We start from the raw sequence: 72089 nt of genomic DNA on the forward strand, positions 1-72089 counted from the left end.
ATCTACTGGATCACCAAGTTTAACAGGACCATTTGACATGTTGTGACCTTTTGACATGTTGTCGCCCCACCACATACTCTTCATTTACAAACAAAGAGAAATCCCCATGCCATGCGTCAAATGAGAACTTTCTTTCAATGGCCGTATCATAAACACAGCATCAATAGTGGGTTACAATATTGTGTTTTGAGTACCAGCAACAGAACATTGTTTATCAAACACTTTATTGTTGCTCATACATTTAAAGACATTCAGTATTCTCAATATTAAATCATGTTAGTATAGTTTTTGTGGTAGAAAGCTTATTTAAAGCTTTTTCCCATCATATTCTAAGGTGTTGATCTAGTTAATATCTAAATAGCTAGGTCACAATGCTCTGGTCGAAAAATAAATAAAATATACTTTGGCAAAGAAAAACAAAAGCAGTGTGTGCAGCACATACGGTACATTACTGTTGATTTGGTCAGAAGTTCCGGATACACATTTACTTACAAACAATATGTATTTTAAAGAGAATTTTCATGCTCTTTAAATTAGTAATTTATGAACATTATTGACAGATATTGCTTTAATTACAATCCTTAACTTGCACAAACTCATGACTGCTTCTGGTTATGATTGTTGTGATATAGCAAATATGTGAACATAATATAGGCTAAATAAACAGTCAAAAACAGAATGTGGTACATATAAAGCATTTTAACCTTAGAAAACGTAAAACCTTGCAATGATATTATGGTCAAAACTAAAAAGTAGTGTTTATGAATATATAAAATGACATGAAAGTGCCTATTTCTTTGACCTTCTGAATAGGACAACCAAACTGAATAATTTTTCACCTTCTACATAATAGTACAAATTCAGAAAATATGACAAAAAAAAATAGTGGAATGATACCAAAGGGAAGTATCTGATGTCAGGCCCGAAAATATTTTGTGTCTTGTTTATGAATTTGTTTGTTGATCTGAAAATTTGTCACTTGAATTCTTTTACTAATGGCACAAAAGATTGTGTCTGCATATATTTCATCCCTGAATTGTGCTATTTTACAAAGTAACACAATCTTTCATTTACAAATATCTAGGTACAAATATTTTTTCAGGTAAGATTTTGGAACCAAATTCAAATGTGTGCGTGTGTTTTTATTTAATTAAAGTTTTCTTTATTATTTTTTTAATAATATTTTTTATTATAAGTGATTAAGATTATCTCTGAGTATAAGAACAGAACTGGGGCTTAGTTTTAGCTTGTATGTGCTACAGAAATACAGGAACACTGACCTTGAGTATATATTTGCTTATCATAAGTAAGTCTGATAAGAACCCAGCTTTACACACCCGCAGACCTCATGAGCATTCATGTTTGTAGATCTGTGGATGGATTTTGGCCTTGAGCCCACTTTAACCCACCTGGCCAAATCGTGGCTTGACAATAAGCATTTTCTGGGAGCATCTTATAATGTTGGGAGCAGCTTACGAGACAGCAAGAACATTGTAGACATCAGCAACAAAAAAAGGACATAATAGTTTTTTGTAAATTTAGTATACATTCTGCTACAGTCATAGAAGCTGCAATTGCCTTAAAAGAAACAATGTACTAAAAAATGAAAGTTAAAATTTCTGCCATATATTTGTTGTACTAATGGATTGTTATTGCCTACAAGATCCTTAACGCCACATCTGTGACACCGGAAAACAAATAAATTTTGATCAGTTTGGATGTAATTGACTAGTTAGAACCAGTCTGCTGTAAGATCTTGCTAGGGTTGGCAACTTTTTGTCAAAGGAGTACAAGATGCTTGAGCATTTTGACTGCTTGAATTCAGGACACAACAGCTTCGATATGGGGCCTTTCGCCACCGACTAAAATACGGAAAATTGGTGGCCCGCACAGGATGTCATAATTTTGCCAGAAATACTAGACGTCCTGGATAATACGAGACAGTTGGCAACCCTAGATTTTGCTCAAGGTAGCTCTTCAGGGTTTCCGAGGGTTACAGTAAATGTATGTTACCTCTAGGTAATGTGTAAAGCAAATCTGCTGTTTGCTTTTGTTGACCAAATCCAACAATGAGCCTATGATTACTGTTTTCAAAAAGGCTAACACCCATTAGTCACCAAAATTATCATGTTGGTATTTTGAACAGAAAATGGGGGATCTAAAATGTTACATTGGAGGTCAAGACAGGAACAAGGCCAAGTTTGAAGTTACACAAGTGGAAACAAACCATTATCTGTAAACTCTAAATGGCAGCTTCATGCAATATTAGCTTGCAATGTTGTTCCAAACATCACCCCATCACTGATCCCTTCAGTCTCCTAGAGTATTTGGGTTGGAGCAACATGCAGAACTGCGCAGAGATCTTATAATGCCTTCACTCTTCTTCCGTTGCCTGGGCTGCAGTGCCAAGCTGCTGACTGTCTCTGTGAAGTCTTCCCTTTGAGCAGCCACAGCTGCAGCATCTGCGGTCTCTTTGATCTGAATTTCAAGATGCTTTTGGATTGCCAGGCCAAGCTCTTCGGGATCCACAGCAGCACCATACACCTCCCAGGTCATACCCTCTGCATCCCATTCCACCTCTTTCACTGGGGTTTTCTGACACATGTGCTCCATGGTCAAAGATATGTCTGAGGTCGAATCTTCCCTTAGATTAATTTCAGGAAATACGTGGGATTGTGAAGAAACAAGGGAATCAGATATATGATTATAAATGGTCTGCACACCAACATCTCTGAGCTCATGGACAGATGTCAGAGTAGTGGCATCTTTCACTGTCCTGTTAAGAATAGTCTGGCCTGTTCGGTCTAGTCTAAGGCAACAGGAGTTCTGTCCCCTTAATTCAGATCCACAACAGTGGCCTGAAGTCCGACTGTCAAGTCGGGTCTCACTTACCGAGGACACAAGAGGCGGAAAACCGAGCAAGAGAGACCGCTGACCTCCACAGGGGTTTCCTGCACAAGCTGGCCGTGATATCAAATGTCCAGGGCATGGAACAGCCCTGCAAGCATTTCGCAAGCAGGCAGTGTTCATCATATGACTTGCAAAGGTAGACCTGTGGCATGTAGTTAAATGATGGCTTTCACAGTTACTCTGAACGTGGTCCTCTATATTCACCTGTTGTGTTAGGCTATTCCCCAGAGCCAAAGAACTCATTCTACAAGTCATTCTGCTGCATCCTGTCGTGTGCTCCACATGTCCGCAACACCGACAACATCCCTCCCTGCTCACCAGATCCTTCATCCTTAGATCCCAATTTGTGGATGGTGAGTGTGGCACAGCGTGGGCCTGATTTTGTCCCAGTAGCAGATCCTGTGTTGGAGTCCTTCTGGGTGAGTCCTCTATGACGCTCCAGGGTCTTTCAGTTCCTCCATGCCAGATTGCAGTCTCAGGGGTGCTGTTCCCACTACACATGCTTGCCTGTTCATGGTCACACAAGTTCACAGGGACAACCGTAGCTGGTGCACCCAGACTTACAGGTCTTTGAGTGTATGCCGCACTGCTGGCACTCTTGTGCAAATTCTGACGGTAACATGTCAGCTCCATGTGTTGAGGAGGTCCACTCATCCTGTCTGTGGAGCTTTTGGATAAAGACATTTTTGGCAGTTCATAGTCTTCCACAGTTTTGCTGTCAACAGATCCAAGACTGATGCTTGGGAGGTAGATCTCAGATGTCTGGCGCTGTCCTTCTTCCATGGTATCTGCAAAAGAATGGTACAAATTTATAAAATAATTATAAAAAGTATACAATTAACATTAAACTTTATTATTCAATATTTATAGCGCTATTTTTTTTTATTTTTTATTATTCTTTAAATGGAAGGATTATTGTTCAATAATAAAAAAGATATCTACTGGGCAACTAATCAATTTATGCCATATCTGCACAACTGTGGAGGAGGGGGCGTGGCCGAGCGTCGTGCTGTTGTGATTGAAGTGGAGAGATGAGTGGTGAATGACCTGTGCTTAACACCTGTCATGTGTTTCAGTGAGGAGTGACGGGGGCTTTTAAGAAAAGGAAACAGCGGCCAGGGGGAGAGAGAGCCCAGGTGACAAGTTACGTGTGTGTTGGCCGTTATAATTTATATTTGGAGTTACCTGTGTGTGAACTGTGCCTTTGCGCATTTAAGCGAACGCGTTTGCGGTTAATACAATAGACATTCCTGTGTCTCAATCGCCGTCTCCCGCTTCCTCATTCCCTTTAACTCATGTTCTTGTTACAATGACGCTTAAACCTTTACTACCAAACACAAAACAAGCATCACTACTGTTAATGCCCATACGGTGGGTTAGCCGTTAAGTTAAAATCCCCATATTTGTTCAAAGTATGAAACATTGGAGTATAACCAGAGAATACTTAGCAGAGACTTCTATTAAAATGAATGGGAGAAATTGGAACGTCCTACAGTCAACGGATGTAGAAAGGAAGTCCCGCCTTTCAGGTAAAAGACGAATTAACTTTTTAGATACAGACGTCGGCTGTCAATGAACTCGAGAACGCGCATGCGCATTAACTATACATGCCGGAAAACGTAATTGTTGTGGGCAAACATACTAGCATAGTGTGGCAACTTTTACACTGGCAAGCACTACTCAGAAAATGTACATTTTAGTTCCATTTACAGTTCTTATAGTTTAAGATTTTTAGATTTTTTAGATCCCCACTCTTGCTGCACATAGTCAAAGTCAACTAGACAAGGAGATGTGTAGGTATTTCTTCTTCTGTAAATGATTTACCAGATTGCAGAACACTAAGCCCAGCACTAGTCTTAAGATCATTAGCTACAACACGGTTGTCCCAGCTTTTCTTAGGAGCACATTAATCCATATGGGGTCTTAACACAGTTGGACACTTCCTCTCCATGTGCAAAAGCAATGGACTTCAAATGATTACTTTTGGAGCATGTTGTTTTGATTTAAAGCAGTGGTTCTCTGCCTTTTTTAATCCAAGGCCCCCACTGTCCGAGACAATATTTGAAGGCCCCCTTGCCCGAAACTAGAAATGTCTGTTTAAAATAATTAATCATGGATGATTTTTGATTCTTGAAGTTTCAGAAAGAGTCCATTTATAAATTGTGGGCATACATCTTAAAGTATTTTTAGCATTTTAATTAAGTTGGATTATTTTTATATTTCTTATTTTAAATTAGTTTTAAGTAATATTGAGGCCCCCTAGTGGGTCCTGGCCCCATGGTTGAGAACCACTTATTTATAGCATTAATTTGAGACTTTGAATTCAAAATTGTTGTAATATTATCAGCTTCTTCAAAGGACTAGAACTAGAGCGCAATGAATAAATGTGTGGCAGGCTTGTTCCTGCTTAAATTACACTTCATCCACTCGATCTGATTTTTGGGGAGACAAAATTAAACTACTTTAAACTACTGTTGGTGTCACTCCCTACTGTTAGCACACACATACTGCTTCCTCCAAACTACTACAGACTCACCCTACTGAACTCTCGGCTCTTTTCTGTGGCATCAATTTAGGTACATATTAAAGCTGTAGAACACTAAGCTATCATAACTTCAGCATTTAATTGTTACATGTCATTCAGCTGTTTAAAGCTTTAAAGCAACTTGAGGTATTAAGTGCAAACTCTCAGTCCCTGGGTCAACTTACTTAGAAATGAACCTGGAACCTTCGTGTTATCATCCCAGATCCATTTAATTAACTAATTAGCCATTCGACTACCAGCATCTAATGCCATTTCGCAATGACTTGAATCTATATAAAATAACTTAATTGGGGTCACACAGAACACTGCAGAAAGCTTCAGATTACACAGAATTAAAATGCCTGTCATTCACAAAGTTATACACATTTAGTGACTTTCATTATGCTTTAAGGTCCCAAGTAGTAATAATAATTTTAATCAAAACAATATTCTATTAATTATTTTCACAGAAACTATGTTGCTTCATCACTATTCAATGAAAAAAAAAAAAAAAAAAAAAATATATATATATATACAGTGAGGAAAATAAGTAATTTTCAAAATAGCAGGGTGTTCAAATACTTATTTTCCTCACTGTATATATATATATATATATATATATTTTATCTTGATAGGCCTACAAATTTTCTTTAAGGGGTGCCTTTAGCCCCATTTTACCCAACAACTTTAAACTGTAAAAGTAAAAATGTGCAGTTTAAATAGCTATTTCCTAACCTAATGTAGTCAATCATATAAAAAATTGCTTCACTTGAAAAACATTTCACGTGAATTAAAGCAATACATGTAGACATTAGGCTACCATGTGAAGCACATTTCCGGTTATTTTATTAAACATTTCTGTTCTTTTTAGTTTGAAAATATACACACAAAAAACCTGCAAACTATTATTGTTTAAAAAGATGAAAGTAAAAAAGTTTTGGGGATTTCTTAAAGGTGCTCTCTTTTGTCTTTGTGCCATCTTGGACTTACACTGACACCTAGAGGTTTGGATGTAGCGTCATTTAAAATCACTCGTTTTCACTTTCAGATGCCATTGAAGAAATGTACTATTCTCTGTCAGCCATTATTACTTTAGGCCTAGTCCACACTAATACGTTTGCGTTTAAAAACGCATCTTTTTCTCTCCGTTTTGGCCTTCCGTCCACACTGAGACAGCGTTTTTGTGTGCGAAAACAGAGCTTTTTGAAAACGCACTCCAAAGTGGATAAATTTGAAAACGCTGTTTTCGCGTTGTAGTGTAGACTGTGAAAACGGATGCTTTGGAAAACGATGACGCATTTTTAGTCATGTGATCAAGATGTGACCAAAACAATCAAGATGGTGGCCTGTGTTATAGCAGCGCTGCTGTGCCTGATACTCACTTTGATAGCGTTGTTAAAAAATAAATGTCACTTTGTACAACCTTCACATTGCATTCCTTCAAAGGCGAAGGGAAGTTTACTTGGAAATGGTGTCCGGCAACGGAACACGAGGACAATTGCGTTTTAGACCATAAATGCAGCAGGGATTTTCTGCATGTGCAGTGACATGATTTAAGCATTTTCATACATTTTGGAAAATGCTTGCAAACATTAGAGTGGATGGAGAGCGTTTTGAAACGAAAATGTCTTTTTCAAATGTATCCGGATTAATGTAGACGTAGCCTTAATCAATGAGTGAAAGTGTCAGATAATAGGACGTTTACTGAGATTAAGCGAGTAGTATTAGGCTGGTCATGTGATTCTACCATGGTAGCCCCCATGTGAGGACCCTCTCCATGTAGAATAAACAGCTTTTACAAGGTTACTGATATGACTGGATTCTTCATTTTTATGCTAGTGGTCATGATTCCCTATATATATTGCAAAATTCCAATACATGTCTTTAGGTGTTAAACTTTTTTAATGAAAAAAATTAATGAGTGCACCTTTAAAAGGCGTGGTGAGTTCCTTAAAACATTTCATCATGTACTTTGTAGTTGTCATTACATGAACTGCTGGGTAGTACTATTCTATAACTAGTTTTATCATATGTAAAAAGCAGTCTTTCAATAACAATAATAAAAATAATAATAACTTTTCAGTGCCAACCAGGGAAAGATCTTAAAAATAACCTTTACAAAATGACAAACTCTAGCAGGAGACACGATGATAGATGTCTCTCCACAATCATCATGGGAAAACATGATTCTTATCTTCCCACAGGCAAGGTGTTCACGTTTAACCCTCCTCTACCACCCCAGCCCACAGCCAAACCCCCACCAAGCCAGACAACCATACACCTGCGCTAGCTCCAAGCTGGGATCCACTTGTGTAAACATACACACTCCAATGGACCTCTAACCCCACAGGAAGAAATGAAGAAAGACATCTCACCTTTAGGTCTTGTTACCAAAAATACATGGTCCAACCAAGGCCTTGTGTCACCCTAGTGTCTTTCCTTTGTCATTGTCACTTCCCTTTTCAAAGCCTCACCTTACCACTCAATATTGCAGGCACACGGTGCAGCCACTTGCTTTATAAAGACATGGCTGCGGCTTCCCTCATGTCACAGGTAAGTCAACAACCCCCTCTCCTCCCCTCCCTTTAAGACACACGCATGCATACATACCTCCCACTTCCTCTTCTCGGCTCCTTCCACTCTTCGTAGTGAACTCCCGCCTCGTTCACGTCTGTCCTTTCTTCCTATTGCTCGCTCGCTCTCCAGTCTAGGTGAACAGGATAGAGTGGGTGTATTGTCGGATTATCAGACGTTGTCATCTGTTTACACACCACAGGCTCTGTCTCAGGGAGGAAAATCCACGGTGGAAAGAGGGAGGAGGTGCAAAGGGTGGGATGGCAAGGAGTGCTGGATGGGGGGAGGGGTATTATAGGAGGAACAGGTGTCTGAAAAAGGAAATCAGAGAAGGAAATAAGACAGCCTTCAAATTCAACACAATAAGTACCAACAGTCCCTTCCTCTCTCTTACACACATATACACACGCACACACACAAACTTGTTTTTTATATAATTATGGGGACTCTCCATAGACTTCCCTGGATTTTATACAGATCTAACGATAATTTCTATCCCCTAACCCTACCCTTAAACCTAACCCTCACAGAAACCTTTTTTGCATTTTTACATAAAAAAAAAAAAAAAGGCTAGGTGATCTCAGGATTTACTATCCTTGTGGGGACATTTGGTCCCCACAATGTAGTATAAACATGCACACACACACACACACACACACACACTTACGCATGCATGCACACACACACATACACACACACACACACACACATTCCTTCTACACAAAAGTAGCCCCTCTTACTCATCCAATCTCAACGGTCTCTCTTCCCGTTGCTATAGAAACAGCCATGCTCAATAGGAGTCGATTTCATCATGTCTTTTTTTTTTTTTTAAGTTGTCATGGGAACAATGAAAACAGCTCTTTGAAAGAAGAGCTTGTGGATGCCAGGAAACCATTATGATGTGTGTTACTGAAGTCATCTTTCTGATTCATCTGTCCAATATTAGTCCATACATGCACTTGTCATTGCAAACTCACAGTGTATCCCCTTTTTTATTATTATTCAGGTTCAGAGGTTATACAAAGGCAAAACTGCTGTGCTATTTTTGCTGATACATGCATCTAAATTGTTTGCATTTGTAATAACGTAAGCCCATATTCATAATGCATTGTAAAGGCATTATACATCCATTATACTGAATTCATAATGTCTCATAATGCATCTTACACTAAGTTATAACTTCTAATAAATAATTGTAACTACAGTTAAAACACATTATAAGTCTTCCCCTGTTCATAGTTATACTTTAGAGTATAATGCATTGCAACACAAGCAACATCCAATTTCAATACAGCAGAAGCTATAAAGTTAACCTTATAACTGCTGTACAGTATACTGTAAACAGTCAAAAGGCTTTAGGATGTGATCATATTATAAGTGGTCTTTGCCTGCTTTAAGTTACAAAGCGATATCATCTTCTAAACAGCCATACCAAAAACTTGTTATATATAATAGATTAAAAGTCAAACTTATGCTATTATAATGGAAGATATTTATAAAATAAGTCTCAAAATAAGATACACAAACATTAAAATGTATTGAATAGAGTCCAGTATAGAATCTTTTTTTTTTTCCTTTTCTTTATTCTTATGTGTGTTTACACCCACGAGTATTGGCTACATGTGTGATCAACATACAATCCTGGCTGTATGTGGTTTGAAGTTGTTCTGCTGGAAAATGTAGGGACATCCCTGGAGAAGATGGTGCTGGATGGCAGTATATGTTGCTCCAAAATTTGTACACATCTGTTTGCATTCATGGTGTTCTCACATACTGTATGTGCGAGTTACCCATGCCATGGGCACTGACACACCCCTGGCCCATATAGACACTGGCTTGTGGACCTGACGCTAATAAGAGCTTGGATGGTCCTTTTCCTCTTTGGCCCAGATAACACGACAGCTTTGTTTTTCAAAAACATTTTGAAATGTTGACTCTTCAGACCAAAAAACACAGTTCCACTGTTCCACTTTCCATCTAAGATGAGGCCCAGAGAAATCGGCAGCACTTCTGGACAGTGATGATGAAGGGCTTCTGCCTTGCATAGTAAAGTCTTAACTTGCTGTGGATGCAGTGGCGAATGGTGTTGACTAACAAAGGTTTACTAAAGTAATCCCAAACCCATGTTCATTATATCCATTACAGATTGGACATCATGTGCATTAAGAAATGGTTTTCATCTTGACCTTTACGCACAGAGATTTGACCAGATTCCTTAAATCCCTGAAATACCAGATTCCTTAAATTCCTGAAATGCCCCAAATCCTTCCAATTTGTCTTTGGGGAATATTGTTCTCAAAGTGCTGGAATATTTGATGAAGCATCTGTTGGCAAATTGACAAGTCTCGAATGATCCTTGCTCTTGAAGGACTAGGCTGTTTTAGAGGCTTTTTATATATTTGGCAGAATTGCCTCAGCTGTTTAACATCTCTTGTTTCATCTCGCCTTGTTATTTCAACTCGTCAAAATGTTATCAGTCTTAAATTGCCCGTCTCAACATTTTTGGAGTGTGTTGCAATCATCTGATTTGAAGTTACTGTACATTTTCCAAAAAGCGTAGGTAAAACATCATATAATATGTAGTTAAAGTGCTTTCAATATAGCAACGGGTGAATATAATATACAAATCACTTATTTTTGATTTATTAGCATTTTTGGTACTGTTCCAACTTTATTGGAATTGGGGTTGTATATAACTTACAGCATGACTTGTAATGTCTTATAACCATTTAAAAATATCTTATGGATATTTATAAGATGACATTGCTTTTGTCACTTTACTAAAGCATACCTATTATATTTATATTACAAATATATACAAGGATGGGGAGTAATGAAATACATGTAACGGGATTACGTCTATGAAAATACAAAATATAAGTAACTGTATTCCACTACAGTTACAATTTAAATCGTTGGTATTTAGATTACAATTACATTCAAAAAGTATTTTGATTACTGTAGAGTTTACTTTGCATTTTATTGTCATTTGTTTCATTTAATATTTAGTCCTTTCAGATGGAAAACATTTATACATATAAATGATGCGATCCAAAGTGCATTTGAATAGCGGTGAAACACTTTCTTATGATGTTACATTCATACGAGCAGACAGAGAAGTAAGTTTAAAGGAAGTTTGGAGCACAAGAAATAAAAATAAACCTTGTGTAAATTGTCAGCTTTACACTAAGCTAAAATGCTATTTCTAGCCATTTTACATGCACACGTTACCAGACACGATCATATTTCTCTATCAAGAAAATTTACGTTGGATCCTTAATTTAATTGTTTTCCTGTAAAAAAATATCTAAAAGTCTTTAAAACAAGATCAATTAGATTTATCTTGTTTTAGAAACAACACTTCTAAAGATATTTAGTTTTTTTAGAGAATGTATTTTTAACATGTGTATTTTGTCTTACTGTACTGGCAGAGGTTTTATAGTAAAAACAAGTGAAAAAAATCTACCAGTGCTGGAGAAGTAATCCAAAGTATTTATAATATGTTACTGACCTTGAGTATTCTAATGGAATACGTTACAAATTACATTTTACAGCATGTATTCTGTAATCTGTAGTGGAATACATTTACAAAAGTAACCCTCCCAACCCTGAATATATATAATACATTATAACTTCTGCAGATAAATTTGGATGTTGCTTGTGTTGTAATGCATTATACTCTAAGGTATAGTATGAATAGGTAAGTATTACATTGTATTATAATTGTGGTTACAATTATTTATGAGAAGTCATAACATATTATAAGGTGTATTATTAGACATTACTGACGCATTATAATGCCTTTACAATGTCATATAAATATGGGCTTCATTCATTCTTTTTTCCCTCTCTCTGTACACAGAGACATTTTGAACTTGTTGCAGTTACATTTTGTTAAAATAAAAACAGACACTGTCTATTTGTTATTACTTAAAATCAGTTGTCAGGTAGTTGTATTTCCCCTCATCAACATTTATGTCAAACAGACCCAACTGATTTTTTTAATTGCATGGAACACAAAAGAAGTTGTCTAGCAGAATGTATGATTTCCTATTTTTCCATCTAACACAAAAAGAGATATTTAGCAGAATGTTCATGCTGTTCCATCAGCATGGACATTCTGCTAAACATCTCTTTTTAATGTTACATGGAAATCATACAGGTTTGGAATGACATTACGGTAAGTAAATTAATAAAAATTTTGGGAAAACTAGCCCTTTAAGTTTGTTTTGTATATAAATGCAAAGAAAGCAAACTAAAACTGGTAGTAAAAATGAAATTGTACAGTATATACTAGGGCTGTCAATTGATTACATTTTTAATCGAATTACATGGTATGCCGATTAATCCGATTATTTGCATGTACAAATAATTGCAGAGAAAGCCCCTCAAATAACAATAATTTAATATATAATGATGAAATAATCATAAATAGTTCTATTTAAATCATTTCAAATAAAATATAAAATATAACAATTCAGATAATTAAAATGCATTACTTTATTGTTACAGACGAGTAAAGCATTGATAAGACAATACAAAAAGTGGCTTTAAAATCCAATATATTGTTTATTTCCATATTATTGTACATAAGCCTGTCATTGGCCTACAGTTCACAGCAATCCATTTGAATGGAATTCGTCAATCAGTCTGGTCTTTTCTAAGGATCTGTCAATGTACACCTGAGTGAGACAGATGTTTTTGGTGCATCTCACTTTGTTTGCATCACTTCATAAACATACAGTTTTTAGGCTGCTGTGTCAAGTTAAATGTGGTTTTAAACGATAAAAAAAAACATGTCTTGAGATCCTTACGTTCGGATTTGCGCTCAATCAAGTATTTAAACGCAAGAACATGTTCTCATCTTGTGCTGTCTGCTGTCGGCAAGTGTGGTTTATTCTCTGTATAAGCTGCATGTTGCCTATACAGCTGGAGTTTTGCTTACTGCCCCCTGGAGAAAACTGGTGGTACTTCAAGCTTGAATTGCTCCAGTTATTGGAATGTTCCTCATTACGGTTCGAGGACATAATTGCATACATTTTTTAAGCGTTATTTTTATATATTTAACCCCACTGAATTAACTTGTTACATCGACAGCCCTATTATATACTAAAACCACAGGGAGCAAAAAGATACTAACATAGAGTAAAAGTAATGAGGTGATTATTTTATTAAACTGATTACTAAACGAACAATTGAACGAAAGTAATCAGGTGTCTATTTTGTGATCTGATGTATTGAAACTGCCTGAATAGTAACTGCATTTAACAGTATTGTGGGAACAGCAGACCTGTTGCCTGATTGCAGCCTTGATAAACTTCCCCTGTTGTCCAAGAGTTATTCATTAACTCTTTGTATAAGCTGTTGTTTAACTATACTAGTCTTTTACGGTTGCTATAATATTGCATTCAATTTACAGTTATTAAACTAAACTATGAGCCCTGTTGTGACTGATCTATTGTGACCAAATTATACACAATCAGAAACATCCACATTTTAAATAGCACATGTACTTTATTGAAATTATAGATGTATTTTTTTTTATTAATAAGAAGTACCTATTTGAGCCAACCAATATCTGGCATAACATATGTGTTTGTAATTATTTTTCTTGATTTGATTATAAATAGTTTATAAAAGAGTTTTGCTGGCTATGATTATGCCTACATCAATTTGAGGCACCAAATACAGGTAGATTTGGTAGAACATTAGGCTACTGTATAAGACTGGCCAAAATTGCAATTTTTTAGCTTGCTAATTGCCTTCACAGTTTGTCTGCTCATTGCATGCCTAAACGTGGCTTAGTGTTTTTTTGGAAATTAACACTGCAACTGGCTGGCAGATATCGGTCGCCTGCTTGGTCAAGTGCATGGTGTTGATTAACTAACCTTGGAAGCCTCACAGGTACTGTGGTGCCCAGCTATTATGTGACCAGGCTGTCTACACAAAAGCCAAAACTACTCTCCATGGGACATCAGAGAGAGTGCCAATGAGACTGCCTCTGGGCGTATCGGTAAAATGGGAATCCAGTGACTGGTGATTCACACTGACTGTACAAGAGAAAAAAGAGAGACTTTATCCAGTTAGGGCTTAGACTGTGGCCATCTATGGCTGGTGAGTAAAAGAATATTGTAAACAGTTTTATTAACCTGATCTAAGTACTGTACATCCTATTCTATTGCACACAAAGCTAGTGGATTTTTGAGACAAACAGATGACATTGTTTTGTTTGTTTTACTTGGCTGCAAATATCTGTTCAAAGTTCAGTTATTTAATTTGATTTATAATAAGTTGTGTAAGACACATTATCAAAAAGTATGATGTGTGTTAGATGCAATTCTATGAAATGTAATTTGCTTCAATGTTTACTTTACCTGATATGAGGGTCTAGTCCTGCCATACTGACGTGCATTTCTGTCCATACTAATGTGATATACCATTAAAGGGATAGTTCACCCAAAAATTAAAATTCTCTCATAATTTACTCACCCTCACGCTATCTTAAATGTGTATGAATTTCTTACTTCTGCAGAACACAAACAGAGATTTTTAGAAAAATTTCTCAGCTCTGTAGGTCCATTTAATGCAAGTGAATGGAGTCCAACACTTTCAAGCTAGAAAAAGCACATAAAGGCAGCATAAAAGTAATCCATGAGACTCCAGTGGATTAATCCATGTCTTCTGAAGCGATCCAATCGTTTTTGGATGAGAACGGATCAAAATGTAACAAAATTTTCACTATAAATCTTGACATATGCAGTATCCTGGATGATTATGATTTGAAGCTCGATTACGTTCCATCTAGTGTTCTGCGCTTGAGTCAAGCACTAGGAAGTGTAATCAAGCTTGAAATCATAATCGTACCTAGAGACAGCAGTGGAAAGATATACAGTGAAAAAGGAGTTATATTTTGATAAACTATTGGATCGCTTCAGAAGACATGGATTAAACCACTGGAGTTGTTTGGATTACCTTTATGCTGCCTTTTTGTCTTTTTGGAGCTTGAAAGTGTTGAACCCCATTCACTTGCATTGTATGGACCTACAGAGCTGAGATATTCTTCCAAAAATCTTTGTGTTCAGCAGAAAAATGAAAGTCATTCACATCTGGGATGGCATGAGGGTGAGTAAATTATCAGAGAATTTTCATTTTGAGTGAACTGTCCTTAAAAATGCTGTGTAGCAAATGGTTGACGTTCAGTACACTTAGTGTAAACAAGTGCTAGAACTTTAATCAGAGCTAATAATTACAATGAAGTTTAACCAACTGGTTCCAGTGCAATTAAGTTTGTTCCACTCAAGTTCACATGTCCTAGCAGAGGTACTTAAAATGATCCAAAAATGTTTGACAACCAGAAAGTACCCCAATATATTTGCCTTAATTTTGAATTATATATCAATTGAGCTATAATTTGAAACATATGGAACTAGTTGAATGTTTAGCATGAAAAATGTTTTAGTGCTTTACTTGCTTTGGTGATTTGTTCTATAACTCAAAGACATTTATGCATTTTAAATGTGTCTAAATACTTTTGGGGCTACTGTATACTAAGTTCTCCCTTTTAGCTTAACAGATTTTTGCCCGATCAGTAGTTACCCACTATTGCAAATGTCAAGCACTTGTTCTGTGTTCAAGGCATTTATACAAGGATATAAAACAATTCTTAAATGAACAAGATAGAAACAAGCTTTTATCTGTAGTAACAGTCTGAGTAAAATATTATGTTTCATCTTTAAGAATTTCAAATTTTACCTTTAAATTCTGAAATGTAGCTGTATTAAATGAATTACCTGTTTTAAAGTGCTGGCTCACATGCCTCTGGATTCATTCATCTGCCCAAAGTAACTTCACAGTAAATGAGAAAGTGGGTGAGGTGTTGGCCTTAAATAAAGAAAACTCTCTGCAGTGTTTCTTGAGTAGTGGCAACTCATTTGTGCCCCACCTCTCCCATGCAGGTCTTTGCTAAAGTGTGTTGACACAAGACACTTGACACATTTATTTAAAAGGCATGATGGACAGAGCCTGTCCAATGGTGGGACCTAGTAGGTTCAGTTAATGCAAAGCCATGTTCTCTCTTGTATGAACCACAGAGTGAGAGAGATAGAGGGATGGGGAAACAATGTGAGATAAATCGATGATTGTCAGCTGAGTTTATTTTGTGTCTATGTCATTAGATCTACTTTTACCTCTGGCTTGTGGACTGTCTGCAATATTTCTGTTCATTTTTCTGGTTGGCCTATCAGTCTATCTGCTGTGGAGGAAGAGACGAGCCCGAATGCAATACCGGGGATTGATACCGACCACCCCCACAATCTCACAATGCACCACTCCAGTGCTCCAGACATCACAGAGCAGTAGCTATGGGTAAATAACAGCTGTTACTTGTCTAGTAATGGTAATAATCTCCAATGTAAGGAATTACATGTAACAAAGTTGAACCAATTAGATTAAGTTCATCCCATCCCTTACCTTTTTTTGTCAACAATATACACTACCAGTCAAATGTTTGGACAGACCTACTGATTCTTTATTATTATTATTTTCCACATTTTACAACAAACTTCACAAATTTCATAATTTCATCCAAACTACGAAATAATATAAATGAAGTATGGAATTTACATAGTGACCAAACACTTCAAAATGCAATAACCTTGTCTCACAGAATCACATTACTGTATTTACATTTTTGCAAAATTATTTTATATGGTTTGTTGTACGCATTGCTGCAGTTTTTCTGATGAAATGAAGTAATAAACACCAGAGATGCTACAATAACAATGCCTTTTATTCATACCTTCACACAAGTCATAATTATGAATATAGTAATGAATAGTACAACAGCAGATTATCAGTTCATAATGCTTTATTTCTCACACAATACTATCTCATGACATCAAAACACCTAAAGTACATGACATGTGAGGTGATACATTTCAGACTCAGAATTAGCTTTAATTGTTCACATGTACACGAGGAATATTTTTTGGTGCTAGGAGAAACAAATGCACACAGAACATTACAGTGAGACAGAATATAAAACAAGTTAAGAGTATAAATAGGACATGCATTTGAACTTTTGCATTAAATAACCAACCACATTTACAGTTCAAGCTTATTCGAGCATGATCAAGTTGCGCCATAGCTCAACTGATTTTTTCACATTGCAAGTGAAAGAGAATGGGATATGAGTCCAGAAGAACATGCAAGTCAACATTTGAGTTGAAAGTGTCATAGAAGCACCACTGAAAGAAAGACTTTGTCTCTGCAGAACAAAAATGGCCATTTCCCAATCAGTGGGCATTTTCAATCCAGGATGGGCGTTTTTCAACCGCATTACATGATTTTCCACCTACACTGAGATTCCCTAATTTCAATGTATATTTGAAAAACACCCATCCTGGTTTGAAAACGCCCAGAGATTGGGAAATGGCCATATTTGTCCTGCAGAGACAAAATCTTCCTTTTAGTGGTGCTTCAATGACACTTTCGGCTCAAATGTTGACACATTCACTTTTACTTGCAATGTGAAAAAATCAGTTGAGCTACAGTGCAACTTGATCGTGCTCGAATATGCAAAAGTTAAAATGTATGTTCTATTTATACACTTACCTTGTTTTATGTACTTCCAAAAAGCTGCCACTTAATGGTGGTGGTATCATCTCATGTTTGCTGTTGACACTAATGTCAGGTTTAAGTTTAAGGTTTGGGGTAGGGAGGTAGGTTTTGTTGATTAAAAACTCAATAGAGCATCAACTAAAACCTCATCTGTTTGGGAGAACATTTAACTCAGTTTAAGCGCCACACAGAGGATATTTTACCTTAGAACTGCTGCGATATGTGTAATGTACTTAATGTCATTTAGCAAAAAGGACACTACAGTGCAGTTTTCCTGAGATCAGTGCAGTGGCGTAGCCAATGGTAAAACCGGGTGGGCCTTGGAACAGGGTATTATATTTTAGATTTTTCAAAGTAGCTGCCCTTTACTTAGATAACAGCTGTGGGGCCGGATTCATAAAACATTCTTAAGAAGAATTTCTTCTTAACTACCATTTTCATCTTAATATCTAACTTAAGAGAAAAACTTAAGAAACATTCAAATTCTCGAAAACATTATTTTCTTAAAAGTCACCACAAATAACATCTTAAAGTTAAAGTTGTGTTAAATTCTAAAAGTTAAGATGTTTAATGAATTTAGTGGGTTTTTCATGTTGAGTCTAAAGTCGCAATGGGTTGTTTAGGTTGTGATTTTAGACCAAAAAACTATTTTGACTGTTTTGTGTTTAATGTTTTTTTTTTATTTTCAGCTTTCAAACCATGTAAATGTTTTCACCAAATCCAAACATTAAATGTTGTTTTGAAGCTTCTTAATGTGGTGACCAGTAGCAAGGAATTCTGGGCCCCGTACCTATTAAAATAATACCATTTTGAATTTGTTGTGGGCCCCACTGGACTTTTCACCTAGCTAGCTAGGGCTCTGGTGGTGACCAATCATGCTTATTCAAACGGATGCGCTGCGTTTAGCGCTCTCTCTCCATGGTCTTTAGAGCTCATAGAAACATAAAAATGATTACATTAGAAATATGAGACTTTCTTTTTCACCCACCATCCACATCCCTATCGGAGTTAGCCTCAGCAAAGACAGCCTCTGCCACCTTTTCCCATTTACCCGCCTCTTACTTTCCGACATGTTATAATTATCATGCTTCCCAAGGAGAACGTTTTCCTTGCAGTAGCCTAACTTCCTCAACAAGATCATCCAGCTCTCTTTTTGTTTCTTTTAATCTCCTTCATGTCAAATTAAAAGTAATCTAATTAAAAAATAAGTAATTTCTAAACTAATTGTCGTTAAACTAACACATCTCACACACTTTACATTAAAATAAAAAGGTGCTTGCTACTTAAAAAAAGGTTAATAGATACATTAATCATTATGATTTACCGTGTTGATGTATTGAATTTGTTGATGGCTCTTAGACAAGGCAAGCTCATGAGCAGGCTGATTAAACAATGTCAAAGCCTTTTTATTCTTAAGAACTAATTAAGATGTTCTTAAGAACATTTTTGAGAACTTACATTTTTTTCAAGAATTGCACTTAGGAACGTTCTTACAAACTTCTTATAATTTATCCTAAAAACATTCTTAATTTTTTTCTTAAGTACATTTTCATGAATGTACTTAAGAAAAACACTCTTGGCATTCTCTCAACCAACTTAGTAAGGTATTTTCCTGGGATGGATTTTAAACAGTACTGAAGAGTGTTTTCTTGGCACCTGTTGGCTTCTTTTCTTTCACTATCTGGTCTAACTCAACCATTAATAATAATAATAGTAGGGCTGTCGATTTAACACATTCTAGTGCAACAAAATGCAGGGAATCAGGGATATCGAGACAGGTTTATCTAAGCTTCAAACTACATTTAACTTAGTTAAAGGAGTGGTGGTGGCGTGGTGGACTAAAGCACATAACTGGTAATCAGAAGGTCGCTGGTTCGATCCCCACAGCCACCACCATGTGTCCTTGAGCAAGACACTTAATCCAGGTTGCTCCGGGGCATTGTCCCTGTAATAAGTGCACTGTAAGTCACTTTGAATTAAAGCGTCTGCCAAATGCATAAATGTAAATGTAATTGTAACTTGACACAGCGTCCTAAAAACACAACACTTATGACTAGAGGTGCTAAAAACTTGTGAGCTGCGATGCAACCAAATTGGGATGTTCCAAAAGCATCTATCTGATGTGTGAATACATAGACCAACAATATAAAATAGAGCCAAGAGAAATAGGACAGTAATACGGGTATGTTCAATGATATGGAAATAACACTATATTATCACATTTAAAGCCACTTTTTGTATTGTCTATATGTTTTACTTGTCTGCTGCCACAATATGATTTAATGCATTTGAATTATAATATCTATTAGGCCAATATATTATAATTACTAAAATTATTATATATAACTTTTATTTGGGGGCCTTTATCAGTAAATACTGGTATATGATTAATTTACCGGTACATCATGTAATCAATTGATGTTGTTTTGTTAAGATGTTTCATACGATTCATATGCACTATATGAGCAGTTTATATTTGTCTACAAACCTCATTTCAGGTTTCTGAGATCTTGAAACATAAATTCAGTCTAATTTCCAAACTTTTGTCAGGTAGTGTATAACATTTCCTGTGAAATGTGGATAGAAGTGCATTAACAGATTATTCTTATCTTTAAACTTTCTCAGCTCGGGTGTTCCTTTTTTTGTGCCTCCTCGACTCATGAGAAGACCCCAAATTAGGTACGAAAGAGAGGGAATACAGGATGCTGAGGAATGGGAACACCACCCAGATTTGCACACTCAGCGAGGCTCTCTAACAGTAGGGAGTATGTCAAGATTGGAATTGAAACATCAGACCTCAGAAATTATCAGTGAAAAGAAATATATAAAACAACTTTTTGTCCTTTTTTTTTTTTTATCTCTTCTTTCTCTGTATGGTTCTTGAGGTTGGTTCCCCCTTGGCAGCTTAAGGCCAGACCTGTACCAGCTCCCAGAGGAACCCAGTGAGTGGGTTCTGCCCAATGGGTCAGTTGTTCGTCTGTGGTTTGCTTTACGGTACCAGCAGGACAAAGAGCAGCTGGTTGTGTCCCTGCTTCGTGCTGCTAACCTGCCTGCTCAGTGCCAGGGTAATATCACACTTATAAAACTGCAGCTGTTGCCGTCTGATGACCGACGACATCGTCAGGCCAAGGCAAGGCGAAAAGGATGTCAACCACAGTTCAACGACAGCATTGTGTTTCAGGTAGAAAATCGATTTCTGCCCTTCTGCGGTTCCTTAAAGGACAGAGTCTGGAGCTTTTTTTATTCTGATAAACATCAGCAAATCTAAGATGTTCTCTCTGTATGTGGTTACTACATCAAAGGCTTTCTCATTATATTGAGATTCAAAGGCTTTGTGCTAATGTTTCAATATTTCTTTGCTGATTCATTTTTAAAAACTAGTTTAAAACCAGCTTGAAATTTGAAGTCATTTCACAGTTGATGTCTCCATCTGCTGGCCATTGCAAGAGGGTCACTGGAGATCCTATAGAGGAATGTTACATTTTTTACCAATGTTAAGAAAGTTAAGTTGACATGCTTTTGTCAACTTGATGTTGCTTACCACAGAAAAGAATTTCGAATGGACTATGAATTTTTAAAAACAAAAATGTGTATGTTACATTAATGCACTTACAATGCAGGTTTATGGGGGAAAACATTCAACCGAGATACATGTTAAAATACACACTGAAATAGAAGTATAGCCTCAAGATTTAAACATTAGGTATATGTGACCTGCTCCATCATTATGTGTCAGTTTGTCCCACAGACACATTTAGAATTCTATGCACTAAATGAAAAAGCATTTAAATGATTATATCTCGATAATGGTTTGGAAAAGGTACAGTAATGATATCATTCCTTCTTACTATAGTGCATACAACTCTAAATGTACAGTATTTCTGGGTCAAAGTGACTCAAAATGATGGAGCAGGTCACATATGTGCTCACATGAGACTAGTTTGATAGAATTGACTGTAAAAAGGTTGGGATGTAAGGCTGGCAAACCCTGTAATTTTCCCATGATAAACACATGGATTGCATATGTAGGCAATGTCTATCCTGAAGATCAATGTCTATCTTGAAGTTCAATGTCTGTCCTGAAGTTCATCTGCCTAGAATAGTGGTTCTCAAAGTTTTTGACTCCAAGGCCCCTGAATGTCCAAGATAATATTCAAATCCACCCATGTAGACCAATACATTTCCCCTGGTTCATCTGTTGTAATGATGAGAAAGCTGCTTGTTTCAAATTATATTAAAAGAAACTAGGAATATTGATAGATGAAAATTAATCTTGAGTAAGTTTGTGGTTCCTTTGAGAACTGTTCTTGAATTAAGATAAGAGTTAGTTTAGATGTTCTACATCTATTGCCTTTTTAGAGGTTTAAGATTGATTAAAACAACCTATTTGAAATAATTGGAAGTCATCTTGAGACCCCCTTGCAAGTTTATCCCCTGGTGGGCCCCAGCCCCCTGGTTACTAACCACTGGCCTTGACCCAGCGATTAAAGGACAAATTAGACAACTGTACAGCTGAAATAACACATTCCTGCACAAAGAATTCATATAAGCACCTCAACAAAATATGAACTGCCCATTTCTGCTTTTAAACCCTCTGAAATGCCATGCTCCACAGACTTCCATTATGCATTACTGTAAATCTGATTTTATTTTTCAAACTAAGGGGGTGTTGAAATTATTTTCTTGTGTAACAGACAGCATGTCAGATGCCGTCGATGAGAATTTAAAAAGAGACTATTTAGCAGAGATGGGCCACATCTATTAAAATGAATTGGTAAAATTGAATGCCCAATGGTAAACAGATGTAGAAAGGAAGTCTGCCTTACATGTAAAAGAGTCAATCACCTTTTAGATACAGACATCGGCAGTCAATCAACTCGAGAACACACATGCTTATTAGCTATACAAGATGTTTTTTTTTTTTAAGCTTAACTGAGTTTAAGAAGCACCACCGACTGTAATTTTGACCAACTGTTTTGGAGATTTCGGTCTTTCCCCATTCAAGTAGATAGGAGCTGCACTTTCATGGCTGGAAATAGCTCCTTGGGCGCATTCTTAATATGGCCACCAGTGGACTGACTTGCTAGAAAGACTTTTTTTTAACATTTCTTTAACAATTTTGACACATTATATGGTCCTACTGAGATGATTTTAAAACATGAGAGATCTGATACTGAAATCCAAATTATGCACTGTAACCTAAATACTATTTCTTTTTACAGGTATCCAATAGATGTGTAGACCACTGCTCTTTGAACATGAACATGTACACTGTGGATGATCAGAAGAAGCACCATCTACTGGGACAGGTCCTGATTCCACTCAGACATTCTGAGCTAATTGAGGCAGCAGGCAAAGTGCAGTGGAGGGACCTGGACAATGAAAGCGATCAAGTAAATACCGTAATGTTCAGGGCAATATTTGGGGGCAATAATGAGTGCTTTATTAAATGCACATGTGTGTTTATTTGCTATTGTAGCCCCTCTCAAAGAATGGTGATATTCAGGTGTCTTTGAACTACAACCAGTCTCTACTTCGCCTCACTGTGGTTGTTCTAAGAGCACGAGGGCTGCAGTGTGGCAGTGATGCAGGTGAGAACTTTGAGCAATAAATAATAGTTTATGGTGTCTTTTAAACTGGTGGGTCTGAACTTGTGGGTTGCATCACAAAAAATGGGTTGCTGGTCTTTTCTGATAAGGTCACGGTCAAAAGGGAAATAACAATGATAAATGCAAATAATAAAATGCAACTAACTATATTAATTTTGCAGGATAGCAAAATATGTCCAGGATATGTACTTTTACTTTTGTATGAGATAAAATTTTTGGTAATGTAATGGGTCTAGTTCAATGTAGGACAATCTAGGTCACACTTCTAATACTGACCTTTAAAATGGGTGGGACAGGTGTGTGTGCCCAGATCTCCCTGAAGATACATACTCAGGTGGTGAGGAACAAGTGGACAGCTGTGGCCAAAGGCAACAATCCATCCTTTAATGAGAGACTTACCTTCAGACTCCTCCCCATGCAGCTGGACACAGCCTGTTTGACTCTACAACTTCAGCAGCCAACTGCAGAGGAACCTGGTAACTGTCAATCAATCATTTCCATAGTGATAGCGCGCCACCCCTGTGGTGAACACTAGCTTGCATTGTCCTGCTAACATTAATAAATACATACTAAAATGCTAAACGGAAAATGCATGTCATAATGCTCAACAGGAAATATGGGTAACAGTTTAGAATAACTTTCATGACTAACATAAACAAAACAAAAATGATAACAGTTTCAGGTCATTAATGCATTTACATTCAAATAGTTAGTTAAAATGTAATTAAACAAATAACAATTCTGCAATAACAAAAAATATTGTATTTTCAATAATTTTTTACTGATCTTTGTGTATGTGTATAATATATATATATACACTCACCTAAAGGATTATTAGGAACACCATGCTAATACTGTGTTTGACCCCCTTTCGCCTTCAGAACTGCCTTAATTCTACGTGGCATTGATTCAACAAGGTGCTGAAAGCATTCTTTAGAAATGTTGGCCCATATTGATAGGATAGCATCTTGCAGTTGATGGAGATTTGTGGGATGCACATCCAGGGCAAGAAGCTCCCGTTCCACCACATCCCAAAGATGCTCTATTGGGTTGAGATCTCTGACTGTGGGGGCCATTTTAGTACAGTGAACTCATTGTCATGTTCAAGAAACCAATTTGAAATGATTCGAGCTTTGTGACATGGTGCATTATCCTGCTGGAAGTAGCCATCAGAGGATGGGTACATGGTGGCCATAAAGGGATGGACATGGTCAGAAACAATGCATTGCAGAAACAACATTCAGTTTGGAGTTCAGGAGATTGTCATGACCAGGACCACACCCCTAAATGCATTGAAGCAACTGCCATGTGATTGGTTGATTAGATAATTGCATTCATGAGAAATTGAACAGGTGTTCCTAATAATCCTTTAGGTGAGTGTATATATATATACACACACAGACACACACACACTGGGTTCATATTGAAGAAAACATTGTCATTAAAAGATTACATTCGCAAGCAGGCATATTGCAAGAAATCATATTAGACATTCTTAAAGTAGGCATGAAATCAAAATTGACCCTATATATTTTCTTAATGGTCATATTGTGAATGATTCATCCATGCATTTTTTATAAAAAAAATATTTGAAAAAAAAAAATGTCATAACTTTGCTCTTCTCTGCTGGCATATGTGAGTTTTAGTCAGTTTAGTCAAACGTGAAATATATATAGCAACAAAATATTTCACATTTATTGCAAAACAAATTTGATATGTACAAATAGATAAATAGTTTATGGATGAAAAGACTTGATTATGTCATCACAGTTCGTCATGGGAGTGGGTGGTCGTACCTGGGCTCTTTTTTCGGGCTTTGTTGGCTGCGGTTCTCTTATTGGTGATGTTTTCTCTGCTGAATCATGGGTAATGTAGTTATTTACCAGGAACTCTGCTATCAAACATGATTTTATATGAAATTATGTTAAAATAATGCAGACGGATGGCTTCAACAGAAGCATATACCATTGAATAACAACCATGTAGCTGACGGTAGGTCAGTCTTTAAATGTTTAGAATCAATTAGTCTATGGAAAAAATGAATGGGCTTTTACCCAAAATAAACTGCTCATTTCTATTGGCTTTTTTTTTTTTAAAGGGACAAGCCATTCGACTTGTCCCGCTCCCCACTTCCTGTTTCAGTAGGAAATACGCCAAACTGTGCTTGTCAAGGACTTTACTGCAACTTTAATTGTCCTTGACCCATTTAAAATTTATGAATGACTTTTTAATTAAAATTATTATAAAGCTTTAGCAAAATACAATATTGTAATTTCAAAGGTGTCATATAAAATCAATAGCATTTAGGGTTCGAAATTGTGTCACCTATGTATTTGTACCCAGTCTCTGTATTTTGCCTTTTTTTCTGGCAGTGTTGTTGGGGGTGGTGGTCATTGGGCCGTTCATGTATGCGAGGGGCAGAGAGCTGGAACACTGGAACAACATGGTCAGCAAACCACAGGAGCTGGTCAGGCAATGGCACGTGCTGGGAGTAGCTCACACAATACAGAGCCCACACTGAACAGCACGCATAAAAACTCCATGCCAACCTTCCTCTCTTGTGTAGAAGTGTAGCTTTTTCTCCTTACCTTAGAGAGGGAGGTGTTAACTACACACTACTGATGTCAGAAAATCAAATGGAATTAAACAAAGTGAAAAAAGGGAAATTGTTTATTGATAGCACATATATGTAAATGATGTTTGTTTGAAAGTACATCATTTTAAACCAGAGGTTGCTCTTTGATGTCTCTTGTGACTTGGTGCAGGCAATAAAAATACAGTCCAGTTTACAAACACAGGGTTTACCACATTTTTTTACATGAATTTCTATGACTTTCCCATGATTCGTTTGTGATTACTAAATAATTATCGGTTTCGAACGATTCACTGAAAAAAATAAAAATACGAATGATTAGCTCACAAATCGGACATCATTATGGCTAGCGAGCAAATTTAGCTGCTGAAATATTAAAAGCAGAGAATAATTAGAAAGATTTATATTCACAGTCAAAATTTCAGGACATTTTAATAATGGGCCTACATGCATGTAATATGGGTAAAGGCCATGTTCAATTATTATTGATAGACAAAAACTTTTGTACTTTTTAACCCTTACTGAAATAAAAAAAAACAGCGTAACAATTTGTCTAAATGTTATTTGCGAAGCCAGCATATACCTGAACTGAGTTGGGAATGTAAACATCATTTTCATCATAGTTGTACAGTAAATGTATTTTCCTTGGTGCATTTTGCAACACAGTTGCATATTGTGACCTGGGTGAGTATATGCTCCAGATAATCCACTACTGTAAGGCCTCTTATGGACTAATCACAGAGTGCAAAAAGGCTAGCCGATTGGAGCTCGGCATCCACCTGTTCTCATGTTCTTTGTACAGCCAGTATAGATCTCTAAGACTTAAACTGCATGGACACAACACTGTCTTGTGATGTGGCTTGCGATTTTGTCTCTTGATTGATGCCCTTGGATTCAGATGGAATTAAATTGGCCATTTTAGCAATAGGACAATGAATGCATTTACATTCTGTTTTTAATGCTTTCAGAGCACATAAGGATTCACTCTCTAATACGAATGGCTTATTTGAACTCCTTAAAGATTGGGATGTGGTTTACACCAGATCACCTGTTTAGGCCACCTCAGATGTTCATTAGAGGAATAGTTAAAATAATAATAATAATACAATTATTTAATCCACCTCAGGTTGTTTCAAAATCGTATGAAATTTTTTCCGTGGAGCACAAAAGGTTCATTTTTGACGAATATCCCGGCTAATCATTTCCATATAATGAAAGTGAATGAGCACTGGGGCTGTCAATTTCTAAAAGGAGAAAAAAGCACCATAAAGTGGTCCATTTGACTCTTAAGTTATATCCTGAGTATTCTGGAGCCATACGATACCTTTGTGTGAGACACTGAAACTGAAATGTAATTATTTATTCAGTTCACAACACTGGTCTGTTTAATTTGTTCACGAATCTGACTACTCTGGGTCTTTATTTCCACTTAATTATTTGGTTAAAGCCGTGAACAGCCCACTGGAAGGGGAAGTTTATCAGTGAATAATGGTCTGTTCTTTACACAAAGCTATTTCGTATTCTTCAGAACACTTGAAACATTGCGCACAAGTCATATGGACCACTTTTCTTGTGCTTTTTTTTTTTTTATCATTTTGGTGCTTGACAGTCCCAATCCTCATTCACTTCCATTATATGCAAAAGTGGCCAGGTTATTCCTCATAAAATCACCTTTTGTGTTCTGCAGAAGAAAGAAAGTCATCATAACATGAGGGTGATTAAATAATGACAGAATTTTCATTTTTGGGTGAACTATTCCTTTAATATCATTAGTCTGAGAGCATTACCATAAACGTTCAGGCTCACAAGAGGGTGTGGAACATAGCTGCCCTAAGATTGCGGTTCCTTGGAATGTTCTTCACTGAGCATTTTATAACTTTATACAAATTGGGGCAACTGCCTAGGTGGGGAAAGTTCTGTAAGCGGTGCCCTGTCTGCCGGCCGATGTTTGTGCCCCACAGCGTTGTGGAGCATCTTTGAAGCACTTCTACTGTCACAGAGTACTGGCCGTTAGTCCACTGTTTCAGTCTGACCACTGTCACGGCTGAAGTTAGACCGAAAGAGTAACGTGAGGTGCCATGGAACAGGCGCTCCCCCTCACCGAAATTTGCTCCTTCCTCCCAGGAGAGCATAGAGCCATCCTCCTCACCCATGTCGGCCAGGTTACAGAGGGCCAGCAAGCAAGAACTCAGCAGAACCTCGTTTCTACTGTGCTGTAGAAGAACTGATACCAGTCGTGGGACCACTCCAAGCCTCAGGAATCTCTCCTGCTGCAAGTCTGGCAACAAAAACATAACTTTCAAAACCAAATTTAAGGATTAGCACCATAGAAGACAGAATTGTCAAGACACCGATCATAGACATTGCTAGACCCAATGTAGGTGAGGAGGAGGCTTCAGTGCCTCCTCAGGCATGGTGCTACAAATGTAATGACAATCTGTGGAGTTGTACTCACTACTGTCATAGCAGATTCTGGCGATGGCCTGGCTAACGTGGAGGAGAAGGTCCTGATCTTGGCTGAGCAATAAGGTCACAAGGGCAGACACAATGCCTGTCTCAAAGCACTGCTCTCTTACAGGAGCTAAGAACAGACAAAAGTAATCAATAGAGTTTACAAAATTATTTAACGCTGGGTTTCAGAGTCACAGTGACTAAAGATACAATGAAAAAAGGTCCATCTTCTTACCCTTAAGCCTGAAAAATTCTCTATGCAAATCAACACAAGTATGCTTTGCTTTCTCAATGTTGCCCCAAGGGCCAATATAGCATTAATGGGATCTCTCCACTTCTATGGTGAGTTGTCTTTTTACCTCGTAGGTAATGTTTGTAATGTTGGGTCTGTCTAGCCTTGACTGGTTTGACTTCCTGCATAAAGCAATTTAAAGTTGAATATTCTCTGTAGAATACAAATGGGTTCTGTGGTCTCCGCTGCGATAATGAGTGAAGCCCAACTGACTCACGCAAGTTCCACTTTTCGCTATCCTAGAGCTCTTGATGTCCTCTGTTGGATGTGGTGGTTTGTGCTAAACCATTTGCCCAGTGCAGATCCGCATTTCAAATATGAGAGGCATATTTAGCACTTAAAAAGCACTGAACGCTTGATGAATATATTTCAATTTACGTAGATGTGTACCTGACATTCACAGAAATTTCAATGCAGGAAAAACTCTGAAAACGTCACCTGCCAAAGTGGCTAGAAAGAGTGAAGGAGTTACCCGCCACTGCCGTGTTCTACTCGCATTTGGCAGGTGGGTTGATGTTAATGTTAAGCATTGATGGTATTGGATGGTTATAACATTACTCTATCACCCCCTTGAGTACTGAGTTCCGCCACAGTACCACAAGAATGCGCATTATTTAGTATGTTCAACCGAATTGCACGTTGGCAATCTGTTGGCCAAACGCATGGGTCTGCGCTCACATACTTTAAAGTATGTTTCTGCCCTCTACAAAAAAGTACTGTAGCAGTACCACAATACAGTGATGGTTTGGATGGTAATACAATTGTACTGAATGATTATCATAATCATGTAGCATGATATTTATATGGTACTACCATGGTACATGTCTTAAACACTATGTTAGTTGCATGGTGCTTTTTGGTACTTTTTTGTTATTGTATGGGGCTATTTCCAAGCCAGCTCCTTAACCACCAGTATGAAGTTACTTTAGAAAACAGGATCTCAAGGCTTTTGTGACCCTATTTGTGAACAAAAGAAAAATTTGTCACTTATCCTAAGGAACTTACAGTACAACAATTACAGAGACAGTTCTACCAGAGCAACCTGGAGTTAGGTGTCTAGCTCAGGTTTAATAGTTCATGAATGGCCGCTTGTAGAGTTTGAACCTGCAACCTTCTGGTTTCCAGCCCATATCTTTAACCACTAAGCTACACCCCCCACATTGCATTTCTTCAAAAAACGATGTTCTTACCATCTCTGGCAAGTTCAGCCACCAGTTTGGCTGTGTGAGTGGTAAGCGTGCTCTTTCTTCTTAATATCTGAGCCAGAACAGGCAGAATCCCACTCTCTGCCACCTGATGGGCGATGCCTTTCTCTAGGGCAGAAAACACATGCATGGGAGGCCATCCAAAGAATGAAGATACATACAGTACAAATCAACCCATCCTCTACAACAAATATATAATTATCCAAAATGTTAAAGAAATATTCCTGGTTGAATACAAGTTAAGCTCAATCGGCAGCATTTATGGCATAATGTTAATATCACAAAAATGTATATAAATGCCATATCTGTCCCTCCTTAAAAAAATGTTTTCATGAAGTACAGGGTAAAGTACACAAGTACACTGTCTCTCACAGCTGGCCATCTGGCTGCTTGTGTGTAAGCAAGCAGTCTGGCTAATCAGTCCTGTCACTTAATAGCTCTAAACAGAGACAAATGCGGATTAGACTGTCTGTTTTCAAATCCACAGGGGTCTGATATCCTTGCTATAGCCATCCTAGTTAACATTAAATATGTTTTTATACCTGAGCCCAAATTATCTGTGAGAAATAAGTGATAATACAGTCAGCCGGTCATAGTGGCAAAATAAACTCTGGGTTTATTTTATTATATGGACTGCTTATTAAACAGCTATTTGCCACATAAATAAAAAAATACATTAAAAATAGTTTTGAGTTAATTTTAATATGTGAGAAGAAAGAGATTGCAGAGCGATATGAGAGACATGAAACTAGCACAGCTATGTATGAAGTCGGTTGCTTGAGACAGTGGTCAATTAAACATTATACAAAAATATTTATCAGTATGATGCCACAACTGACCAATCAGATACACATTTTTCAGACAGCCATGTAATAGACTATGATAGTAGCCTCATGCATGTCTAAAGCCAATGTGTCATTACAATACACTCAAAGCAGCTTTCAAGCATGACACAAATTCCTGGCACAATCTGCATCTAACCCGTTCAAAGAGAAGCACATACTTATCAACAGAGGTTTGATTTTACATTATCATACAGATGACTACTTCATAGAGGCATAATATACAGGGTTTTTTTAAGTAACAAAATACTGCTCAGTGGGGTTGCTTTTTTTGTTAGACAAGTGCTCATCTAGTACTGTGTATATATAGGCCTACTCACTTCTTTCAATGGCAACATTCAGCACTGCATCCAAATATGGCTTTAGTTCCTCCTCCACAAGTTCTGTGCTCACACTGATGGCCACTATTGCAGCGCTTAATGAATCTATGAGAAAATAAATTTAGTTTGTTTTTCATTAACTTATTTAATTAAACTGTACATCCTTTCAGTCTTTCCATAGCATCTACTATTACTTACCCTTGGGTATGCTGGGCAGTGCACGACTGACCCCCATCCTGTCCATATGAGTCTATATGATGTTGTGTTGACCTGTTAAATTCTCTCAGCTCTGCACACAACCCAGATTACCACGAAAGTCTAGGCTACATTTTTTTTCTAAAATATCAAACATTTTTACCTTTCTATCCCTACATTTTAAAATTCCGTACCATGTTTGTCAAGATTGTTTTGTCCTCAATCTGTTTTTGAGATGTTGTCGCTATTGTTGTCTGGTTAAGCATGCTCCGCGCTCCCTTGCTAGTTTATTTTCTTCCTCTCAGTCTCTGTCTCTCCTCCCCACCTGCTTCGATACAGACCTACACTTGCACTCCAAATCCTCAGTCTTACCAAAGCCCCAAGGTGGACAAGCCACCTGTATGTGACACTGTGAACTGCAGCACACCCGAGTCAAACATATCCCAGAGGGCACAATAGAGAGTGGAAAAACAAACAAAAGCCTGCCTGGGGTACAGAAATGCTGCTTTGTGTAAAAATGCAAAACACAGTTGAAATGGGTGGTTTTGAATTGGGTGACCCAGATCAAGCATAATAATTGAAACCCAAAAAACAGACTATTTTTTATATTTATGAGGATGGAAAAAAACAAGACATATTTCCTAAAGAAAACATTAGTGGTGCTTGCCAGTGCATAAGTTACCGTCACGATACTGGGGTGTTGTGGCTGGTTGCTAAGGTGTTCTAAGTGGTTGTTGCACATTTCTACAATGGTAATACAATGTTCAAGATGGCTGCTAGGTAGTTATCTACTGGTCAATGTTCTGGATTTGGTTCATCCAATGCAAGTAAATGGAAGTTTTCACCAAATTTATTGTCCACCAGGCAAAACATCTGATTGCTTAGAAATGTAAAAGTACACCTTTCATCAACAAGTCACGTATTCTGAGGTAGCAGTCATTTCTGAGCAATAGTAATTGATAAAAATACAAAGTGCTTAAAAAAGGTAATGCTTTAATGAGCAATCTGCAAAACTTATTGTGTGTAGACTGCAGTTGTTTACATACACTATACATCAGACATAAAAAGAAAATAAATAGATCAGACAAGATATGTTCTTGCTCAAATTAATTACTCTGAGATTGTAAAATCAAGTACAACTGAATCAAAAGAACATATCAAAGATAGAATACTAAAAATAGACTAACAGAAACTGATATTACAATCTATTTAATCAGAATACAACATAGAGCTTGTCTGTGTACATTTTTTCTTCACCATGAACAACAAAACAAAAGGTTGACAGCAACAAATAACTGGTGAGGTTTTAAACCAAAACATCCCGGTCAAGGAAAATGACACTCAACCTGAGGAACATCTAAATAACTTTTACGATTGAGAGAGAAAGTATTCACTCTTGAGATAAGGTTATAAAACTAAAATTTTCTTCCAAGAATTTTAGCACTCAAAATTCAGTGTCTCTCTGTGCCGCTCTGGCACATGGCATTATGCAAGACCAGCATTGTTGGTGTTAAGTCCACTTGATATGGTTTCGTAACCTACGGAGACTAGGGTTAAGACGCCGCTCTCCATCTCCGTGGACTGTGGAACATCTGGAACAGCAGAATCCATACACATCTGTTTGCTTCTCTTCCGTCCCCTTTTACCCTTTTCTTTAGGTTTACCATCTTCGGTGGCAGTTTTGGGCTTGCGATTGCGTTTCCGGATCCTTCTAACTGGAGGTTCAGGTCTGGGGTCTGTGTTCCCTGAGAGGATTCGAATTTGGCGGTCGATTACATTATCGATGATATCAAGAGCCACGTCCATCATTCCATTACCAAGACCGTGTGTAACATTGGAAAACAAGTGGCTATTCACAGGGGCGTTGAAAATCTTCCGCATCTCCTCTAGATAGTTCCTGTTTGACAAGAAGCAACTGTTAAATAACTGTTTGAATCTAACCAGAACCATGAATCCCCTAACACTGCAGAAGTTACACACTTTTAAACATTGTAGTTAGGGATGCACCAATATGAAAATTTTTGTCCGATACCGATTAAAAAAAAAAAAAACTTACCTTACTTTGTCATCAGATCACTGTTTGCTCAGGAATTATGTTTTAAAAATGTACAATGAGGTACAAAAGCTTTTTATTGTTACAGGGCAACATTTGGGTAGCTAGGTAGCTCAGCGAGTAAAGACGCTGACTACCACCCCTGGAGTCATGAGTTCAAATCCAGGGCATGCTGAGTGACCCCAGCCAAATTGGCCCAGTTGCTAGGGAGAGTAGAGTCACATGTGCGTGGATGCTGCGGAGAGTAGCGTGAAGCCTCCACACACGCTATGTTTCTGTGGTAACGCACTCAACAAGCCACGTGATTTTTTTTTAAAAATGTTTTAAAAATGTGCCAGGTGGCACATTTGCCGGGTAGCAACTGAGATTCATCCGCTGCCACCCGGATTGAGGCGAGTAAATATGCCACCACGAGGACTTAAGAGGGCATTGGGACTGATTGATTTGCTGACTGCTGACTGATGATGCTGACTGAAGACTGTCTATTTTTAAGCTTTAGTAATAGTGCAAGACCATATTGCAATTTAAATGAATTGTGCAGCCTTTATGGCTACCATACCAATGTCTCAGAAGTCAAAGTTTGCTGGTTTCAAAGAGTTTTGGATGGTTTTACCTCATCATTTATAGGTAAGTGCCACTTTAACAACTGTCACATCTGTAAAAACAGTTTTTCCTCATTAATGTGAGGATGAGAAAGAAAAGAAATGTAATATTATATGTTCTTAGGAGTGCCAATCCTTCTACATTCTGTGGTTATCAATATTTCTAGAGTGTGCATTTGATTTCATTGAGTTTTTACAATGTGCTGATAATTAATTATAGATGAACCATTGTTTTTTCATATCATTGTTTTCATTTTTAAAACAGATTTTAAATATGGTTTTCATTTGGTCAATAACTGGCCGATAAATATCGGTGGCAGATACATTAGTGCATCCCTAATTGTAGTTTAAATAAACACTATACTGTTTAAATCCAATGCTTTACCTTGTCTCAATGATTTTTGACCAGTGCTGAACCTGGTTTGTTTCAGGAAGCAACTGTTTTGCCATGTTCTCATAATCCACATACTGCAGTGCAAAGTCTTTCATGTCTTTGCAAAGGGCTGCTGTGTCACCTGCAAGTAACACAAATTCACATAATTTGCGATTCCTTCTCAGTGTCCAATTCAAATGGAATTTATGTAGAAATATTTCACTGCAACCTAGAGTCTAAAAATCATATTATCTTGTGCTAGAGCATGGTCCAGGCTTACCTTCAGTTAGTTTAGAAAAAGAACTGGACACTGCTGTGTTGGTGCTTGGTGACAGACCAAAGACATTGAGGGACTCCAAGAGTGTTTTCTTACTAGCCGGACCTCGGCTGACTCTCGTGTAGGCAGCCATAGATCGGAGCGACATCTTCTCAGGTGGTTCCAATCTCCTCTTTACCTCATCGTAATGGATATGATACTTACGGGCCTTTGAGCTCTTCATATTAGGGTCCAGCAGAGAGGCTACCTCTGCAAAAGGTACCTGTAGTGAGTTAACAGCACCATCCTGAGGGAGCGGTGCACTCTGGCTCTCTGATTGACCTTGAGTGGATACGTGGCCCTGTGTCAGGATATGGCCCTGTGCTTCCATGTGGCCTTGCGGTGGGGTCTGTAGATGTGTCACGGATTGGACGTGTGACTGATTCTGGATGTGAGATGCCATTTGGACATGTGATGGGACCGTGTGTGGTACGGCCTGACATAATTCTTGAGGTACCATGTGCTGTGTCATGATTTGTGTGATGTTTTGAGGTTGCACTTGAGGTTGAGGCTGATACATGCTTATAATGGGGTTACCGAGAGAGACGTGGACGACATCACTATTCTGGGATATGGCGGACATGTGCATACCTGCAGACGGATCCATCTTTCCCCTCTTACAGACACAATGATGACAGTTTTTTTTTTTTTATGTAACTTTGTATCTGACAAACAAGAAGAAATTGAAAATATTTGTATTAAATAGATATAATATTATGTATGAGTAAAACAGTAAGTCAACAAAAAAGTAAACAAATAATAGCAAATAATCGCAACACCTTTTTCTTCCAAAATGTGACATATTTTCTAGTGAAAGAAGGATATACATCACATTGTGGCAAGTTGTTTTATTTTAATAATAACATTATGAAAATAGACATTTTGTTTACTGTCAAATAAGGTGCAGAGATTAATTAGACCATGAATGGGGTTAGGTTTTTATCTTATATTCATAATGATTTTTGATATTTATTATTAAATTATTGTCATACTCTATACTTTACTAAGCAAGTGATGTAGTTACATATCACACTTAACAGATGTACGAACATTAGAATTCTTGACGTCACGTTTTTTGTTTTTACAGCAGCGCGACGAACTTTCAGTGCGCGTGCATGTGAGAGCGCACGACGGTATGTTTCTTTCACACACTGAACATTATAATCACCGAGTAGACATTAAACTGGGTTACAACAAATGCATTTGAACAGGAGTACGTTTTATATTTACTGCATGTGAAGAAAAGTAATTTGCACTGAAAGCTTAGTAAATAAGTCGGTGCTGATTTCAAGAGGAAAAATAATCTACTTGTTTTAATCAACAGTCGGGCGGGCCAAAGCCACCTTGACGTTTGAAACGTGATATTCCACCGTTTATTGTGCTCAAAATTGTTCAAAGGTCTGGTCCGTTTTACTTGGAATGTTCTGAGTAAGAGCGCTAACCTTGAATCAGACTCAAGTTGCTGACAGTATCCTTACTTACCACTGTATGGTTAGAGTAGTTTTTAAACGTCACTGATCCTAGAACAGTCCATGGCGAACCGATCGAACGTCCCCTTCTTCACCGATTCTGTTTCGGCGGGTTGCAAATCAGCAGACGGGGCACAGACGCCATAGCTGCCGAAGCTCGTACGCTTATTGGACAATATGGCTGTCAATAATGTTCACTGGCAGCTCTAATTCGGCGATACGTGTGTCGATCACATTACGCCAGAGTAAAGATGCGGAATATCCGGGGTTTAAAATGGTTGAATGTGAACCAAAGTCTCTCAAGGCAAGTCAGTACACTCGGCGGCCATCTTTGGAACGCTCCCGGGCAGGCTGGGCAGTTATTCTCTTTGTAAACAAGTGGCATTAAAGTACAGCTCCTATCGACTTGAATGGGGAAAGACCGACATTTCTTAGTCAAGATTACGATCAAAGAACATGTTTAATCTCAGCAGTAAAATTCTGACAAGGTCGGTACCACAAATTGTGCTTCTTTAGATCAGATCACGCTAAAAAAAAAATAATAATTCAGACTGGTTCAGCTAAAACGCATGCGCGTGCTCGAGTTGACTGTGAGGCCAGAGCCATATAAAGGAGAGTTGCGACAACGGAAGTTCTAAACGCTTGATCGTCACGTGATTCACGTAGATTTCAGATAGTTCCAGGAAGTGCTTTTGCGGTCATTCCAAACTGTTAGAGTAGAGTGACAGAACTGCGATTTCTGGTAATTAGTAGTCAATAAATGCATTTATTTTATATATTTATGTAACACACCGACATATGTATGTAGCATGAGTATGTTGTTACAGCGATGTTGTTTTTTAAAGATCAAATCAGCTAATATTTGAGGATTAGTGTTCGCTTACCGTTATTTGCCTCAACTTATTTCAGGCTAGGGTTTCTGTTGCCTTTTATGTTACCTCATGTTCATTGTTTTCACTAATCTCATGGTAACTAATGTCATATTTATGACTTTTCAGATAGTACAGAGACAGGCTGGTGACAGGTGATTTCCAGCTCGCACCGCACAATGGGTCAATGAACTATTAACTATTAGCAGCAGTTACGTAAATGTAAAATTTAGTGAAATGAAGCTTATTGTTTACAATTCTTACAATTCTATATATAGTAATATAATTATTTATGTATTATAAATATTATATATCTAATGTATAATTCTTACAATACTTATTCATATACACAATATATTCAGCTTTAAAACAACTTAAGCATACTCGTATATAAACTGCCGTTCAAAAGTAATGAGGCTGAAAATTCAGCTTGGCATCACAGGAGTAAATTACATTTTTAAAATACATTAAAATAGAAAACAGTTATTTTAAATTGTAATAATATATTACGATATTACTTTTTTTGTATTTTTATTCAAATAAATGCAATAACTATTTACAGCAATTCATGAATACATTTCTAATAAATTAAATAGCATGCCAAGCATTTTGTATGTGTCCTTTCTTTCATGTTGTCGTTGCATAGTCTGCATGGTTTGCTGTGCTGCATGGGGATGCTCCAATCAGCTCAGAGAAAGGTGTGCTGAATGTATGGCTTCCCCACTGACATGGAGAGGAGAAAAAATTGTTGGCTCAAGTCAGCAGGAGCAATCTAAATATAAATAAAAATTACAACAACAAAAAATGTGTGAGGTATTTGCAAAGATTTTACAACTAATAGGGTGTTCAGTTACTAACTTTATCCAGCTCCAATCCTTGCCTAATCTGTTAGTTATCCGATAACATCCCTTATCTCCTAATTTAATGAGTAATACTCAACTATAAGGTTTTAATTTACAAGTTATTTTTATTTAGATGTACTGATAATATACAGAATAAGATAATATTATTCTTTAAACGTCTCACCTTTTAAAAGTGCGTCGCAAACGGTTTGTTCTGATGCATCTCTACGGTGTTTGCTGCTACTTCCGGGAACTATTGAGAGGCTCCACGAGCCGCCATTGCTGTAAAAAAAACGTTCCATTGGAGTCAATGGAGTTGTTGCAACTCTCTCTATATATGGCTCTGTGTCAGGCCAGGTCTGTTTGAAAAAAGTGATTGGTTCTTTTACATGTAAGGCGGGACTTTCCTTTCTGTATCCCTTGGCCGTTGGGTGTTCCATTTTCTCCCTTTCATTTTAACAGAAGTGGTCCGTCTCTGATGTCAGATAGTAATGGGAAGTCTGATACTTTTCCACAAACCGGTTCTTTCGGACGGTTCGTTTCAATGAACTGGTTCAAAAAAACTATTTACCAGTTAATTTACTTCTTCACGTAATGACATCTCTATATAACGATAATACGCCGGCGTCGTAGAAAATGCGCACAAATGTATTTAGTAAAGCCATATGTAATGGCATATTGCTGATTATAACATTTTATTTAATTAAGTTATAATAATAATAAGTGTTTTTGTCATCAATGTTTCATTCAGTGATCTTAAAATGCATCCTGCATTAAAGTTTTGCACCTAAAGCACCCAACACTGATATACAAACGTGGATGTTCTACTCGTGTTTAAGCATAAAAAGTGATTAAACTAGTCTTAATCAACTCACCCTTTTTTTTTTTACAGAAACCATGATTCAGCTCATCACAACTTCAGATATAATCTGCATACACAGTACTCAATAGTACAATTTGTTTACATCTCTTGACTGAAACGTTTCGCCCCCTCATTCAAGTCCTCGGTTCATGCATCCTCATCAGCAGCTCACTGATCAGCAGTTCTCAAGAACCGCTCTGATCGACTCAATGTACTGCGGACACGAGAGCTGCTGTCCTTGGATCAGTGTACTGTTGACTCAAGAACTGCTGACGTGAGAGCTGCTGTCCTCAGATCAGTGTACTGTTGACTTGAGAACTGCTGTGATCGACTCAATGTACTACTTACGCGAGAGCTGCTGTCCTCAGATCAGTGTACTGTTGACTCAAGAACTGCTGTGATCGACTCAATCTACTGATGACGTGAGAGCTGCTGTCCTCAGATCAGTGTACTGTTGACTTGAGAACTGCTGTCCTCAGATCAGTGTACTGTTGACTGAACTGCTGTCCTCAGATCAGTGTCTGACTGAGAGCTGCTGTCCTCAGATCAGTGTACTGTTGACTTGAGAACTGCTGTCCTCAGATCAGTGTACTGTTGACTCGAGAACTGCTGTCCTCAGATCAGTGTACTGTTGACTTGAGAACTGCTGTCCTCAGATCAGTGTACTGTTGACTTGAGAACTGCTGTCCTCAGATCAGTGTACTGTTGACTCGAGAACTGCTGTCCTCAGATCAGTGTACTGTTGACTCGAGAACTGCTGTGATCGACTCAATGTACTGCTGACACAAGAACTGCTGTCCTCGGATCAGTGTACTGTTGACTCGAGAACTGCTTCAAACGATTCAATGTACTGTTGACTCAAGAGCTGTAGGTTGGATCATCTTCATATATTGCTAAAACAGTAATACAATCAAGTCATAAACATATTTACAATATGTTTTATTTATTACACTCTCTGTTGTTCAGCAAAATACACCTGAAACATACATTTCGCCCCTTAATCACACACATACTCAATGTCAGCTGCTCATCGGTTCTCAGTATGTCTGACACCTCCGAAAGAGGTGATTCTCAGTTTAGTGTACTGTTGACTCGAGAACTTTAACGAGTGACTTATTGTACTGTTGACTCATGAACTGTAATGAGCAACTCATTGTACTGTTGACTCGAGAACTGTTGCGACCCGAGCGTTCAGTCCAATTTGTGAACTAGTTGGAGCTGTTAATTGCAAAGAAGACTTGGCAAAAGCAGATATCAGCAGTCCTAGCTCATATTACTCCCGGTAATCGGCTCATTTCGATTCGGAGTGTCAGGCACATCCGAGAAGACAGGTTAAGATAGAGTAACCTGGGGATCAGTGTTGACTCGAGACGCAAACTGTTTCTAACGATTCAGTCCAATTTGGTGAACTCGTTCAACTCGTTCAACCAGTCCACAGAACCGATTTGTTCACGAACTGGACATCACTAATGTCAAAGGTCTTAGCTAGCTCTCCTTCTTGCTTCAAATACTATAGTGTGAATATAAATAAAATAAATAAATGTACAAAAAATAAACATAAAATAATAATAATAATAATAATACAAATTACATAATACATATATATATATATATATATATATATATATATATATATATATATACACACACAAAAAGACAGTTGTGCAATAGAAAATAGTTTGGTGATCAAGTCAAGCCCATTGTTTATTTATTATTCGTTTTCTTTGTCGAATTTGTGAGCCTGAGCAAATAATAGGTTACCCATGTGGACCAAATTTAACTTGTGAACTTGCTTTTATTAATATTTTTCACTGTATTTCAGACTTTTAAAAAACGCTCTTTTGTGCAGTTCACTACTCCTTTTCCCCACTAGATGAGAGTGTTTCTTTTCAAATGACTTTTCACCACCTCTAATGTTTATTTTCCCATTCATTCATATGGAATAATTAGTCTTAAGTGTTGATTATTAAAGCCACTCGTTATCTAGATAATCTTGCCTGTCGAAGAGAGAGTTACGAAACAAGGGAGTTATTAATGTCAGCAATTGTTTTGAGATCTTTTCATAATAATCTCTCCATCCTTTGTTCTGGACTCCTGACACACAGAATTCATATTTCTGCCCAATATCTTTTGGTCACAAGTGAAGTGTCAGCACAGGAGGTGCAAGGGGACCGAGAGATGGCGAGTTGGATGATATTTGTGCCGGAAAAGCAAAAATGTTACCTTCTTCAGCAATCTCTGAATCAGACTTGTCAGGTCAGATTGACATATAAACCGAATGTCTCCTAAGATATATGTCTTGCTTGTTTCAATGCATCAATTGAAAGACTTTGTATGCATTTTTTAAACAGATTTTTGTGGCTTACTGTTGAGGTCAGGTTTATTACAATGTTTTCCATTTTTCGGCAGACAAAGTGTAGTTGTGGTGCTCGAGTGAATGAATTCAAAGAAGAGATTCTAAATAAGCTGTATAAATGGATGTGATTTAATAGGTATCTGAGAAAGAAAACACTTTCTGTCTTTAGGGCTTGTATAATGGACAATTAGACCTGAATAGAGGAATGAACACAAAGGGAGATATTAGGCAGACTCTGACAGCATCAGTCGATTCATTCGATTTCCATTCGATTTCATTGTATGGGGGGAATTCAATGGAAGTGAATGGTGACTGAGGCTAACATTCTGACCTAACATATCCTTTTGTGCTCCATATTAAAAAGAAAGTCACACGGGTTTGTATATGAAATGTAATTCAGTTGTAGACTATGCAACATACATATCTCTGCAGTTCTGAGGTGAATTGTCCACTCTGTAGCGCTAAATGAGTTAAATATTCACCTCCCTACCCTAAACCTTAAACCTAAACCTAACCGATAGTTTCATAGAAGTGAATGTGAGATGAAAAATGCAATTGCTGAAGAAACCATGTCATTTTGTGGTAATTTCATGACACTTCCGGCTCATGTGTCGACTTGCGTGCTCTTTATGACTTGTACCCCATTCAACCACGCAAGTTGATCGCACTTGAATAAGCTTGTACATTTATTGCTATACCGTAAAAATGTATTGCCTTATAAGTCATGCATAGTAAATGAGCTTTGATACCATAAGATAGCATTTTGTGAAGAAAAGAGCATCTGCCCTTTTTTGTGATTTGTGTGACAATGAATAAAAGTCATAGTTGTTGTAGTGCCTCTAGTGTTTATTTCACCAGGAAACTGCAGCAATATTTAAAACAAGCCTCTTAAAAAGTATTAGGGCTGGCTAAACACTAGGGAAAGCTCAGATGGATCATTTTACTCATGGGACTGCAAAAAAGCTCAGTTTGGAAGGCGTGTACCACAGAGAGAGGAGGCGGTTACGGATCGAGATGGCTAAAATATATGTTTTTTGATAATGTACCAGTAAACATTGAAACTCTTCTCCAGAATGTCTCTCCACAATTACTATCTTTTTAGCCTGATGGAGAAAGATGATAGAGTGCAGGGAATGAATACACCGCTTGTTTGAGTTTGTCTGACATGTTTTTTTATTCCACAGCACAACAAGTCCCACCTCTCCGAGAATCCCATTGTTTACAGGATGCTTTCACCATGGTGTGTTGCAGCAAAAGTTAAAACATTGCGTTTTCCCTCTCCGTCCTTCCAACGCACCATCCCCTTTGAAATCAATGCATTTGCAGCTTTCTCTGACACAGTGTTTACTCTAGTGTGTAAGCACCCTTACACACCCTGTCTACAACGGACGTGAGCGGCGTGTCACGTCAAAAGCGATATAACTCGTTATAATCAGTGATGCTGTCTACACTGGAAGAATCTGTTGTGGTGCATCGTGTCAACAGTAAACGGATGTCCCGTTCAATAAACTGTTTAGAATGTCTGTGTCGACACGTCCAGTGTAGACAGCCTCAAGCCACTGCATCGCATCAATGATCAGTGTAGTGTAGACATGGTTGCTCTTTCATAGCTCAGGAGGTTTATCTTTCAGCTTTGGCTCAGATGTTTCTCTTAAAATTCCTTAGGAGAAATCAAAATAGAAACTAATGAGACAATTGTTGTAATAATGTTAGAGTATAGAGCTATAGGCCTACAATTGGATAGCATGGGGACTTTTGATAGCAGATTTGGAATTATAGCAAATCTCAGCATAGTTGAGTTTAGACACTTTTGAGATAGAGGAGACACGTGTGTGATTACTTGAATCTTTTCTCTGGAGAAAAAAATCAGAGAAGCCAAACAAGATTTTACATAAAAGACAGTCTTGGTCTCTTTGCTCTCTTTGTTGTCTAGTGAAAACAATAGAGATATTATATAGATCTCCTTAATGATTTTTCTTTTCTAGGGGAACAGACAGAGGTTTGTGATTACAGATTATGCCCAAATTATATAGCTACAAATCAGAACGCTAGATCATTGATGTGCACAAATGTGTTCCGAATTGTTGGTACAAATATCTAGCACTAAAATCTCACCTTTATTCTTGGTGGTGTGATATGTCAGGCATTAGTGGTATGTGCTCATTTTGCCTTTAATGACCTCTAGTCTAATATCTGCTAACAGCAAGTGCAGAGAAAAAAGGAGGTATGGTCCTTTTCTTCTTTCTTTTCTGTATGTTTCATACCAACTGTCTTGGGTTTGGATTAGCTCCTGTATAGGGGTTAATGAAACTGAGTGCTGATGCCTCTGGGTAAAGACAGTTATGATAGACAGCACCCCCAAATCTGTGTGAGCATGTGTGCTTTTAAGCCTGTATGAAAAACTATAGACTTTGCAACACATTATGACCCACCAGCATGTTTTGCACCAGGATAAAGCACACTGTCCATGCTTTCTCTTTTAAAATCCTTAGATACGTATGACCACTTTCATGTTATTACCCTTTCTACCCCTTCTTTATGACCCAATTTTACAGAGAGCACAAAGACAATTGTCTCTTAAAAATCCTTAAATGTGCTGTGAGGGTTGGAGTTACTGCTGGCAATTTAACCATTGTGTTGCCATGACAACACTGAATCCATCAAAGCAGTGCACCAGTAAAATTCTTATTTCCCCCATTACAACCACTGATCATCACAGAGCAGGTGTCTCATAACATGACTGTAAACCACGTCAGCACCAATGATCAGGTCATGAGTGATGTGGGAGAACGAGAGGATTGAGAGGGTAATGTATGCATACTTGTGTGGGTGAGAAGGCTCTGTGGGTGACTTTGCATGCCACTCGTAGAAGGTTACTCATGCTGGGTATCCCAGCTGTAGCTTTATTATTATGAGCAAACATGCACCAACTAAACCTATTATGCTGTGCTGAATTTGTTTTTATTGGAAATAATTGAACTCACTTATACCATCCCATAAACTTCATAGAGTGGACAGCTGGTTCATACGAAAGATTGCGTAAATGCATTTTAGAAATATTCAGAACCTTCCTTTTGTCTTTTATATGCCATAGATGTGGCTTCTAAAGGCTTATAGTTTCTGGAAATGTTAACTGCAAACCTAAAGAATTAGTTCTGAGTCAACTAATCAGCGAGAGAGAGAGAGAGATAAAAGGGAGCTGGAGACGCCAGTTCGGGAGAGAGAGAGAGACACACGTGCTGTGTGTGTGTGTTTATAAGTTCATTTATGCAATTAAAATTTTATTGACTGCTCAGCTGGTTCCCGGCTCCTCCTGGCCCATCTTTACCCATTACATTGGTGCTGAAACGCGGGATGATGGACGGATTCGCTGTCATGGAGTGTTCGCTGCTGCCGTCCGCCATGGGAGGAGCTGCTGCCATCCACCGGTGGACGGAGGAGTCGCTGCCGGGAGTCGGAGGAACCGCTGCCATCTGCCCGGAAGGGAGGAGCCATTCCGTTAACCACGGGTTGGAGGACTCGTTGCCGTCTGCCTGGGGAGGAGCAGCTGTTGTCTGCCAGAGGGTGGAGGAGTGGCTGAGGACCAGGCAACGGCATGTCCGGGGATTGGCGTGCAAGTTTTTCTCTCTCTCTCTCTCTCTCTCTCTCTCTCTCTCTCGCTCTCTCTGTGTCTCTCCCGCTCGCACTTTCTCTCTCCCCTCTCCCTCTCCTCGTCTCTCCCTAGGTTCCCAGGAGGCAGGGTGTACCAGCCGCTAGTGGAACAGCCAGAACGGCAGCGTCTCCCCTCCAGCAAAAAAAAACCCGTCACAATTTAAAAAATATTTTGGTCCAAACAATCAAGTGTTACTGGTGGAACAGCAATTTTAATTAGAAATTATGTGAAACACAGATACATCACACTAAATAGCAATTTACAAGTAACAGCAGTACATCTAACCCTCCAGAGGTCTATCACAGTATGCTCCATATACAAGACTATAAAGCATCAAGATCTGGACAATATTGTGGAGCAGATTCCTCCCCTTCATACTTATGTTATATTTTAACAGCCATAATATCTTGTGGGGTAGTAATCAGTGTAAAACAAAAGACAAGAATATTGAGGATTTTTATCAACAATCATGCCCTGTGCCTTCTAAATGATGGATCCCAAACCTATTTACACTCTGGACATGGTATATTCAGCAATTGATCAAACCCTCTGCCAGCCTGAGCTACTGCTAGATCTCTCATGGAAAGTGTGGAATGACCTCAGTGGAAGTGACCACTTTTCCTAAAAAATTTTTACCAGTATTTTAATCTCCATAGCAAATTATACCATTCCAAAAACAACCAAATATAAAATGCAAACGATTGCCATGGTTCAATGACAACTGCAAAAAGGCTGTAAAAGAGTAGAAGAAAGCTGAAAGAAGATTCTTCAGAAGTCCAACAATGAAAAACCTCATCAATGCCAAAATAAATACAGCACAAGCACGTAAAGTAATAAATGAGGCGAAGAAACAAAGTTAGAGATCGTTTTTACCTAATTTGACATAAAAAAACAAACTCCAACAAAAAAGGTTCGGAATCTGATTTGAAGAATGAAGAACAGTGGACCTCAAATTCAACATATTAAACATCAAGACTCAGTCGTAACTAAAATATAACAAGAAATGTCAAACATCCTAGCGGAAACCTTTGACAAGAACTCCTCTATTGAGAACTGCCTACCTGCCTTCCAAACAATTTAGGCACTGAAAAATAAATAAATACAAATAAATAAGAAAATAAAGATTTTAACTTTTCATCCAACAACATTGAACCTTACAACCAACCATTCACCATGGAAAAGCCATTGTAGGCCATAGGCAGATCACATGATACTGCAACTGGACTAACAATATTCACTATCAATTTGCCTCAGACTATCCTGTCCTTACTTTTAAAATGTTTTATCTCCATCTGGATGTCAGGAGATGTTCCGTATTCTTGGAAAATAATTGTATTCCAAAGGCAGGATAAGATCATAACGGACTTTCCAACTACCGACCTATAGCCCTGATGAATTGTTTATGTAAAACCACGGAGAGAATGGTTAATGAACGGCTTGAATGGATTTTGGTGACTCAACATCTTATAAGCAATGCTCAAGGTGTATTTAGAAAAGGAAGAAGAACTATAGATCACCTCATCAGCCTTGGAAGTTGTGTGTGATGTTTTTATCAGAAAAGAACATGCTGTTGTGGTCTTATTTGACTTGGAGAAAGCTTAGGACAATATTGGAAGTTATTTATAGTTATTTTAAAGGATTTACATCAACTTGGTTTTAGAGGACGTCAACCCATTTTTTATTGTCAACTTTTTATCCAATAAACATTTTAAAGTCAGGGTAGGTAATGCCCTATCTGACCCACACAGACAAGAGTAAGGAACAATCTTATCAGTGACTCTTTTTAGTATAAAAATAAGCAGTGTTGCAAAAGTCTTCGAATCAAACATTAATTGCAGCCTTTATGTAGATGACATGTGTATTTACTTCAGAGGCAAATTCATGAACAGTCCAGGTTAGGGTCCAGGCCTGGTCTGTGTCCAACATGTTTAAGTTCTCAAAGAGTAAAACAGTCTATGCACTCTCCATCATGACCCAGAGCTATTTATGGATGGCGATCCTATCAAAGTTGTCAAGGAGACCATTTCCTTGGGCTGAGACTGATACTTTTATCCCTCACATAAAGATTTTAAAAGACAAATGTTTTAGTAGATGAAGTGGGGAGCAGAGAGCTCAGTTCTTCTAAACCTTTACATAATGGTGATTAGATCATGTTTGGACAGTGGTGATTTCTCAGGCGATTTCTCAGGGCCAGCAAACCCTTCTTTCCTGGTGTAACATGCATAATAAATTAGTGTTTTTTTATTCTTTCATTCTCATTGACTTTTTGCCTATGTATTTTTAATCACATTCCACTCCTAATTAATCTACAAACGAATAGCAAAAAACAAAAAGTTTATCCAATCAGAATTTATTCCTTGATTCTTACAAGCCAAGTGTGACAACTGTTTCACAAATCACATGCCTGAAGCCATGCTCCTTAGTTGAAGCATCACGTGAGTCAGATTGATTTATATGTTTTTCTGGGTGTGGTCTTTAGGATATGTCTCAGTCCAGGCCTGGTAGCTGGCCTTGAGTGGCGCAATTACGCTTTAAGTGATGTATGTAATTTGAAAGCGAATAGCACAAGATCTTGCTGACAAGTCGGCTGTCACTGCCATATCACAATTGAGAAAGAGATCCTTATGCATTTAAAACCTGAAATGTTCTGCATGATTATGCGATTGATTAATTAAACAGGAAAAAGGGCTGATTTTCACTTCAAGCAAATTGGTAAGTGCTTTTTAGATTGTTATAACAACATCTGGCTGCTTGAGCAGTCAGTGTCGGTTCAAGTTTTGAAAAGTAACCATGTACCCTGATGAAACACAATTTATTACAAGCAAAATTTAAACCGAAAATATTATTAGAGAGCTTTTTCTTGGTATTAGACCTCCTTGGTTCTGGCTTTCATGCATGCACATGTTTTTAAAATGTAAATTGGTATTATTATTAGTTGACTGCCACGTAATGTATGATATATTCATTGTGGGAACTTTTCTTAATGACATGAATAGCACTGAAGGCCTAGATTTAAAATGCACAGGCCACGGCTGCGTTTGGACTATGTAATATAGTGTATGGCTCAGCCAGGAAATCATATATCTGATTTTTGTAAACAGTTCACCATCAAGGCATACATCTGGCACTGGTGGCCTTCAGAACATCACCCATTCAAAGTCTATATGTAGAGGCTAATGAACTTTCTCTAGAGAACAGACATCCTGGACTTAACAAGAAATATAAAATCTGAAACCCATCCAAATGAATACCTTCACTAACAATGTTTTCATCACACACGCCCATATATACAGACGGATCGAAGTCTCGAGATCATGTGTCTGCAGCATTTGTGATCAGTCACCAAAAATGCAGAATAAGGATCCCCAATCAGAGTTCAGTGTTTACTGCAGAGGTCAGTGCTATTATTCTAGCACTGGATCACATTAAGACCACACGACAGAGACATTTCTTTTTCATTTTCTTTTTTAATATCAGATGAAGATCTGCCATTATGCACCACATGCCAGAATCCACTATCTTTGAAGCCTATTTTATTGGATTGTGCTGGTTTTATTTGTTTTAGGAAATTATTTTACTCAGCAAATACATTTGAATAGATTTTTAACAAAGTCAACCCTTAATCAGTTTTAGAGTTGTTATCGAAAAATACATTTTAAAAACCTTCTATAGGTTATTAATTGACTTTGAACATATTTCTACTTGTTTTTTGCCATGAAAATAGCCATTGAAGCTGACATAGCGTAAAATTATTAAGTACCAAACTAATTAGCTAACAACATGAGATGAGCACAGGATTTGTTTCTTTCTCCACTAGATCTTTGTAAGAGTTTATGCTGATAATGTTCACACTGCTGGGTTTCTTCCCAATCCCTCCAGATCTTTTTGTGTGATGATACACACCTCATATTCACCTCTTTGCCGTTGCATGCTAAACAAATATTTGTTGAGAGCAACCACTCTTAAAATTATTCACCTTTTATGTGTAAAAGTACAACCATACAAATCTCTAAAAAATATCTCTAAAAGCAAATTGATGGGAGGTTATTCATTTTAAATAAATACATTTTAATAAGTTCTGTATAACTTTATTTATAGTACTTTTAACAACGTTTAAGAACAAAACCACCTAATGAGCAAGCACAAGGTTACTGTGGGACGTACAAACTCCAAGAGTATGATGAAGAAGAAACCCTGGGAAGTTCTAAAACTCATTCTCCTCTTGTAGCGAAATAAGACTATCAATCATTGTGCATGGTTACTTAAAAAGTCATCATTATTTAATACTTTTTTTTATTTTTACACTTTTGAAATGGTTTATAGTGTAAGTATGACCAGTTCTACTGTCACACTCATAAAATTACAGTCTTAAAATCTGATTTAATCTTCTTCTAAGTTACAATAATGAACAAACACAATACATTTTAACTAATATGCAAATTATTGTATTGTTGTTGTACATATTGAATACATCATTCAAACATTCACAGTGTAGGTTGGAAAAAGTATGTGAACCCCCTAGGCTAATGATATCAACAAAAGCCAATTAAACGAGGTGTGGGTTAGAGCTACTTTGACTTGTAAAAATTACTTAAACATTTTGAGTTTTCTATTCACCAGAAGCATCTGCTGAAGTGGACTATGCCTTGCAAAAAAGAGATCTCAGATCAAGAATTGTTACTTTTCACAAAGCTGGAAAGGGTTAAAAGTTATCTCGAAGAGCTTTGATATTCATCTGTCCACAGTTAGAAAAATTGTCTATAAATGGAAATTATTTAGTACTGTGGCTCCTCTGCCTAGAAGTGGCCGTCCAGCCAAGATGACTCAAAAGACACACCACAAAATGCTAAATTAGGTAAAAAAAAACATAGAGTGACGGCTAATTACTTGAAGGAATCATTGGAACTGTTAACATCCCTGTCCATGAGTCTACTATACGGAAAACATTAAACAGGCAGGACACCACGAAGGAAGCTGCTGCTTTCCAAAAAAACATTGCTGTGCACCTAAAGTTTGCCAAAGACCACCATGACACTGCACAACAGTACTGGGGAAATGTTTTGTGGACTGGTGAAACTAAGGTTGAAATATTTGGGAAGAACGCACAGCACTACGTATGGCATAAAAAGGGCACTGCATACCAACATGAAAACTTTATCCCAGTTGTGAAGTATGGTGGAGGGAGTGTCATGATTTGGGGCTGCTTTGCTGTTTCGTGGCCTTGACCACTTATCATCGAGGGAAAAATGAATTCCCAAATTTATCAAGATATCCTACCTACAGGATAATGTCAGGGTGGCCGTGTGCCAGCTGAAGCTCAGTAGAAATTGGGTGATGTATCAGCACAATGACCCTAAACATCAAATTAAATCCACTACAGAATGGCTTAAAAAAAGAAATCCCACCATTTGGAGTGTCCCAGTCAGAGCCCAGTACCCAATAGAGATGCCGTGGAATGATCTTAATAGAGCCATTCACACCAGACATCCTAAGAATGTGATTGAGCTGAAGCAGTTCTGTAAGGAAGAATGGTCCTTCTGAAGTTGTACAGGTCTAATCCACTACTGGAAATGCTTGGTTGAGGTTATTGCTGTCTAAGGAGGATCGACCATTTATTAAATCCAAGGGTTTGCTTACTTTTTCCACAGCACTATGAATGTTTAATGGGATGTGTTCAATAAAGACATGAAAGATTATAATTGTTTGTATGTTGTTAGCTTAATCACATTGTTTTTGTCTATACTTGAGACCTGAGATGAGATCACATTTTATGACCAAATTCATGCAGAAAACCAGATAATTCAAAAGGGGTCACATACTTTTTCTTGCCTGTGTATAATAAATATTAATGCTGGTGATGGTTATGGTAAAATTACCTAAAAATGTTCTTAATTTGGTAACATCTAAATTAACTCGTTTGATTCAAGAAAAAAACAAATTAACCACTGAATCAACCAGAATAAATTAGGTTACAACAAAGAAAAACAAATTTAAATGGTTAGATAGTGTACATGGAAAATAGCCCCTTAAGGTAATGATCGCAGGTTACCATGTTTACAGCAAAATCAGCATTACCTTTATTCCCTTCTACAGGACACTATTAGACACCTCACAATGCTCAGTTCAGTATATCATTTAATATTCTCTGTAGTGTATTTTTCTCAGAGATCCTTTTTGTCTGTGAAATTATTTACTGGTATCAGAACAAATTTCTTAAATAGTAAGCTTTGAATGTGTCTGCACCTAGTTTTCAAAATAAACATTTGTTGTCTGCATAAAAAGTGCAGAACTAATTTTAATTAACTGAAATTGACATTCAATCTGATTATTTAGTATATAATTACACAAAATTATATATTAGCCAACATCGTTACTACAATGTAATAAACTACAAATAACAAAGAACGTCGTTGTAACGATTTCACATGTTTTCATTTGTTATAAATCTTTAATATAGTGTTTAATATTATTTATATATTGATCTATATTGTCCGATTTGTACTTAGGCAACAGTGACGCCCAGTTTGTTGGCTGTCGGAACATCAGTGCGGCGCACGCAAGGTGCGCGAGCGCTTGGGGACGTAGTGCTGCGCGTGGGTATTTTACGAGGGGTGTGTGCGTCCGTGACACTACACTGATTACACATTACACATCAACCTACGGCGGGTCACAGAGGAGCATATCGTCACTCACCCTGGAAACTAGCGCTTCGAAAGGGCATCCACACATCTGAGCCATTCAACCCGTGCGAATACTAATCCGGACCTCTGTCTGACAAAAGGGGGTTCTATTACCGGACAATGAAACCGACCCATAACCGGAGATAGTTATGCATCCAAGAGTGTGGAGGATGATGCTCGCCCTGGTCGCTGGGTTTTCTCTCTGGCTGCCGGCGATCGCGGAGGTAAGACGCGTCACGCGCCTTTAGGGCTGTTCAATAATAATAGCATGGAACAAATACACGCGCCCTTCTCCCGTGAGAAAGTAGGTGCATTACATCTGTAAAGGCCATGTGTGCTTTATCTTATTTATATTGATTTGTATAGCCACCAACATAAATTTATAACTAAAAATAGTATCTTTTCAGTCAATTCCAATGCAGCATGTTATATCTGTCAATAGAATATGTCTGTGCAATAGAATGCTCACATGCTGTTTAATGGATTCGAGCAAAGCTACCTCCCTCTAAAAGAGGCTCTGACATGCCCTGCTGTGGGGAGGAAATGTCTTAAATGATACACATTATAAACATAATTTATACAAGCAGACCAATCTCTGCCTTTGGTTATGTGGGCAAATTCAATTAAGCTATTGTTTAAATGTTTGTCTCGCTTTTCTTTATCCAGTTTGAATGCATAAAGACCAGAACCAGACACCAAAAGGATTCCATTACAAAAATGAAACATATTGACCCATATTCTGCTGTAAGACTAATGAGTTTGATTAGTGCGCTATAACAAAATTTGTGATTTGTTATAAGGACTGTTTGAAAGGAAAGACTGATTTTGGGTGATAATGCATATTTATACATGGAAGTCAACAATCTAAGATCAGCACAAACTAGGCAACCAAAGACAAAGTAAGATTAATTTGTGAAAAACTGAACCAGATTTTGAAATAATAGTAATTTTTCAATAATGTTTGCTTAATAGCTCCTAAAGGGGCCCTAAATGTTCTAAGGAAATAGACAGTGTTATTCAACAAATAATTGTACCTTTATCTCAGTTCACATCCACAACAGAACTAGAGCACCTTAACATCTGTTTGGGCGGCAAAACAACAGCACTATGGGAAGGAATTAATGAGTAATATGCCTGCCATGCTCAATTAGAGACTTTACATTCCTCTTCATTACAGATATTTTAGAGCAGCAACAAATCTGTTTAAGAGCTTTGCTCCTGAGATGCTGTAACACACCAGATTGATTTTATATATGTGCGTGCATATTGAAACATGCAATCACAAATAGACTTCTCAAATATTGCTTATATACAAAGCACCAGCAAGCAATCAAAGCATGGCGTATATGTCAAGTTCAAGTCAAGTTCCATAGGCTAGACATCTCCCAGGTTATTTGTATGCCTTACTGTGTTTGCAGCTGTTGGGAAAACACACCTGGTCATATGTTTACTCATCTGTGCCATACAAGTTATACAGTAAACTCCATAACCACAAGCTGTTCCTTGTGTAGAACTGAAAGGGTATTATTAGAGAAAGTGTTTGAAAGCCTAATGGTACTCAAAGACGATGGTGTCTTTTGCAGAAATCAAGTGTTTTTTCACAAAGTATGTATTTTGTTATTTTAGGGAAAGCAACAGAATCACAGGACAGCATCAGTCTGGCCTCTGTTGCTGCCCTGGATTGAGATTGACAGATGCAATTAAGGCTTTAACTGTCTAGAGTGTTTTGAAATGAACACAAATATCAGAGTGCTTAACTGAGGCTTGTGATCTATAATGCAATTAGCCTGGCTTGTGGTGATGAATCCCAGATCTGTTTATTGCTTGGTATTATTTACTTAGTTACATGTTTTCATCTACAAACATACTCTCTGAGCACTTTATTAAGAACACAGTCCTAATAAAGTGCCCAACGTGGTCTTCTGCTGTTGTTGCCCATTCGCCTAAGGTTCGACGTGTTGTGCATTCTGAGATGCTATTCTGATCTCTTGTATTTTTGAATAGAATGTAATGTACAGAATGGTTATCTGAGTTACCGTAGCCTTTCTGTCAGCCATTCTCTGTTGACCTGTCTCATCAACAAGGTGTTTCCGTCCACAGAACTGCCGCTCACTGGAAGTTTTTTTGTTTGTTTTTGGCACCATTCTAAGTAAACTCTAGAGTCTGTTGTGCATGAAAATCCAAGGGGATCAGCAGTTACAGAAATACTCAAACCAGCCCGTCCGGCACTAACAATCATGCCACGGTTGAAATCACTAAGATTATTATTTGTTTTAATTTCCCCATTCTGATGGTTGATGTGAATAATAACTGAAGCTCCTGACCTGTATCTGCGTGATTTTACACATTGCATTGCTGCCACACGATTGGCTGATTAGATAATCACATGAATAAGTGTACAGGTGTTCCCAATAAAGTGCTCATTGAGTGTAAATGCCTGCATGTGCTTTTATGTTTAAAAAATGACAGTCAGTCCAGTGCAGCATATAATCAAGAAGCTTTTAAGTATTTTTAAAGGACTGGTATACCCAGTAAACAAAAGGTTTAAATAGTCCAAATGCATCAGATGTGAATGCTTAGGGGGAAAAAATCAGTTTCTAGATTATAAACTGCATGATTTCAGCAATGATGCTCAGCCAGAAAGCTTTAAATCACTTCGGAGAACAGAGTGCAATTGGTTTTGGAAAACTGATGACAAAACCTTTGAGTTACAGCAGTAGTCCTGCTTGCCTGAAAGGCACTCATTGGATTTCAAATCACAGGAACAGATTTACTCTCTTACCTTTGCCAGAATGAAGCTCTTTCAGCAATCCTCAAATTTCAAGGTTGTATTCAACCTTGACAGCTGCCCAGATTTTGGTTGAATGGTTTGATTGTCAGAATTGGTCAATGAATGGGAAGATTGATTTACAGATAAATATTTATAGTTTAAGCTTCCCATTATAAATCAGAACTGACAACCTTGGAAATTTAAGGGTTGTAGTAACATTGTTTGCAGACTAATCTGAAGGCTTTGTGCAACTACACACAAAGACGTTGTCAAGTTAATATCATTCATGTTGTTACGTGGAAATAATTCATGAATATCCCTGTCTATCTTTTCAATACAACAGCAGTTGATAGTGACTCAAAAAACTTTTTAGATTTAATCTTTTTAGCACTAAACAACACTAAACAATTTCTTGCGTGAACACACAACCCACTGTGGACTCTCATTGTGCACATGAATACACAACGGATGTCTTAAAGTACAAGCATTTTGGGTTGTTTCTAAACCAAACCTATTGTACGGTATGCTTTCAGAAGACTTGGAATATGACACATAAGTTTCATGGTCTATTTTTATTATGGATCGACATGAAGGTTAAAAAAGAAATGTATAAGTCCTTTTTTACCATACCGATTAAAATACTAAACTCGTCTGCTATTTATAATTCAGTGGCAGTGCAGTATGAGGAAAAGCAGAAATAAAATGTCTAAAGTAAAAATATTAACAGATGATATCTTTGTTCCCTGTAATGCTGTCAGGGAGAACTTGCACAGTTTCCTCTGAGTCAAGTGGAAGCGTAGGCAGACACAAGATGTACCGATGTTCAAATGTCTGTCATCTCTAAGAAGATAAATCTCTGCTTTTCAAGAAAAACAGTCACTTTATTACACCAAACAAATCCCTTCATAATTCTGTCAGCTTCCACATTTTAAATCTGTTCATTTTTCCCTCCCTGCAGGTAAACGGTGATGACAGCTACCTGAATGCAGTGCAGAGTACAGGTGAGACAATATGTCCCTTCACTGTAAACTAAAAAGATACTCGAGGGACCATTTGGGAATCAAAAATGGAACCCTTAAATGGATAGTTCACCCAAAAATGAAAATTCTCTCATCATTGATTCACTCTCATGTTGTTCCAAACCCAAATTACTTTCTTCTGTGAAACACAAAAAAGAGATGTTATGTATAAAGATAGCCTCAGTCACCATCCACTTTCTGTCACAGTTGTGTTGTAGAGATGAAGGACCCAAACGTAGAGATGCAACAAAAAGACTTGATTATGCAAACTACAAAAAGCAACATAAACCTCTCGCAGTGGAGGGGAAAAAGGCAAACCAAAACAGAACAGGAATATAACGAGAACACAGATAAAAATAAAACTGACCAAAGACGGGAAGATAACACAGATTGGCTAGACTGACTAACACACAAAACAATTGAGCAGAGGACAAAACATGAGGGAAGTTAATATAGGGAGATGTAGCAAGAGACAGGTGACATGTCTGATGAGCTGATAGGAGTAATTGGTGATATCAAGGCAATGGGGCTAGCATACAGCACGTGGCTGTCACGGTGCCAGTGAGTTCATCGGTCAGTTCTGTTTGTTTTGATATTTCTCTCCCTTATGTGTCTCTGGCGCTGTCTGCATGTGTGATCAAAGTTTCCATGAGAAAACTTGATGCTGATCACGCCACTAATTAGCATGCTAGCAGCCCCTGTCTTTCCACTAATTCACTGCTAGATTGTTTTTTGGTGTTGAAGTAACTCACCTCACTCTCACTGCCTAGTTGGTCCTGTCTTATGGATCTGTTTTGGTTTCCCATCTCTGCCCATGTGTCGGGAGTGTGGTTGCCTTCCAGTTGGCTGTACGCCTGTTCTCTTCGTCCACATATCTTCAATGGAGGATTCATCATGAATCTGCTCCTGACTACCACAATGCATACTCTCGCCTTTGAACACACTCTTAACAAAGGATTCCTTACGGATCTGGTCAATGCGCGGTCGGCACGCACTCATCGACAAACACACCCATCACCTTCTACTACAGTTGGTGCCGGGATATCCACACTTCATCTGTATCTGCTGAAGTTATAAGTTATAACTTATTGTTAATAAATCCTTTGAACTGTTCCTCTGCTCTTGTGTCTCTTTGTCTCGCCTTTGTGACAGTGGCACCAGCAGACACAGCAGGAAGAGAAACAAACAGGAAAACAAGCAGACATGACAAACTAACAGAGGGAGGAGGCACAATCATAGTCAGACTGTAACACTTTCATTGTTTGGAATAAAGTCACTATGAAAGTCAATTGTGACTTAGTCTATCCTAAATATCCTAACACTGCATGATGGAATTGTTAGTTAAGTAATTATATTCAATTAGCAATGTTTCCGTAACCCTCCGGTTGAGAACTACTGCTGTAGATCTTTTACAAAGGATTCTGAGAACCCCAAATTGTGGCTCAAGTATCTATTCATTTTTACAGTGCTGTGTCTCTTTGGTTAGAGTCTTATTCCACTATATCACATTCTCTCAGCTCTAAATGTGTTATTAATGAGGCGATGAAGATGGATTTGAGATAGGTTGTCTTATACAAATCATTCATCATTCCCCTAGAGCTCTAAAATATGACATTTACTCTACATCACTGGCGTGCACTGGCTGCTGGATATTGCCAGTGTGGCTGGTTAATAAGGGCATCCATCCTGTGATGGTGTCACATCATTTTGAGCTTTGTCACATTTTTGCCCTCATCTCGTTCTCATTCAGTTAGACAGTGTGAAATTTCCCTATACCAATCCCAGAGTGATAAGGACTCTCAGTGCTTTGATGTAACCACATCAAGCCAGATAAACAGCCCAGTCTGGCCCAGCCAATCAGAAGGCTTCATGGGGCCAGGAATGGAAAAGGCTTAGATTGAGTGATTTGTGCCTTGATTTTCTCAGCTCAATGAAAATTCAGTATTAACAATGCCAGAAGCATGCCTCATACATCAAAAGAAATGGGTCAGCTTATGATTTTATATTTCCCTTGAAAGTTTGTTGTGTGGTTTGAATGGGTTTTATAGATGTAGGTGAGCATGCCGCGTTAGTTGTCTGAGACCAAGTTTAGACTTTTAGTGATATCAAGGTCCAGAATCAGTATACTTATTTCATATTTTCTTTTCTCGTTTTGCGGGAAAATCTGGGAAATTCTGTGGAGTGGATTTAAACATGGTAGAATGTGTCAAACAGAGATGAAGGGCTCCTCAAAAAAAGAATTATGCAGATCAGTCAACAGTGCAAATGCACCCACAAAATCTGTGCTGAATCAATTTACACAACGCAAACCTGATCTTGTGGGCCGGTCCTGAGTGCTATATTGCAGACCACCGTAATTTGGCACACTCTGCCTGGATTGTACAGCATTACTCTAGTACTGTTTTTCAGACACTTGACTTATCTCTTTAACATCCTGAAAGTGCACTTGACTACACCGCTCATCTGGATATATGCCAGGTTATAATGCTCCTCTCCAACAATTGATCATTATTAGACAAATTTATACTGCCATAATTGATGTAAAACTTACAAAAACATCTCTTTATTTAAATAAAATGTATCACCTGCTGCACTGTTAACTGCACCAGGTAAACAGCACAGAGATTTGTGAAAAAAGCGCAATCTATGATAATCTTTCAACTTTAATTACGATGTAAAAGTCTAACCCATGGTGAGTATGAACAATGAACAATGTGAATCATGAAGAAAGATAACCTAGGATTACCTTATTCCATGGTTAATAATGGCCCTGGGTTAACAATTGAAAATGTGAAAAGCCCATAAGAGTACAACACTGTTATTACTGTTATAATAGCTAAAAGCATAATCAAATTATTGATCATGAATTAACACACTACGGGCAAGGGATGTGTACAAATTTGTGAATGATTGGTGGTTGATTTCTGCTGAAAGCTGAAGAGCTTTCTATGGGGTTCTGTGTGTGTGTGTGGATTCCTATGAAACAATGTGCAACAATTGTATATAGTGATGCACTGAAATGTCCACACTACCATTTTCAAACTTTTAAATCTCCTTACTGCGCATGTGTATAATTGCCGTTGCATGTACTCCCTGAAATGCAATTGTCTGTCGCTGGACAGCAATTCCAAGTAAACTTCCCGTTGCCTTTGAAAGAATACAGTGTGAAGGTTGCACAGAGTAACATTGATCTTTAACAATGCTTTTAAAGTGAATAGCAGGCAAAAATACCGCTACAACATGAGCCGCCATCTTGATTGTTTTGGGTTATATAGATCACATGACTGCATCACATGACAAAAAATACTGTATGTCATCATTTTTAGATATCTCCGCTTAGATAACATAATGTTTTATGTTATTTTAAGTTCATTAATATCATTAAACTGCTCAGCCGGTTCCTGCCTCCTCCTTGCCCATCCTTTACCTCTTACATGTGACTCTACCCTCCCTAGCAACCGGGCCAATTTGGTTGCTTAGGAGACCTGGCTGGAGTCACTTAGCACTCCCTGCATTCGAACTCGCAACTCCAGGGGTGGTAGACAGCATCAATGAAGGGCCTTGATTTTATGCTTCTTTAATGCAATATTAATGCTTGTCTGTAATGACCATAACACACAATAATACACAATATTGGAGCACTGGAAAATGCTGATTGGGCAGCTCACGCCAGGCATGCATCCTCTTGGCCCGGCCATGCCCTCCTCCTCATCACTTACTGTACCCCCACTGCCCAATTCCCAAGACCCGGAGGGCAGGACTTACACCTACGGCCATTTTGTCGCCGGCTGGTCTTCCCTGCCTCCTGGGAAGGACGAGGGGAGGGGAGAGAGTAAGAGAGTGAGAGAGACAGAGAGAGAGAAAAGACAAGAAAAAACTCTGGTTCTCGACCACGCCAGCATTTGGTCCTCAGCCAGTTGTCCAGCGATCCTCCGCGTTGGCTCCTGGCGGCCGGCAGCAGCTCCTGTGTCCCCTGGCAGAGACAACGGCTCCTCCGATTCCTGCCGGATGGCAGAGATTTCTCCACTTCCTGTCGGAAGGCAGTGGTTCATCTGTCCCCTGGCGGACGGTGACAGCTCCTCCGGCTCCTGGCGGATGGCAGTGGCTCCTCCGTCTCCTGGCAGGCCGCTCCAATACCATTGAACCAATCCTCTCCTCAGCGGTGTGCCTTCCTCCAGTTTTGGCACCAGTATAACAGGGTTCGGGAAAGGAGGAAGCGGGAGCCGGATCCACATTCAGCAAGACTTTTAATAAAACACTGATGAACATAACATAACATAACATAACATAACATAACATAACATAACATAACATAACATAACATAAACAAAAGCATACACATACGAACACTGCTGCATGTGTCTCTCTCTCTATCTCTCTCTCTGGTTTCCCCGGCTCCCCCTTTTATCTCTGTCCCGCTGATTGGGCAACTCAGCACCAGGCGTGCATCCTCTCAGCCCAGCCACGCCTATTTGTCACAGAATGATCACTTCACTTTTGGGAATGTGGACGCTATTGTTCAACATAAACAATGCTTTTTCTTCATGTGAGTGTTTTTTGTTTCTGTTTTTGAACTTTTTTGTACCATTTTTGGCCAAGATTTTCTGACTTTTTTCTCTTTCGTGCAAAAAATGTTAAATAGCATTTTGTTCCATTTTCAGCCAAAATGTTGGTGAATCCCTAATTGCATATGGAGCCTTTGTTACTCTACATGCAGCACATGTTCAAACTTTGACAAAAGAAAGAAAGAGGGTGTATTACATATTAACACAGAATATCTTGCACTGAAGCTTTGTACAATACATGAAAACCATAAAAAAATAGACCTCAATCATTTCTATTTTTCTGTGGGAATGTACTAATGTGAATACCCTAATAAAGTCATGCTGCTTCCTGTCACCCATTGTTGCCACACCATGCATCTGCTTCCTCACTTATTTTACACGCCACAGCACATTGTGTGAACCGTGTCAAATATTCATTGTGGTGGGTAAATGGATTATTTGGGGAGTGAAAATGAGCTCTCCTATGGCACAGAGCTGAGAGCATGTGTGTCCAAGTACGCCATACGGGCGCTTTTCGTAAATTACTTGATTTCTGCTGCCATTTGTTCTGCCAATGTGGTTCCATTAGCTCAGAGCGGCGCAGAGGGTGACAGTGGCTGAAGGTGATTGCTTCCCAATCAAAGTGCTCTAATATGGTGCATTTCATTCTTTTGATTTCTTGTTTTGTTCATTTAAAAAATATATTTTTCCACCTGTGACCCGCTGCTAACTCCGTATTGTATTAGTTCCATTATATCTATAAGAACCTATGATTGTTCAAAATTGATAGTCCCCATAGAAAAAGAAAATCACAAATGAGATCTCTTTAAAGGGAGAGCAAATTGAGACTAAATCTCCTATCAGAATTTCTCTTGAGGAAAATTCTCCAGTAATCTCACATGCACCTCCTCTAGAGTTTTAGAAGAGATCTTAACAATACCTCAAACTCTGCTCTCAGGTTTGTATAGCTACCAATGTATACAATCAAATAAGATTTCAATATGAACTCAAACATTTCTCATCAAAGACCAATGCTATTCACATTTATTTTATAGCTCTATACTCTTGCTTTATGACAATAATCATAACATTTGTGTCTATTTTTTATTTCGTCTAAGGCATTTTAGAAACATCAGAGACTAATTTGATTCCTAAATGAATGGGAAAGAGCAAACTCTGAACAAAATATAGTTTTTTAGCATCTGTAGCTTTGATAGATTGCTTAATATATCTAATTTATATATATATATATATATATATATATATATATATATATATATATATATATATATATATATTATTTTACATTTCAAATGTTTTTTTGCAAACAACTTTGGATGTCTCTTTTTTGTCTAAGCTTTGATTGAATCACTTATACTGTAACATTTTATATTTTAATCATAAGGTAATTTCTTTCTCATTCTTTTTGGAATTCAAAATAATAAATCAATAAATACAAATCTCTTAGCTCTCTTCCTCCCCCTTCAGTGCATCTGTGCCGGTCTTTGCTGCTTCCAGCTTTGATGTTTCATCCTCTCACCTTATACAGTATGTGTCAGATCTGTTCACTTTTGGAGAAGACTGTCAGAATAAAAATATTTTATTTCTAGTTCACTGGCAATGTTGATGTTTCAAGGAATAGCTTGTTTTAAATTGAGGAAACATATCATGTAATCAGATTTGTTGCAAAGCATGCGAGTCCTACATCCATCTATCTATATTTCCTGGTCCATCCCCTCCCCCAACTCTCTTTCTCATGATGTAGGAGTCATTAACACCTGGGGATCAGCCATTTTTCTTGCATCATAATGGAATGGGATCAAAATCTCTATCCTGAGCCTGAAACATGCTGAGTAAGCGTGGCTGGCTCCTCATGCATGTCCTGATGCCTGTGTTTTACACTCTTTAATAACCTGACCTACCCTGTGTTTCCCATTCAAATTCTTTTTCCTTCTATCTACAGACTTTTTCACATTTCCTGGTTTTGGAACACTGAAGTAAAGCATTGCACAGCAAGCTTCTAAAGTGGTGAATGGGAGACCACAACAAATATTGTTTCCACAACTTTTCACAAGAGGCAAAATAAAAAATTGAGCGTATGATTACAGCTGTCAGAAGAGAAGAGATGACAAATTTACTGTCACTCCCTCAGCAGCTATTTTAGAACCACATCTCAGCTGTGAAATTTTTTCTAGGGTAAAATAACACAAAGCTCAATGTTATAAATTGACTCTGAATAATACAAAAATATAAAATATAAAAAGTTTGCTAGATGTACATTACTAAATTAGGCAGAAAGGTGTCATCACAGTCTGTGAAAAAGGTTTGTTGTCAAGCTTACTCTTTCTTGATGCAGAAGATGTGACATTTTTTATGAAACCAAATACAAGTGTTTATGACCCTGTCGCATGGTTATTTTGCACTGTTAAAAATGCAGAAAAAATATTAGAGGTTAAAAGTAAATTTCTCCATTGTTATTCAAGCCTTCACTGAATTATTGTTAGATACGATTCATTAATAAAGATTTTAACCAGTTGTATATTTGAAATATGAAAATTATTTTAGAGATATATTTAATATTGAGGATATATTTATTGAAAATATGTTATTTTTTCTTTTTTTGGTGAGTTAAGACCTTTATTTTAAGCTTATTTTTCCAGACCAGGATGCTTGTTTTTCTTGCGAGATCTAGCAACTGGTATATCACACCCACCCTTACAACAGAGTACATTAATTTTTAAAAGAACGTTATTAACTTCTTTTATTTCATTCTAGCAGTTACCATTTGGTAAGGAGGCTGCGGAATACCGAAACAGGATCAAAACAATTTGCTCAGTATGAACCAAAATGAAAAATATCCCTGTTATGTTGTGAGTGGTTTTTAGTGTGTTGCTATACAAATTCTGGGTGGTTGCTAAAGAGCGCCTTCAACCCCTATAGCTGTGACTATATTTACAATAAAACACTGCGTTGAGTGCTTTTTGGCTTTACAAAACGGCTACTTTATAATAAGTCAAGTCATTTTTATTTGTGTAGCACTTTTCACAACACACATCGTTTCAAAGCAGCTTTACAGAAAATCTTGCATTAACAGAAAATGAAACTGTAATATCTATAAGTCTTAGAGACATCATTGTGTAGTTTGATTAAATATGTAAATTGTGTTTAGAACCCCAGTGAGCAAGCCGAAGGCGACTGTGGCAAGGAACACAAAACTATATAAGATGTTGGTTAATGGAGAAAAATAACCTTGGGAGAAACCAGACTCACTCTGAGGGCCAGTTCCCCTCTAACTAACATCATGAATATAATGCCAATATTAGTTATTTATGTGCAGTGCAAGTCTTGTTTTAAAATTAGTAAACCAAGTGTTAATGGGCAGTGTTTAAACATGTTTTTAAAAAGATTTTGTCTGAACTCTTAAATTATTAATGAATGTTTTTGAAGTCCATCCTGGATTAACTACAGAAGTTCACATAGATATATTGTCCTTTGTTAGTTGGCTGATGAAGGCTTTTGTTAGCAATTCATTGATAGTCTGTGTATTCCATTTTAAGAGTGTAGTCCATCAATAGACAAAGGTGATGCAGGCAGGGATTGGTAGGTTATTTTGTTGAGGTCTTTACTAAGTCCAAGGTTCAGGCAGTGGAATATGAAGTATCCCATGTCTAATGGTTGGAGTTGGCATCAGTTCATCTTCTGAAGTCCATTATAATAGACTGAAATGTTATCTGGTTGGCACCGGCTGCATTTAGTCATCATTACTCAGAGACACATAGCAGTGGAGTCCGACACCAAGCAGGAACGGAGCTGGATCTGGCCGGCTCTGGGAAACAAATAGAATAATATTAGCATAGATGCCATTCAACTTTTATAGGTAATGATAAATGTTTTTGGTTCCGGCAGACCTAACTAAAGCAGCCTAATTGTGAGCTAATGGATAAATTAGGTGTATGCCCGGATAAATAGATGAGTCTTTAGTTTAAACTTAAACTGAGTGAGCGTGTCTGTGTCCTGAACATTGTTAGGGAGACTATTCCGTAGTTTAGGAGCCAAATAGGAAAAGGATCTACCTCCTTTTGTGAATTTTGATATTCTAGGGATTATTAACCGGACAGAATTTTGCGATCATAATGAACGTGATGGAATATAGCGTGGTAGAATGTCGCTTAAGTATTGAATCAATTTAAATGTATTTATTGAACTTGCAGTACATCCTAGTCTTGAGGTCACAAACGCAATAATTAGTTTTTCGGCAACGTAGCAATATTTCTGAGGTGGAAGTATATTGTTCTACAAACATTGGAAATTTGATTTTCAAAGGACAGATTGGTATCAAATATAACACCTAAGTTCTTTGATGTAGAAGATGATGTAACAGTACATCCATGGAGAGTCAAATTATATTTTAGCGGCTTATTTTTAGAGGTTTTTGTTTTTTAATTCCTGATAATATATCCAAGAAGCATATCGTCACCTTCCTAAAATAATGTCCTAAGTCATTTTTCAGGTTTTTCAGAAATTTTACCAGAGGTGGCCAGCATAATGAGGAGATGATTTAGGCAAAACAAATAAAATTAAATTTTGTCAAAAAATGACTTTGGACATTATTTTAGGAAGGTGACGATATATAAGGAGAAAGGGAGAGGCCCTAAAACTGATCCCTGTGGCACTCCATACTTAACTTTTGTTTGATTTGACAATTCCTTGCTTACACATACAAAGTGGTAGGGGTCTGATAAATAGGACCTGAATCATGCTAATGCAAGTCCACAAATGCCAACATAGTTCTCGAGCCTATCCAAGAAAATGTTGTTGTCTATGGTGTCGAAGGCAGCACTAAGATCTAAGAGCACTAGAAGAGAAATGCAGCTGCGATCAGATGAAAAGAGCAAGTCATTTGTAACTCTGTAAGTGCAGTCTCTGTAATGTGATGGGGCCTAAATCCTGAATGAAATTGTTCATATATACTATTTCTCTGGAGAAATGAACATATTTTGGGTGGACACAACCTTTTCTAGTATTTTTTTACATAAATGGGAGATTTGAAATCGGTCTATAATTAGACAATTCTCCAGGATCATGCTGTGGCTTCTTAATAAGCGGTTTGATAACTGCCATTTTAAAGTTTGTTGGGACAGGTTCTAGGGATAGCGATAAGTTAATAATATTAAGAAGAGGTTCTGTGATCACAAGGAATACCTTTTTAAGAGCTTAGTTTGTATTGGATCTAACATGTTGTGGCCTTTGATGTTTCAATAAGGTTTTTTAGCTCTTCATGACCTGTGACAGCGAAGGATTGAATATGCTTGTGAGGAAAATTATGAGACATTGTTTTCTGAGGTACTGTGACAGACGATTGCATAATTCAAATTTTATCTTTAAAGAAATTCATGAATTCATTACTATTGTGCTGTGACGGAATATCTGGTTCAGGCGAGGCTTTATTCCAAACCAATTTAGCCACAGTATTGAATAAATTCCAGGATTGTTGTGGTTATTTTTTATGGGTTTGCTAAAATATGCTGACCTGGCAGCTTTTAATGCCTGCCTGTAGCTACAGACACTAACTTTCTATGCACCACCAAATACCTCTAATTTAGTTTTCTTCCACTTGTGCTCCTTTTTGAGAGTATGTACCACATTGTCAAGAGTGCTAGAGAAGACTGTATTTATATTTTCTGTTATTACATCAAGTTCTTCTAGACTTTTTGGCTTACTGATTATGAGATACATCTGGAAGTTTATTTGTGAAGCTATCTTTAGTGGTCGAAAGAAAAGTTCTACCTGAACGATAGCATGGTGTAGAGTAACATAAACTGATCGCAGCATACAAGGGATGAGGTAATGATCTGAGATGTCATCGCTCTGCGGTAGAATTTATATAGTATCAACATCAAATCCATATGACAGAATTAATTCTAGCATGTGATAATGGATGAGTTTTTGGAGGCACATTTTGTCTGACTCCAGGTGAGTTGAGAATATCAATAAATGCTAATCCCAATGTGTCATTTTCATTATCTGTGTGAATGTTTAAGTCACCAACAATTACATTCACATTTATACATTTGGCAGACGCTTTTATCCAAAGCAACATGCATTTTTAAAATGCATTTTTATTACCGGGACAATCCCCCCAAAGCAACCTGGAGTTAAGTGCCTTGCTCAAGGACACAATGGTGGTGGCTGTGGGGATCGAACCAGTAACCTTCTGATTAACAGTTATGTTCTTTAGTCCACAACGAAATTTGCAAATTCATATGTGCAAATTCATTCAGATATGTGTATCTCACGGTGTCACATTAAGCATTATTATTTCAAAAGATTTAAACCTATATCCTGTCCTCTGAGTAACACCAAAAACTTCTCTGTAAATTGCAGCAACACCTTCTCCGCGACCCTTCAGACGAGGCTCATGCTTACAATAAAAATATTAAGAATGCAAACTTCCATTTTAAGTGTTATTAATCAAACTTATTAAGCCGCATCCTTCCACTAGAATGTTATTTGATAGGTGCTATACTATTATATACTCAGTGCCTAGGTGAACCGGTGTTTCACATCATAGCTGTTACCATATTGTGCGTTGCAGCCTTTAATAACGGAATTATGGCCTGCTAAGTTGTAATTTCAAGTGCGAAATGTTTGTACCTGAGTTACCGAGTTGGGAGGAAAGTATTGTTTCTGTAGTGAATGATCCATTTTATTTATGGTTCCAAGTGCAGCTGCCTATATACATGTACAGTATGTATATACTGTAAGTAATCATTTAATGCATATTGTCAATTTTTACACAGATAAAATAGCATGTATTTGACTAAAATTCACACTACTCCTGACAGACATGTATTATACTGTCAAAATAAGAGTTCCCCAAGAAATATTCAAGAATGAATCTGCATCCTCCATGTTTCCTAATCTCTTTGACAACAAAACACTTGAATGTGATGTACTCGTAATTATGACTTCAGAAGTGGAATACTGTATTGACAATAAAACAATAAAATATATACTAAAAAAGGAAAGAAAAGCAAGGAAAAGAAAACTAAGCCTTTTTGTTAGGTTGCACTCTTTACAGGTTAACAATTTTTATGTTTTGCTTCAGACACTTCATCGACAGCATTATAGCGTTTCCTGTGCACTCATCTTCATGCATCCAATTAAGCAGAAATGCAGTGAACGATTTTCCTGAGGTTAGCACAACTCTTTCTGAGAGTGCTTTCACTCAGGCTGCTTTAATATGTCTAATTCAGCTTTGACTTGATTGTAGTGAGTCAGTCTGAGCTTGCAGATAGAGACATTAATCTACTTTGCTACTCTGTACACTCACACACTGTTCCCCTTCACTATATATTTTTTGGATATCACTTAAATGCAGACAGCCTGGCTCAGAAAGTGCAATCGCATGAGAATGTGACATGCCAGTCGTGACTGTGATTAACAGCCTGTTCTTCCAACTGCCAGTCAGTGATATATTTTCAAAGGCGATTTGAAGGTGGAGGACCCTTGATATCTGCAGTGCTTCCTGGTGTTTGAATGTAATTCTGCTAGGTGATGCAGTTGTAGATTCTGGAACTTAGTCTGGTTTAGCAGAAGATTACAAGAGGTGTAAGATCACAGCTTCTTCATTCTTCACTGACGTTTCAACCCTGTCTCATGAAATGTCTCATAATTGACAAGTTGGTTCGCATACGAGGCCTTAAGGACATGCTTATTAATATTATGCCCTTACCCAAACCCCTTATCTAAACGAGGACGTAATTTTTGCAAAACGTTCCTCAAAAAGTGCAGACAAACACGGAAAATGTGCTGACATCTGTTGGAGTTGAGATTTCTGGAAGGTTTTGTGCGATGTCTGCAGATTTTCACAGTCCATATGGATCTTACCATCCAAAATCTTCATGATTACTTCTATCACCCATACTTCCCAAAGCCTACCGTCTGTCATCATACGAGTGCTGCATTTGAGCCCTAATCAGCACAGCACTAAACTCAAGTGCTCAAGCCCCCCTTGCAAAATGAAGTTGTGTTCGAACTGAAATTTAGAACCACATTACTAATACTCAATCCTAGCCATTCTCTAGCCATATATGTGTGCTGTTGTATGAGAAATGTAATTTGAACCTGGTTTTTGCTGTACTATCCAAACATAAATTGAGTTAACACAACTGAGTTTAAGTTCTGGGGAAGAACTTGATATTCCATCCATCCAGCTAGCTTGCTAATATCCAGCCTTACATACTGTAAATTCTGCTTAATCGTGTGGGGACTTCTCGATGCTTCAGTTTTCAGTTTATCAATTTATTTTTCCAACAATTTGTTATTTTCTTGTTTTTTTCTTTAAAAAATTAAATCTTTCTCTTTCACGTTTATATTTTTATTATTTTGTCAATTTATTGGTTTACATTTTTTACTGCATCGTACCATAGATGGAAGATCTATGGCACAATACATATATGCCACATTAGCAGTGGTTCCTATGGGTCGCAATATGTCGGCTTGTGTGTCGTATCGGAAATATCAAGAGCTGTCCGTAAACACATGAAACGCAACAGAGTGTTATCAAGACAATTTTCACGAGATTTGATTTGCCAAAAACGTCGGACTATATTGTAGATTATATAAAAATTCAGAATATTGGTAAAGGGCCCTTATAAATAATGCTGATGCCTGAGGCTTTTAATAAAACCAGTGGAACTAGTGGATAATAGATAAATTAGTGGTAAAAACCATAAACAATTTTTTTTAAATAGTAGTGGGGACAGTTGGGGGGAGGGTGTTGTGATGTTACAAATTGCTGATATTCATGAATATTAATTAGGTTATTTGCAGCTAATGTCAAATAATAGTTTAATAGTCATTGTTGATGACCAATTCAAGTGCTCTAATAAATATTTAACATAATTAATTTGATAACTCGGCCTATACATCTAACAATGTCAGTACTGGGATTTTCTTAATGAGTGGATAAATACATGGATCAGTAACCTTTAGCTTGAATTACTGATTGGTATCCCCACTGTCAATGCCACTGATAACAGGCACAGTGACCACTCATTATAATATTAATAATAACAAACTCCAGTGCTGGATCTCCACTTATTATAAAACACACAAATGAAACAGAAACTCCTGCTCAAGAACTGGAGATGCTTCTTCTACATTAGATACTTACCTGATGAAATCAAAACGTGGTCGGGACAAAATTGGCAAAGGCAAAAAGTGATGTCCCACCCATCCCACCCATAAATGACGCCTGGAACCATAAATGAATCTAGCTCCAAAACATCAACAATGTGTTTGTTTATTCAAATAATATATAATTAATGATAATTAACATAATTGTATAATAATATAATATATAAAAATATAATATAAGATAAATCATACTATATTCATATATAATATATAACATATGAAAAAGCTTTTTTTAAAATGAGTTTTACAAAAGTTAATACTGTAAATAAATCATACTTTAAATTATAAAATTACTAAAACTTCTCTTCTCAAACAGCATTTTTTTCATAGAAAACTCCAAATAAAGTTCTCTTCAAATTAGTATAATATGGAAAACATCTTGAAGATCAGCCCCCTGGCAGTCGATTTATAATATGATAAACTGTTTCCACACAAAAGCAGTTTCTGCAGCACTCTGATGCATCTCCTCCATTCAAACAGGGCCCCTTGTTCACTGTTCCAAGATGGTGGTGTGGTTGACATATCTTATATGATATCTAAGGATATATGATATCCGAATGAAGTAGCAAGATATGGAAATCTTTGCATCGTGCTGGAAACTATGTAGCCCCTGTGCAAGTTGTATATTAAACCTTGAATACATTTTGATTGGCTGTTATTGTGTCCCAGCATGCAGCATTTTCATTTTAAGTACAGAGAGACAACGTTTTGAGACAACTTGTCACTAGAAACTTGTAGCACTGTACCTGGTTAGAACATTTTGTTAGTGAAAACTTAAGACTTCAGTTTCACTGAAGTCTTAATTGCTGTGCTTCCTTTATACCCTGTCAAAGGGGTCTTATTGCTTAGATTTATATCAAACATATCACATTTAGATGATATAAGATGCAGAGTTGAACTTCTGTTTTTCCCTTTGGAAACCACAACCATTTGTTTGCCTTAAAATGAGGTGCAACTTCAAATCCTGGAAGGGGCAGAGCAGCTCTTGCTTTTCAGACTCAAGAAGGGTAGGTCAATGAGAGTTCGGCTCCATGCTGCTTTATTTACTGCTCATCTTGGCTTTTCAGCACCTGCTCAGAGCACAGCCTTGTCTAATCCCTCATCCTTTCTGCCGGGAAGGAAGGCTGGATAAAGGACCCAGATTTCCAACTTTTTCCTCTTTTTACACTCCAGCCCAGGGCTGAGAATTCAGAGCAGTGTAAGGGGCCAAGGTGGGTGTTCCTGGGAGATAAACAAAAGGCTGATGTTAGACTCACAGGATGCCAGTTGAAAAAGACCACATCTGCAGAGCTACACAGAGATTGGCACTTTATAAAACAAGGATTATTATTTTGGACTCTAATGATAAAAGAGGATTTTAGGGAGGATTTTGTTGATAGTGGTTTTTTATTTCTGCTCATTTGGAACTAGATCTAAAACAATCAGTGCAATCAGTGTTGTTTGTTTGATTTTTGCACATTGGGAAAACCATTTCGTCATTTTTTGTCCTTTTTTTTATTCTTTATATTTTTCCTTTTCTTGTTATTCTTCTTTTCTTAATTTACATTTTCTTTGTTTTCTTTTTTCCTTTTCTTCTTCATCTTTTTATTTTCTTCTTCTTTGTCTTCCACATTGTTGGTCCGTGTACTTTTTGCATCCATTCTTTTTTACTTTTTAAACCCAAAAATGAAAAACAAAAATGCAGTTTCTTCTTTTTTGGTTTTAACACTGATGAATAGAATAAGCAGATACAAACTCATTTTATGAATATTATTTCATTTTATATTTAAAAATAAATATAGAGAAAGGGGGAAATTGCTCGATTTTCATTCCCTCTCTGTCACTCACTCGATGTTGTGTCGATGTAGTGACACTAGGGGTCGCTCTTGGGAGCCCCAAACACCTCTGATCTTTGAGAAAAGGCCAATGGGAATAGGCGAGTGGAATTTGCATGCCACTTCCCCGGACATACGGGTATAAAAGTAGCTGGCTCGCGACCAGTCAGTCAGATTTTTTCTTCTGAGCCGAGTGGTGTCTAGCAGCGAGTTCCACTACCGTTCCATTCACCTCATTGAGAAGCGTATGCTGTTGGATATACGTCACATTTCAGCAGCTTTCTCCCCATCTGCGTGACTGATGCAGAGTATGCCCCTGGGGGCTTCGACAGCGAGAAGAGTATATATTCTTGCTGAAAAAGAGTATATTTCCTTTTAAAAGAATACACACTGATGGACAGTGTCTTTTGAAAGATGCCTTTCCATCTGTGTGTAGTTCCTGGATGCAGTCGCTATCTCTGTGCCTCTGATGGCCTCGAGCACTGCCTCAAGTGTCTGGGCCATAGTTACATTGAGGCACCGTTTGTGGATGGTTCGTGTTCTCACTGCGAGAACATGACCAAGGCAACTTTGGGGTCGAAGCTTTCCTTCTTCCAGGGGAAAGACACTCCAGCCGCTCCGTGCCCCGGGTCTTCTACCTACGGTACGAGGCCGGGTCAATTAGCGCTGGGGACGATTTGGGGACCTCAATGGGAGTGGTTCTGCCGGGCAATCCCCCACAAATCCCCCATTCCATTGCCCTTGTCGATTTATTATATAAAAATAAAAATAATATATAATAGACCAACTCCCAGTCAGCATATGGCCAAGTGATATGGCTTGTGATCTCTCACACATCGTCCATTAGAGGCAACACCTCGCAACAACACCATGATGTGCCTAGCAGCAAGATTCTAATACATATGGCATGCATAGTTTACAGTTAGTGGTGGTTCGGGACAATATTTAATGATAATTGAGACAAATTTGCAGAGCTATCCCAACTCTAATTCTAGTTGATGGGATTAAGGCAGCTGGCTACAGACGACGGGGCAAGTTGACCAATCAGAGGAAAAGGGCATTTCAGTACCGCTCACATGTGCGTATCAAATATTCAATGTGTAAACTCATTTTTAAACACTGAAGGAAATTAATTTTTTAGCCTTTTCCCCCAAATCTCTTTATTCCTTTTTAAATAGAAAATTAGATGGTTTATATCTGCTTATTTTATTAATCAGTGTTAAAACCATTAAAGAAAAAACACATTTTTAGTTTTTCAATTTTTGGTTTAAAAAAAGTAAAATGAAGGACGCAAAATTACATGGACCATTGTCATCTTCTTCTTCTTCTTCTTCTTCTTCTTCCTTTTTCTTTTTCCCTTTTCTCGTTGTCTTTTTTCTTATTCATCATCATCTTCTTCATTCTCATCATCTTATTCCTCCTCGTTTTCTTCTTGATCTACTTTGTCTTCTCCTTAGTATTAGAGGAATATTCCAGGTTAGGTGCATTTTTTCAAACTTCAACCACACGCCTTCTCTCTCAAAAAAAAAACCCC

The 72089-nt window shown here is 37.7% G+C and overlaps 5 protein-coding genes across 10 annotated transcripts in view; 2 read left to right on the top strand and 3 right to left on the bottom strand.

Annotated features, from left to right (window-relative positions):
• Positions 1–238: 238 nt before the first annotated feature.
• On the bottom strand, positions 239–15837 carry LOC127626882 (uncharacterized). 2 transcript variants are annotated; one of them, XM_052102984.1, is made up of 4 exons: positions 15799–15837; positions 13897–14058; positions 8045–8319; positions 239–3698 (listed from the first exon to the last, which is right to left on the bottom strand). In XM_052102984.1, exon 4 carries the CDS (start codon positions 3691–3693, stop codon positions 2311–2313), a length of 1383 nt encoding a protein of 460 aa, XP_051958944.1. In that variant the 5' UTR covers positions 3694–3698; positions 8045–8319; positions 13897–14058; positions 15799–15837; the 3' UTR covers positions 239–2310. The 2 variants fall into 2 exon arrangements, with proteins under 2 accessions (XP_051958944.1, XP_051958945.1); XM_052102985.1 differs by lacking the exons at positions 8045–8319; positions 13897–14058; positions 15799–15837 and adding an exon at positions 7810–7954.
• On the top strand, positions 13950–26790 carry syt15 (synaptotagmin XV). Of its 2 annotated transcripts, none has more exons than XM_052102986.1 (8): positions 13950–14122; positions 16183–16372; positions 20252–20391; positions 20512–20807; positions 22849–23019; positions 23106–23217; positions 23532–23711; positions 25608–26790. In XM_052102986.1, exons 1-8 carry the CDS (start codon positions 14116–14118, stop codon positions 25754–25756), a joined length of 1245 nt encoding a protein of 414 aa, XP_051958946.1. In that variant the 5' UTR covers positions 13950–14115; the 3' UTR covers positions 25757–26790. The 2 variants fall into 2 exon arrangements, with proteins under 2 accessions (XP_051958946.1, XP_051958947.1); XM_052102987.1 differs by having other exon boundaries at positions 16252–16372.
• Positions 26791–26971: 181 nt separating this feature from the next.
• si:dkey-21e13.3 (uncharacterized protein LOC100150043 homolog) lies at positions 26972–31464 on the bottom strand. Of its 2 annotated transcripts, XM_052102992.1 has the most exons (6): positions 31328–31405; positions 31137–31227; positions 30939–31043; positions 29762–29884; positions 28284–28409; positions 26972–28106 (listed from the first exon to the last, which is right to left on the bottom strand). In XM_052102992.1, the coding sequence occupies exons 2-6, from the start codon at positions 31180–31182 to the stop codon at positions 27631–27633; spliced, it is 876 nt and encodes a 291-aa protein (XP_051958952.1). In that variant the 5' UTR covers positions 31183–31227; positions 31328–31405; the 3' UTR covers positions 26972–27630. The 2 variants fall into 2 exon arrangements, with proteins under 2 accessions (XP_051958952.1, XP_051958951.1); XM_052102991.1 differs by having other exon boundaries at positions 31137–31464.
• Positions 31465–32130: 666 nt separating this feature from the next.
• Positions 32131–36052, bottom strand: LOC127626885 (uncharacterized). 2 transcript variants are annotated; one of them, XM_052102988.1, is made up of 4 exons: positions 35960–36052; positions 34442–35142; positions 34174–34303; positions 32131–33030 (listed from the first exon to the last, which is right to left on the bottom strand). In XM_052102988.1, the coding sequence occupies exons 2-4, from the start codon at positions 35082–35084 to the stop codon at positions 32619–32621; spliced, it is 1185 nt and encodes a 394-aa protein (XP_051958948.1). In that variant the 5' UTR covers positions 35085–35142; positions 35960–36052; the 3' UTR covers positions 32131–32618. The 2 variants fall into 2 exon arrangements, with proteins under 2 accessions (XP_051958948.1, XP_051958949.1); XM_052102989.1 differs by lacking the exon at positions 35960–36052 and adding an exon at positions 35920–35946.
• Positions 36053–51121: 15069 nt separating this feature from the next.
• LOC127626881 (neurotrypsin-like) overlaps positions 51122–72089 on the top strand; it is a 49153-nt gene continuing 28185 nt past the window's right edge. For both annotated transcript variants that reach the window (XM_052102981.1, XM_052102983.1), the window contains exons 1-2: positions 51122–51431; positions 54936–54978. In XM_052102981.1, the coding sequence (XP_051958941.1) occupies positions 51357–51431; positions 54936–54978 (118 nt within the window). In that variant the 5' untranslated portion in view covers positions 51122–51356. The remainder of the gene's footprint in view (positions 51432–54935; positions 54979–72089) is intronic.

Source organism: Xyrauchen texanus, chromosome 33 (genome assembly GCF_025860055.1).
Source record: "Xyrauchen texanus isolate HMW12.3.18 chromosome 33, RBS_HiC_50CHRs, whole genome shotgun sequence".
Taxonomy (NCBI): Eukaryota; Metazoa; Chordata; class Actinopteri; order Cypriniformes; family Catostomidae; genus Xyrauchen; species Xyrauchen texanus.

Bases quoted from the DNA above. Each gene is read 5' to 3' on its own strand.
- LOC127626882 (XM_052102984.1), bottom strand. From the start codon at position 3,693: ATGGAAGAAGGACAGCGCCAGACATCTGAGATCTACCTCCCAAGCATC.
- syt15 (XM_052102986.1), top strand. The intron at 20,808-22,848 runs GTAGAAAATCGA...TTCTTTTTACAG, and splicing joins ACGACAGCATTGTGTTTCAG to GTATCCAATAGATGTGTAGA. The intron at 23,020-23,105 runs GTAAATACCGTA...TTGCTATTGTAG, and splicing joins TGGACAATGAAAGCGATCAA to CCCCTCTCAAAGAATGGTGA.
- si:dkey-21e13.3 (XM_052102991.1), bottom strand. From the start codon at position 31,182: ATGGACAGGATGGGGGTCAGTCGTGCACTGCCCAGCATACCCAAGG. The intron at 31,044-31,136 runs GTAAGTAATAGT...ATTTTCTCATAG, and splicing joins ACTGCCCAGCATACCCAAGG to ATTCATTAAGCGCTGCAATA. The intron at 28,410-29,761 runs GTAAGAACATCG...GTCTGTTCTTAG, and splicing joins GGCTGAACTTGCCAGAGATG to CTCCTGTAAGAGAGCAGTGC.
- LOC127626885 (XM_052102988.1), bottom strand. From the start codon at position 35,084: ATGGATCCGTCTGCAGGTATGCACATGTCCGCCATATCCCAGAATAGT. The intron at 34,304-34,441 runs GTAAGCCTGGAC...TGTTACTTGCAG, and splicing joins TTTTTCTAAACTAACTGAAG to GTGACACAGCAGCCCTTTGC. The intron at 33,031-34,173 runs GTAAAGCATTGG...CTTGTCAAACAG, and splicing joins TCAAAAATCATTGAGACAAG to GAACTATCTAGAGGAGATGC.